At 44.3% G+C, this 72,089-nt stretch overlaps 1 protein-coding gene across 1 annotated transcript; it reads left to right on the forward strand.

Moving 5' to 3' along the window:
- Positions 1-4,684: 4,684 nt before the first annotated feature.
- On the forward strand, positions 4,685-42,957 carry LOC106612985 (secreted frizzled-related protein 5). Its single transcript, XM_014214766.3, has 3 exons — positions 4,685-5,819; positions 23,375-23,452; positions 35,314-42,957. The coding sequence occupies exons 1-3, from the start codon at positions 5,231-5,233 to the stop codon at positions 35,640-35,642; spliced, it is 996 nt and encodes a 331-aa protein (XP_014070241.1). The 5' UTR covers positions 4,685-5,230; the 3' UTR covers positions 35,643-42,957.
- The last annotated feature ends 29,132 nt before the right edge of the window (positions 42,958-72,089 follow it).

Genomic DNA, 72,089 nt, shown 5'->3' on the forward strand with positions numbered 1-72,089 from the left:
TCCACCTGGCCGTGCTGCTGCTCCAGTTTGAACTGTTCTGCCTGCGGCTATGGAACCCTGACCTTTTCACCGGACGTGCTACCTGTCCCAGACCTGCTGTTTTCAACTCTCTAGAGACAGCAGGAGCGCTAGAGATACTCTCAATGATCAGCTATGAAAAGCCAACTGACATTTATTCCTGAAGTGCTGAACTGTTGCACCCTCGACAACTACTGTGATTATTATTATCTGACCATGCTGGTCATTTATGAACATTTGAACATCTTGGCCATGTTCTATTATAATCTCCCCCCAGCACAGCCAGAAGAGGATTGGCCACCCCTCATAGCCTGTTTCCTCTCTAGGTTTCTTCCTAGGTTTTGTCCTTTCTAGGGAGTTTTTCCTAGCCACCGTGCTTCTACACCTGCATTGCTTGCTGTTTGGGGTTTTAGGCTGGGTTTCTGTACAGCACTTTGAGATATCAGCTGATGTAAGAAGGGATATATAAATAAATTTGATTTGATTTGAACGACGACAGGGATAATATATAGTTGGCTGGGTTTTCCGTGCACAATGTAGAAAATAGTAAAAATAAAGATGTGAGTCGGTGTTTACAAACTTTTGACTGGTACTGTATATATTTAAAATAATATATATATTTACAAAACAAATATATGGGGGATTGAAAATGATGCAGACAATTATATCGATAGAAGCCACAATCTATTTGCAGTATTAAAGCCTATCCACCCCTAGAAAATGCATTTTATAAATTAATAAATAAAAGGTCATACCAAGGATTGTTTTACTATTTCATAAAAAAAATTCAGACCCTGTGAAGTATTATTTTTTTAATTCTAAATGATTTAATGAAAATGTGTAATTGTCCTTAGTGCTATTAGTGCTATTAGAACATACAAACACAGTGAATAACAGATTCACTACAAAAAACAAAGGAAGTTTGTTCTGAAGTGTCGGTCCTATATCTGACAAGATATAAGAAAGATCAGGAAACATTTTATTTATTTTTTAAATGTATTTAACCCCTTATTTTTGACACTACACAGTGACTATATATATATATTGTACTTACATTAATGTTTTCAACTGGTACTGGGGGACCTTCAGAAGAGTTCCAAGATGCTTGTGGGAGTTGTAGAACAATACGGAGAACACTATCGTGTTTGTGTAAGTCTCATCTTTCCATAGATGGGTGGTTTGTAATAGTAATAGTTTATAGGCCAAACCATTCGGACGCTACATATGATTTTATGAGAAATGCGGATGCGGAAGTGTGACATAGGCGGATGGCGTATATTGAGATTAATCCAATGCAAAAAATATCTCTAGCTTAAACTGATAGATTTTAATGGGGATTTTTTATTTACGCTAATTAGATTTCCACGGGGCGGAAGGAGAGAGGGTCCCAAAAGAGTAAAAGGGTAGAAAAGCATGATACTAGCTTGAGACTCAGAAACGGAATGCGCTGGGATGGAGTCAGACAGCTCCTTTTCTGTTTTTTTATGAAGCCTAGAGACTGAATATGGTAGCATGGATGTGTGTAACACTGCTTGGCCCCTCGACACAGCCGCCAACAGCCAATAGCTGTAATAGTCAGCGGCTCATGAGTTTGTAGACTCTGAGGTGCTTGGTCTAGAATGGGACATAAAGTCCCTTCCCTTTTCGTAACAAGGAACACCGGCTCTACCAGCAGTCCCGGGTCTTCGACATAGGAACCACTCGGATTGCATGCTTCTGGAAACGAGAGGATATTTCCCCCCTCAAAATGGCCACTGAGGCCACGGGACCAGTCAACGTGATGCCCTGCAGAAGCGTGTGGGACGCACAAAAAATTGTAGCCTGTACCCTGACGTCAATGTTCGCAGGGAGACACTGCGCATGCGCACCATTTGTCGGAGCAGACAGCGAGACTCCCGTGAAGTGCCATCTGAAGGGGCTGGACGCCGCCTTGTGAACTGGGAGAGATTGTTTTTTCTTCTATTTTCACCACTTTTAACAACCGTGTGTCTGAACATGGGGAACACTTTTTATCGAACTCACATACAGGAGACAACACTTTTTTCACCCGTGAACACTGGAACTCAGTTGAAAAAACAGTGTTAATGTGCCAAGGTTTCCCTAAAGCACGGCCCACTCTGGGTACACTGGCTCCAGCGATCAGTGACGTATTCCAATTGGCAGTGCCACTTGGGGGTACTGTTGTCACAACGAGTCTCCCTCGGTTTAGGTTTAGGCAGTAAGATGGGTTCCGGGAACCGGTTGTCACCCAGCGCTGGACCGCACGACTCTGCTACCAACAACTAATCGCCTGTAGAGCCCATAGTCTGTACCTCATATGGACTAGTGAGCTACAGGCAGGAATCACAGTAATGTTTTTGTGGAGAGGCACACTGGTCACTCAGACCCGTGCCAAGGCCCCTTGTTCCGGGAGTTACCCCAGGGACTGAACATAGGCTAAACAAGAGAGCTACCTCAGAAACTCCACCGTGGGGAGGCAGGAATAGCTAGTAATAGCTAGCTTGCCTCAGCGAGTTAGCCAACCTGGTTAAAACACTATGCAGCGCTCATTTAGCTAGCCCGGTCTCAAAACTTCACATTGGACCGGATCACTGAGGTGGGACCAGACCCTTCATCAACAAGTCTGGGAAAAGAGGCAAGCAGTGCTTGACCAAGTCTGACACAGGCGGCGGGGTGTACCCACCAAACCTGGCCACCCTCTCTCTTTGAGTAGCCTCCCGTAACCGGCGACAGAGCACACAGGAGTCGGGGTGGGCGCAGGCAGACAAGGCAGACTAGACATTTTCTCCGACCACCCAATCCATCTCCGCTTCCAGCACCTCGGTCCCAGCCGAGGTACTGGCATCCGGGAAGGGAACGTCGTCATCGGTAATTCCAAGCTTCCTCAGAAATGCTACACGTCTTTCCAGGACGTTTGTACACAGTACATGGCAATGCGCACACGGACTGGTTCGAGCGAGGGCCGCCGAAGCATGCTCCAAGCCAAGACACACTACACATAGCATAGACTGTGAGTATCTTTCAGAGAAATGCTATAACCACATGACTGGCGGCATGATCTCGACCCCGAAAACAGCTCGGCCATCGTCGTCTCGGTCGATTTTTTAGCCATCTTACCTATTGCACCAGCAAATTGAAGAATAACTAATTGTTTGTGATTAGAAAACTTATGAGAACAAGCACAACCTTCAACACACAATGTCGTAGGGGTGAGCACACTCTAGCACTAAGAGACAGTTTAGTTAGCACAACATAATTGTTTGTTTAAGTAGCGTGAATTGTTCCTCTTCACACTGAGGTGAAGAGCAGAATAATTTAATGAATGAATCTGAGTCTCAGGCGTATTACCTGTGGAAGGCGGGGCTTCCAGCGAGCCACGGAATTCATTGGCCTTGTCAGGTGTGATTGTACATCCTTCAACCGAAGTCGCGAGAGTGCAACTCCCCATAGTATATTATACCGAAGTTGACTGACTGAAAGGTAAGCTTCGCTGTGAACCCCTATTTATAAGATTTACACCAGCTTTAGCATGCAAAGAACATGCAAACACAAATCCATTAAAATGTGTCTGATTGAGGCCCCTTCGCTCCACATGAAGCTAAAGGGAATAAGTCAATCAATTGACAAATTCCCAATCTCTAGCCCTGCTTTATTGTGGTATTGATGTGAATGTCTGGACAGTGACATGAGCCCATATGTCCTGGCAGCGGGGAGGTTTCAGCAAAGCTGCATGGTCGCTGGGTTAAATGCTGTGTGTGTGTTTGACCCCCCTAATTAGTGGACATAGCTCTAAAATCCATTGGTACTGTCTTTGTCCTCCCAATATGGTGACACAACAGAATTTGAGGAATGTGTAGAACACTGAGAAATCACCTAATTGAGGGCATCCATATGAATCCAACATACCAGTCCACCCACTAAGTTAGAGTGCTTTGAATGAGAGTTGAATGAGAATTGGATTCATTTTGATGCTATTGCTGGGCCCCTCTGTGTGTTGTGTGTGTCAGTGTTACTGATGGAAAGAGACAGAAAGGCAGCGTGCCTCTATTCAACACCACCATAGACATTAGCATATCTCACAGAGCGTAACCAAATGACCTAGCCACCTGTAGCTGCTGTAGCCTGCCTGACTCTCAATATAGTGCACAAACATTTCACTGCCACCCGACTCTGTGCGTGTGTGTGTGCGTGTGTGTGCATGTGTGTGTGTGTGTGTCTGTGTGTGTGTGTGTGTGTGTGTGTGAGAGAGAGAGAGCAGGGAAAGTAGAAAAGTCTCGACATATTGGGCTTTCCTTCTCTCTCACTTCTTCCTCTCCCTCTCCTATCTCTCCCGCTTTCTCTCGTTCTCCCTCTCACTCCCCACTACCTCTCGAACTCTCCTTCTTTATCTGTCTCTCTCTCTCCACATGTGCACACTCAGCACACAGACACACACACACAGTTGGACATTGGTAGTGCTACTCTCTCTCTCTCTCCTCAGCCTGCCTCTCTCTGCCTCAGGGAGTGTCTACCAGAGAGGGTGATGAGGGGGGAGAATCTCATCCCCCCTCAAGACCTCCCCCTGGTCTCTGATTGGTTGAGGTAGCACTGTGTGAGGCCTGTGATAGGCTGAGCCAGAGCTGTGTGGGGCCAGTGGGAGGGAAAGTGTTCTGGGAGTCTGCTAGGGGACCTGACAGAATACAGGGAGAAACTATCCCACTAGCTGATATACTGTAGTTGCTCCACACACACTGTTAGACACAGACAGAGAGAGAAGGAGAGAGGTGAAGGCAGAGACAGAGGAAGAGACAGCTGTGGAGTGAGATAGAGAGAACTTCAGGAAGAGAGCAAGAGAGAGATAGAGAGATTTAGAATTTGACAGAGAATTAGAGGGAAAGGAGGCACACACAGCACTCACCCTCCACTGACCCCTCGTCTTACCCTTATCTCCTCACTTACAACATCCTGAGGCAGAGACACACAGCTCTACCAGCGCAGAGATGAGATGACTGGACACACACTAACACACACATTTTCTCTCTGTTGAAAGAAGACCAGAATACACACTTTCTTTTTGTTTTCTATCTCAGCTCTTGCTCTCGTTCTTGGACAGGAAAAAAAGGATTACAGTTCATTTCTTCAGCACAGTCTTTATTCACCAAAAGCCCCGAGTCACGTTGGACAATTTGGATACGTTCCTCTTTTCTTTCTCCCTCCCAGAGCTCAGAGCAACATGGCACAGGGACAAAAGAACCACAGCAACAGCAGGCAGCAGCGGGCACAACTACTCACTACCCCCTTCTCCACCATGGCACTGTCCCTCTCCATGTCCTTCTTCCTCCTCCTCCTCTTCCTCACCTCCCCTGTCTCGACCGCCGACGAATACGACTACTACAGCTGGCAATCAGACAACTTCCACAACGGTCGTTTCTACACGAAGCAGCCGCAGTGTGTGGACATCTCTGCCGATTTACGCCTCTGTCACAACGTGGGCTACAAGAAGATGCGCCTCCCCAACCTGCTGGACCACGAGACCATGCCGGAGGTCAAACAGCAGGCGGGTAGCTGGGTGCCGCTCCTCGCCAAGCGGTGCCACGCAGATACACAGGTGTTCCTGTGTTCCCTTTTCGCCCCAGTGTGTCTGGACAGGCCCATCTACCCGTGCCGCTCGCTGTGTGAGGCCGTGAGGGATAGCTGTGCCCCCGTTATGGAAACCTATGGGTTCCCTTGGCCAGAGATGTTGACCTGTGATAAGTTTCCTATTGATAATGATCTGTGTATCCCCATGCAGTTTGCTGGGAACCAGGCCACCCCGGCTCCAGGTAAGATCACACACTTATTCACAACCTTCTTTTTTCTTGCATGTTTAGAGACTGTATACTAACTTGTGTAAAAGATAGCCCCTAAATTACATGGTAATTGTCCCTTCCCTATAGTAATAACTTGTTTAGTTGACTGTTTGTCAGGTTGAATGTTGTTTGTGCCTCCACACATCACACTGGCTCTAGATGGGAGAGAGCACAAGCCCCAATGCAGGTTAACTCTTACTCCTGCTTCAGAGCTTTGAACAGAAGATATTGTAGAACAAGATTTACGTTTCATTTTAAGTAATGGAAGGAATAATCTTTGGATAGGAAAGAACAAAACACTGAAACAATTTTGATAGTTATAGATACAAATATACACCTTTTAAGTTAATGCAACTGCTATAAGATATACTGTAGCTAGGGAAGAAAGTATAGTAATGTTCCAGGTTAGATATTAGAATGTATTATATTCCATTAGGTCAGTTAATATGCAAGTCAGTGTTTATTCTACTGTATGAGAAAGCTGGAAATAATAGATAGACCATAATGAAATGTCCATGTGTTCAATATAACTTCTACTATAAAACAGAGTGACATTAAAGGAAAGACCAAGGGGATGTTTCATGTCAAATATTGCAACGATTTATTGTTATTGCAATGGCAGAGATTAAAATAAAAGTTACTGTAGACAAGGGAAACATTTTCAGTTTATGTATCAGACTACAGTAGAACTGCTAGTGTGCGTAAAAAGAACAAGTTGACAGTTTCAGACTGATCTCAGTGACAGCAGCTTTTCAGATAAACCCTTATACCAGGCACAGTCTAAGGCTATTCCTGAATCTCTGAAAACACTTTCAGAGATTCTGCATTCAGCATGCTTTTAACTCCAGGAGTAGGTTTATTCTGGGTCAGGGAAACCGACCCTAAACTTAAATGTGCTTCCAAACAAATTCTCAGTTAAAACAAAAGAAGAAGAAAATATCAAAATCAGATGCTGATTGAAACCATATTTGACTTTTAATATTTTAACTGATTTTAGCGAGCAACATTTCTTGAACATTATCAGTGACTGGGCTGATCAGGGAGCTATTCTATAAGAAAATCTTCATAAAATCATAATGCAGTAAGTGATGAATAGATTATCATCATTCACAATGTTAATTTCAACATGGTCTCATTAGTATATGTACAAATAGTGATATTTAACGATTTGAGATATATTTTCCTGACAGTGACATATTAGTTATATTTTTGCGAATGTAACACAGAAAATGGCAATAAATCTCATGTGGTAGGAGTGATGTGCTGACAACAGACAGTGAGTCTAGTGAGAAACTAGCCAGGAGTAGTTTAAGTACAGAGAGACAGACAGCGTGGAGGGCTCTCCGGCTATGACTCGAGTGCAGGACAGAGCAATACACACTTTTCCCAAATCAACTACTGTATGACCCCTGATGTGTGTGTTTGTGTGTGTGTGAAACTTAGAGTGAGTGTGTGTGTGTGTGTGCACGGCAACTAGCGAGAGAAAAAGAGAAGGTTAGAGGAGAAAGAAGAGAAAGAGAGAGAGAGAGAGAGAGAGAGAGAGAGAGAGAGGAGAGAGAGAGAGAGAGAGTCAATGTGAGTCTAGAGTCTATAGAATGTGGAGGGGACACTCTCCTCTGTGTCTCTGTTGTCCAAGCCTGCTCTGTCTTTTGTCTGGTCGACCAGTTAGACAGCCAATTAACTAGCCAACTAATTACTGAGGGCGAATTAGTCTACAGAGAGAAAAGGAGAGAGGGAGGGAGGGAGGGGGCAGTTAGAGAGAGGGGGTGAGGGAGAATGGGGTGTAAGAGAGAGAATGAGGGAGAAAGGAGAGAGAAAAAAGGGAGGTGAGCGAGTGATGGAAAGAAGGAGAGAACGAGTGGGCTTTAGAGAGAGAATGAAAAAGCTGGGACAAGAGGGAGGAGAAAGAGGGGAAAGAGAGTTTAGTGAGAGAGGGGAGGTTGTGAGGGAAGTAAAGTGAAAGAACAAAGTAAAGAAAAGAGAGTGGTTCCCTTCCAGTTTCAGTGAGGATGGGAAAGAGAACGTTTCATTCATTCATTCCTTCATTTATGTTTTGTTTTTTACTTTGCTACTCAGGTTGGTCAATTTAGAACCAGGGCCCAGATTCACAAAACACTTGTTCTGCAAAAACTTAAGAAACATCTTAAGAAAAAAAATAAGAAGTTCATAAAATAGTTCTTAAGTGCAATTCCTCAACAATATCTTAAGATTTGATGATTCTCTTACGAACTTCTCAAATATCTTCTTACAAATCTTCTTAAGATGTCCGTTGCTAGGCAACCGTTTTTCCTAGCTATCTAGCTAGCAATGGCAATCATGTTAGCATATTTCTTACTGAGATTACTGTTGTAAAACATGTTATTGGGTTTAAAATAGTCAATACTGAAACTTTCAGCTGAAGTTTGTGAGTGAATTAAACATCTTTGCTTTCATGAGATTTGTTTATCACTGCCCAGAGTTTAAGACAAGGGTTTATCTATCTTGAAATTAAAAACATTTCCAATAACTTTATTTTCAAGAATCACATTTCTTCTTTACTTTTTGCTTAAGGATAAACATAAGAACCTTTTTGAGAAATAGCAACATAGCTTATCTTTCTTCATAAGTCTATAGTTAAGGAGAAAATGGCAGTTAATAAGAAATGTCTTCTTAAGAAGGTTTTGTGAATCTGGGCCCAGGTTTTCATCTACAGTGCACCATCTCAGGCAGTATGAATAGAATCGGTCTATGTAATACTAGAATCCTTCTGGTTCTATGCTTCAGACTGAACATTCTATTTAAAACAGTACAAAGACAAGAAACTGGCTTAATAGAGTCAGACAAACTTGGCCGAGAAGGACAGGAGGACAATGTAAAGTGTGGATAGGAGAAGGATGAAAGAGACATATGGCCGACTTAATCTAGGAAAACATGTGTCAGTTTTAATCAGTCCAGACACTCTGAATGATAACACAAGTCTGCAAACCTTTCATGTTTCATCAGGAAATATGAAGTGTTCAGGGAAAACTCATTCAGCAAGTGTCTACGAACACACACACACACTCTCTCTCTCTCTCTCTCTCTCTCTCTCTCTCTCTCTCTCTCTCTCTCTCTCTCTCTCTCTCACACACACACACTCAACATGTGTGCACATGTCTACGTTGATAGCATTGGAAGACAGAGATTCATAGAAGCTGTTTCATTGAGCTCATGCAGAGGAGAGAAAATGTGTCCCAAATAGCACCCTATTCCATATGTAGTGCACTGCTTTTGAAAAACCGTGCACGATATGGCGAATAGGGTGCCATTTTGGATGCAGATCATATTCCATTATGAAAATATATGTTGTGTTTTTATAGGACTAGAATCAACTATGTGACATATTCACTTCCCTGAGCCATAACTCACTCTTTTACATGGTCCTTGGAAAGTAGACGGCATGAATTGTACCTGAACTTTATCTTTTTATATGGAAAACCACATGTTTATCTATTCAAATGATAATATATAGGTTACTTCAGAGTGTACATTTAATTTCAATGACTGGTTCATGGTCAAATAGTTACAATAAAGTTGCAAAGTCCAAGCACACAATGTGATATTCCAACATATGCTGCTCTTGAAATACCCAAATGTTGGTACAAATAAAATAAATGCTTTATTTAAATATTTTACTCTGTTATGTTCGGATTAATGCATTTTTTAAAACACTGATCACAGGGTCAGTGTCATAAAAAAACAACGATTTCAAGAACAATTTAGACTTTTTTCTGGAAACCTGGTTACAGCTTTTGATTGACTATGGCTTCCGGTGTGTGTCTCCATCCTGTTAGAGTGAAGCATTTGAGATTTACACTTGGCAAACGTACATGTGTCTGTGTCTTTGTGTGTGTGTGTGTGTGTGTGTGTGTGTGTGTGTGTGTGTGTGTGTGTGTGTGTGTGTGTGTGTGTGTGTGTGTGTGTGTGTGTGTGTGTGTGTGTGCGTGTGTGTGTGTGTGTGTGTGTGTGAAACAGATTGAACCCTTATCAGTTCTAGCCTGGCGGGTTAGAGGCTGCTGACATGCTGTTAAGATCCAGAGCTTCTCTGATGTACCGGCTCCATGTCCTGAGAGCCTCCTAGTCTGATACTACACCTAACACTGCAACGTTTCAGACACACCATAATAATCCTTCTAACACACAACTGCTACCAAACTCCTCTAAAGACTCAATCTACACTGAAAAAACATACAGTATAAACGCAACATGTAAAGTGTTGGTCCCATGTTTCATGAGCTGAAAAAAAGTATTCCATAAATGTTCCATAAGCACAAAAAGCTTATTTCTCGCAAATATTGTTCACAAATTTGTTTACATCCCTGTTAGTGAGCATTTCTCCTTTGACAAGTTAGTCCATCCACCAGACAGGTGTGGCATGTCAAGAAGGTGATTAAACAGCATGATCATTACACAAGTGCACCTCGTGCTGGGGGCAATAAAAGGCCACTCTAAAATGTGCAGTTTTGTCAAACAACACAATGCCACATATGTCTCAAGTTTTGAGGGAATGTGTATTTGGCATGCTGACTGCAGGAATGTCCACCAGAGCTGTTGCCAGAGAATTAAATGTTCCTTTCTCTAACATAAGCCACCTCCAACATCGTTTTAGAGAATTTAGCATTACGTCCAGCCGGCCTCACAACTGCAGACCACGTATTTGGCATGTGTGGGCGCGTGGTTTGCCGATGTCCACGTTGTGAACAGAGTGCCCCATTGTGGTCGGTGGGATTATGGTATTGGCAGGAATAAGCTATGGAAAACGGAAATAATTGCATTTTATCGAGGGCCATTTGAATGCACAGAGATACCGTGCCGAGATCCTGAGGCCCAATGTCGTACCATTCATCCGCCTCCATCACCTCATGTTTCTGCATGATAATGCACGGCCCCATGTCTCAAGGATCTGTACACAATTCCTGGAAGCTGAAAATGTCACAGTTCTTTCATGGCCTGCATACTCACCAGACATGTCACCCATTGAGCAAGTTTGGGATGCTCTGGATCGACATATACGACAGTGTGTTCCAGTTCCTGCCAATATCCAGAAACTTCGCACAGCCATTGAAGAGGAGTAGGAAAACATTCCACAGGCCACAATCAACAGCCTGATCAACTCTAGGCGAAGGAGGTGTGTTGTGCTGCATGAGGAAAATGGTGGTCACACCAGATACTAACTGGTTTGCTGATCCACGCCCCTACCTTTTTTTAAGGTATCTGTTACCAACAGCTGCATACAGTATCTGTATTCCCAGTCATGTGAAATTCATAGATTTGGGCCTAATGAATTTATTTCAATTGACTGATTTCTTTATATGAACTGTAAAACTCAGTAAAATCTTTGAAATGTTTTGGCCACTGGTGAAGTCACATTCTTTCCACATGGTAGAGTACCAGCCTAGAGGTATCTCACACATACACTACTTGGTCTGGTCTAGGGATGCCCTTGATTGTAGCTGGAGAACTGAGGGGGAACTTCAGAGTTTTAAAATCTAAGCACATAAACCGGTGGCCTTAATGGAACAAATCAAAGCACATTATTTATATTTTTAGGTAGTGATTATTTGTTAAACTTTTTTTTCATAGCCTCTGTGCCTCTACTCAGAGCTCTAAAATCACTTCAAAGTGTAATGAATGGTTGGTCTTTAGAAACCTCTAGATCATTCTTCCCTGTATAGTCTTTCTGATTTTTTATCACTCAGAGGGATCTCTCCTGTCTGTCTGCAAGAACCAGATACCGGCTATTCTGCAATTACATGATATAGCACAGCTACACACACACACACACACACACACACACACACACACACACACACACACACACACACACACACGTGCACGTTCATTCACAGACACGCACCCACAAACACACACAAGAGAAAAAGGAAGAGTGAGGAAAGACAGAGAGAGAGAGACAAAGAAAGAGAGAGAGAGGAAATATAGATAGATAGAGAGAGGAAAGAGAGAGCGAGAGGGAGCAAGAGAAAGAGGGAAAGAGAGGGAGAAGAGAACACGGTTAGGGAGCTGGTGTAGAAACTAGCACAACAGAGTGAGATTCACTTTCCACCTCTCGCTTCAGAGAGAGAGAGTGCAAGAGAGATAGAGAGAGAGGAGCACTACCAATGTCCAACTGTGTGTCTGTGTGCTTGTGGTGTTTGTGTGCTATGTGTGTGCACATGTACGTGTGTGTGTGTGTGTTTGGGCACTGGGTGTGCGATTACATGAAACTGACACCTAGAGATAGCAAGGCAACACAAACAAGCAGCAGTACCTGGCAGGACCATGGGTTTTGGGGTTGTTATAGGAGAGAGCGGAACAGGGAAGCATAACAAGCAGAAGAGGATTGGACTGACAGTGCAAGTGTGTATTTGTACTGTGTTGTAGGGTGTTACTCAGTGGTGGTGCAGAGCCTCTGCAGGATTTGATAGCCACTTTGTGGGACGTACTCAGCTCACTCGAGAAATGGGATGAGGGGGTCTAGAGGGTGGAGAGAGAGAGAGAGAGATGAGGTGAGGTGAAAAGGAGGTGTAGGAGAGAGAGAGAGAAAGAGAGATAGAGAGAGAAGAGAAAGATATAAGTGAAATCTGGGAAGCCCTGTCATCCTAACCTTAAAAATTCAGGGTGATGTCTAAACTTAACCTTAAACACTTTGAACAACTTTGAAATTTGACGTTTGAGAAACATGGATGAACGTCTAACTCTGACGTGAGTCTGTGAGAACACTTGTTTTTATTATTTTCTGTTTTAACCCAATCCCAAACCTTAACCCTTACCTTAGCCAGTTGGAACTAATGACTAAACATATTATTATATTTTTTTTTTTACCCCTATTTCTCCCCAATTTCGTAATTTCCAATTGTCCCATCACTGAAACTGCTCTATGTACTCTGGAGAGGCGAAGGTCGAGAGCCGTGCGTCCTCCGAAACACGACCCTGCCAAGCCGCACTGCTTCTTGACACAATGTGTCGGAGGAAACACCGTCCAGCTGGCGACCGAAGTCAGCTTCCAGGCGCCTGGACCGCAACAAGTAGTCGCAAGAGTGTGATGGGATAAGGAAATCCCGGTCGGCCAAACCCTCACCTAACCCGGACGACACTGGGCCAATTGTGCGCCGCCATATGGGTCTCCCGATCACGGCTGGCTGTGACACAGCCTGTGATCAAACCAGCTTTTATAGTGACGCCTCAAGCACTGCGATGCAGTGCATTAGACCGCTGTGCCACTCGAGAGGCCCAATGCCTAAACTTAACCGTCAAGTTTTTTCTGTTTTAACTTTAACCCTGTCCCAACCCTTAACCCTTGTCTTAGCCAGTCGGAATTAATGCCTAAACTTAACCGTCAAGTTTTTCCTGTTTTAAACCTATCCCCAACCTTAACCTTTACCTTTACCTTAACCAGTCAAAATGTGATGTTTATCCCCCCCAAACGTTGGATACTGAAGTGAGACAGTGACATCTTGTTGGTCACTGAGTGTGTGATGACTGGCCTGCTGTCTACTGTCAGATTGAATAACACTGATTCTAAACAGAGTGTGCAGTATCACACACACACACACACGAGCCCATGCATACACACACACGCACCCACACAAACACGCACGCACACACACACACACATATAAACACACATGCATACACATGCACACACACACATAGACACACTCATAGACACACTCATATTTGCACACACACTCACATGTATCAGAGGGGCTTTTATGAATAAACTATGCACAGGTCACAATCTCACGGCTCATTTGGGCCCTTTAACTTACGAGCAGAGACACTTCTGACATAAAACGCTGCTGGGGCAGGGATGAAATACACACACACATGAAATACAGCGTGTGATTTATGTCAGTGAGGCTAACATCTGGTTAAATGCACCATGCTAACAGACAGAAAAGAGTTTAAACATCGCCCCGCAGGCCGACCCCTGGGACCAGTAAAATACAGCACGCTTCTCGCATCTGTAGGATTCCTATACCCACAGTGTGTATGTGTGTGTGTGAGTGTGTGTCCTCTACAGAACAGAAATAATATTCTCCAAAGGCATGGCCAGTGTTCCGTGTACAGAGCGTTGGATCTGACGTTCCCTTTTAACATCAGCCCAGCAGTATGACTAGTGGTCATTGTGCTATTGGTGACCTGACAGCGTTAGACTGGTTCCAGATCAGTCCTGCCAACTCCTATGGTCACTGGTCAGACAGCAACCTTAGGACCTATACAACACAAATAGATCTGGGAACTGGCTATGACAGTGCTGACTGTCTGTCGATGTTTAGAACATACATTGACCACTTTAACGAAATGATTAGAGGCTAGTGTATTTACATGACCCCTGTCCAGTTTGTACTGCCATGTAGAGATACTTATGCATGCAAACATGTACTCATAGAACTAAATAAAGAGAGAGAGGGAGGAGAGAGAAAGTAAGAGGGAGTGAGAGAGAGCCCATTCATTATTAGGCCAGCCCGTTCTCCTCCAAAGGTTAAAAGTCAAAGGTTGGAGGTTATCACCTGGTCCTAACTAGCCGTCTGGCCTGATAATGACAGGGGTCAGAGTTCAACATGCCTCACTACCACTGGGTCGCATCGAGGTGAACTCTTTAGTCACACAGAAACCCTCAGTGTGTGTGTGTGTGTGCATGCCCTTGTCTTATTGTCAGCAACACACAATTAAAGCCCTGACCCCCTCTGTATAGCAGGCCTCACTGTGTTAATGTATGGGAACTCTCACGGTGGAAAGACAGTTTCTCTCTCTCTCTCTCCTCCCTCTACTTCTCTTTCTCTATCTTTCTCTCTCTCTCTTTCTCTCTCTCTCTCTCTCTCTCTCTCTCCTCCCTCTACTTCTTTCTCTATCTTTCTCTCTCTCTCTTTCTCTCTCTCTCTCTCTCTCTCTCTCTCTCTCTCACACACACGCACACACACACACACACATACACATACACACACAAACAGCCTCTCTCTCTTCTTCCCCCCTTCTCTCTCTCCCTCTCTGCTCTGCCTGTTTTGAACGATTCACTTGGAGGCTGTTGCATCTTATTCATCCCATAGAGTAATAGATTGTGATTTCTCTGGGGTTGTGGTGTGTTGGCTGGCTGCCCAGTTGTCTCAGTGCCAGGGTTTGTGTCAGGAGAATGCATTCCTTCTATACAGCACAACCAACGCTCTGTCCTGTTTATTCATTAACAGGGGAAATCAATTAGACTGGGCTCGCTGCAGTCAGTGAATAGGTCCCAAATGGCACCCTAATCGCTATATAGTGCGCTACTTTTGACCAGGGCCCATACTATATTGTCTTGTGATGTAAGTGAATTGAAGAATTTACTTTTAATTAGATATTCCCATAGCAATCATGAATTTAAAGACATTTGAGTTGTGATTTTTTGGTCCAAAGATACTCTGTTATTATGCATTTAAATTAACAATCAGGTAATATACAGTGCCTTTGGGAAAGTATTCAGACCCCTTGACTTTTTCCACATTTTGTTAAATTACAGCCTTATTCTAAAATGAATTAAATAAATGTTTTCCCTCCGAAAAGTTTTTTAGACATTTTTGCAATTTTTATGTAAGTATTCAGACCCTTTGCTATGAGATATGAAATTGATCTCAGGTACATCCTGTTTCCATTGATCGTCCTTGAGAGGTTTCTACAACTTGATTGGAGTCCACCTGTGGTACATTAAATTGATTGGACATGATTTGGAAGGGCCATGAGTTGGAAGAAATTGTCTGTAGAGCTCCTAGACAGGATTGTGTCGAGGCACAGATCTGGGGAAGGGTACCAAAAAATGTCTGCAGCATTAAAGGTCCCAAAGAACACAGGGGCCTCTATCATTCTAAAATGGAAGAAGTTTGGAACCACCAATACTCTTCCTAGAGCTGAAACTGAGCAATTTTGGGGAGAAGGGCCTTGGTCAGGGATGTGACCATGAACTCGATGGTCACTCTGACAGAGCTCTAGAGTTCTTCTGTGGAGATGGGAGAACCTTCCAGAAGGACAACTGTCTTTGCAGCATTCCACCAATCAGGCCTTTATGGTAGAGTGGCCAGACGGAAGCCACTCCTCAGTAAAAGGCACATGACAGCCTGCTTGGAGTTTGCCAAAAGGCACCTAAAGACTCTCAGACCATGAGAAACAAGATTCTCTGGTGTGATGAAATCAAGATTGAACTCTTTAGCCTGAATGCCAAGCGTCACATCTAGAGGACACCTGGCACCATCCCCACGGTGGTGGCAGCATCATGCTGTGTGGATGTTTTGCAGCAGCATGTACTGGGAGACTAGTCAGGATCGAGGGAAAGATGAACAGAGCAAAGTACAGAGAGATCCTTGATGAAAACCTGCTCCAGAGCGCTCAGGACCTCAGACTGGGGTGAAGGTTCACCTTCCAACAGGATAACAAACCTAGGCACACAGTCAAGACAAGGCAGGAGTGGCTTTGGGACGAGTCTCTGAATGTCCTTGAGTGGCCCAGCCCCAGATCCCGGACTTGAACCCGATCGAAAATCTCAGAAGAGACCTGAAATTAGCTGCGCAGCAACGCTCCCGAACTAACCTGACAGCACTTGAGAGGATCTGCAGAGAAGAATAGGAGCAACTCCCCAAATACAGGTATGCCAAGCTTGTAGAATCATACGCAAGAATACTCTAGGCTGTAATCACTGCCAAAGGTGCTTCAACAAAGTCCTGCTTTAAGGATCTGAATACTTATGTAAATGTCATATTTCTTAAATTGTTATTTGTATTTATTAGCAAAAATATCTAAAAACCTGCATTTGCTTTTTCATTATGGGGTGTTGTGTGTAGATTAATGAAGAAAAAAAACTATTTAATTAATTTTAGAATAAGACTGTAACATAATAAAATGTGGAAAAACCTTAAAAATTAAGTTACTGTGCGTCAGCATATCTGCTTCTAAAACCCTTGTCTACATTCAACATTTCCAAATGCTTCGATATTATAGTGAGAGAGGCTAGTGGGATGTTTTATGGGGAGAGAATGATGACAAAGAAGTATTTACTGCAACTGAAAGCAAAGACCCAGCTTTGTTTGAAAAGTACAACCCCCAGGGGTGTGTGCAATGCCGTCGGAGGTACCCAAAATAAAAATGTGATTCAAATGTATTTATTCATTTATTTTTATCTTTTGGGGTGGGGGTTTCTTCACATTTTCAAACAGTACATTTATATTTTCCAAAGGGTTATACATTTGGGTGAGGTTTTTTTCTCACCTGAGTAGCCTCGTTTCACTGCCAAAAATAAAATTAAACCATCTTGTGTTCAGCGAAATAACAACACAATGTCAAATACAGGTAGCCTAGACAAATAATTAACATCCAATCACATTAACCGTTACTCTCTCATGGGAATTCCACTAATGGTCCGTATGTTGCCAAACATAGCTGCTGCTCATGTTGGTATCTGTACTGATGGCGCAACAGACATGACAGGGAGACATAGTTGAGTGGTAACGCACATGCAAGCAGTTGCTCCCGACGCCACTTGGGTGCACTGCAGCATACACCGAGAGGCTCTTGCTGCCAAGGGAATGCCTGACAGCTTGAAAGACGATTTGGACACCACAGTGAAAATGGTTAACTTTGTTATAGCAAGGCCCCTGAACTCTCATGTATTTTCTGCACTATGCAATGATATGGGCAGCGACCATGTAACACTTTTACAACATACAGAAGTGCGCTGGTTATCAAGGGGCAAAGTATTGACTCGTTTTTTTTTATTGAGTGAGGAGTGTAAAGTTTTCTTTACTGACCATCATTTTCACTTGTATGACCTCTTGCCTGATGACGAGTTTCTCACACGACTGGCCTAATGGGTGATGTTTTTTCTCGCCTGAATGATCTGAATCTAGGATTACAGCAACTATATTCAATGTGTGGGAAAGAATTGAGGCTATGATTAAGAAGTGGGAGCTCTTCTCTGTCTGCATTAACAAGGACAACACACAGGTCTTTCCATCATTGTATGATTTTTTTGTGTGCAAATGAACTCAAGCTTACAGACAGTGTCAAATGTGATATTGTCGAAGCACCTGAGTGAGTTGGGTGCACAATTACGCAGGTACTTTCCCAAAACGGATGACACAAACAACTGGATTCGTTTTCCCTTTCATGCCCTGCCTCCAGTCCACTTACCGATATCTGAACAAGTGAGCCTCATCAAAATTGCAACAAGCGGTTCTGTGAAAATTGAGTTTAATCAGAAGCCACTGCCACATTTCAAGATTGTGCTGTGCTCAGATTATCCTGCCTTGGCAAATCGCGCTGATAAGACACTGATGCCCTTTGCAAACATGTACCTATGTGAGAGTGGATTCTCGGCCCTCACTAGCATGAAAACTAAATACAGGCACAGACTGCGTGCGGAAAATGATTTAAGACTCTCTCCAATACAATCCAACATTGCAGAGTTATGTGCATCCTTTCAAGCACACCCTTCTCATTAACCTGTGGTGAAATATTCACAATTTTTGATTAACAAATAAGGTTTTATATTTAAGATGGTTAAATAAAGAGCAAAATTATGGATTATTATTGTATTATTATTTGTGCCCTGGTCCAATAAGAACTCTTTGTGACTTCTGACGAGCCGGGTTGTGACAGAAACTCACACTCATTCTTATATTTAATAAATGTATTGTACAGTGTGTGTGGCAGGCTTACAATGATGGCAAAAAACAACATTTGAGAGTGCACTGACCCTGGTGCTAGAGGGGGTACGCAGCTGGAGGTTGAATGTTGAAGGGGTACGGGACTATAAAAAGTTTGGGAACCACTGGTGTAGATGAAGCAGAGAAGACAGGTTAAAGAACGATTTTTAAGCTTTGAGACAATTGAGACATGTATTGTGTGTGCCATGGGCAAGACAAAATATTTAAGTGCCTTTGAACGGGGTATGATAGTAGGTACCGGTTTGAGTGTGTCAAGAACTGCAACGCTGCTGGGTTTTTCATGCTCAACAGTTTCCTGTGTGCATTAAGAATGGTCCAACACCCAAAGGAAATCCAGCCAACTTGACACAACTGTGGGAAGCATTGGAGTCAACTTGGGCCAGCATCCCTGTGGCACACTTTCGACACCTTATAAAGTCTATGTCTGACGAATTGAGGGTGTTCTGAGGGCAAAAGTGGGTGCAACTCAACATTAGGTGTGTGGCTCAGTTGGTAGAGCATGGTGTTTGCAACGCCAGGGTTGTGGGTTTGATTCCCGCTGGGGACCAGTACGGGAAAGAAATGTACAGTGGGGGAAAAAAGTATTTGATCCCCTGCTGATTTTGTATGTTTGCCCACTTACAAAGAAATGATCAGTCTCTAATTTTAATAGTAGGTTTATATGAACAGTGAGAGACAGAATAACAACAAAAAAATCCAGAAAAACGAATGTCAAAAATGTTATAAAATGATTTGCATTTTAATGAGGGAAATAAGTATTTGACCCCTCTGCAAAACATGACTTAGTACTTGGTGGCAAAACCCCTGTTGGCAATCACAGAGGTCAGACGTTTCTTGTAGTTGACCACCAGGTTTGCACACATCTCAGGAGGGATTTTGTCCCACTCCTCTTTGCAGATGTTCTCCAAGTCATTAAGGTTTCGCGGCTGACGTTTGGCAACTCGAACCTTCCGCTCTCTCCACAGATTTTCTATGGGATTAAGGTTTGGAGACTGGCTAGGCCACTCCAGGACCTTAATGTGCTTCTTCTTGAGCCACTCCTTTGTTGCCTTGGCCGGGTGTTTTGGGTCATTGTCATGCTGGAATACCCATCCACGACCGATTTTCAATGCCCTGGCTGAGGGAAGGAGGTTCTCACCCAAGATTTGACGGTACATGGCCATGTCCATCGTCCCTTTGATGCGGTGAAGTTGTCCTGTCCCCTTAGCAGAAAAACACCCCCAAAGCATAATGTTTCCACCTCCATGTTTGACGGTGGAGATGGTGTTCTTGGGGTCATAGGCAGCATTCCTCCTCCTCCAAACACGGCGAGTTGAGTTGATGCCAAAGAGCTCCATTTTGGTCTCATCTGACCACAACACTTTCACCAGTTGTCCTCTGAGTCATTCAGATGTTCATTGGCAAACTTCAGACGGGCATGTATATGTATTCTTGAGCAGGGGGACCTTGCGGGCGCTGCAGGATTTCAGTCCTTCACGGCGTAGTGTGTTACCAATTGTTTTCTTGGTGACTATGGTCCCAGCTGCCTTAGGATCATTGACAAGATCCTCCCGTGTAGTTCTGGGCTGATTCCTCACCGTTCTCATGATCATTGCAACTCCACGAGGTGAGATCTTGCATGGAGCCCCAGGCCGAGGGATATTGACAGTTCTTTTGTGTTTCTTCCATTTGCGAATAATCGCACCAAATGTTGTCACCTTCTCACCAAGCTGCTTGTCGATGGTCTTGTAGCCCATTCCAGCCTTGTGTAGGTCTACAATCTTGTCCCTGACATCCTTGGAGAGCTCTTTGGTCTTGGCCATGGTGGAGAGTTTGGAATCTGATTGATTGATTGCTTCTGTGGACAGGTGTCTTTTTTACAGGTAACAAGCTGAGATTAGGAGCACTCCCTTTAAGAGTGTGCTCCTAATCTCAGCTCTTTACCTGTATAAAAGACACCTGGGAGCCAGAAATCTTTCTGATTGAAAGGGGGTCAAATACTTATTTCCCTCATTAAAATGCAAGTCAATTTATAACATTTCTGACATGCGTTTTTCTGGATATTTTTGTTGTTATTCTGTCTCTCACTGTTCAAATAAACCTACCATTAAAATTATAGACTGATCCTTTCTTTGTCAGTGGGCACACGTACAAAATCAGCAGGGGATCAAATACTTTTTTCCCCCACTGTATGAAATGGAGGCATTCACTACTGTAAGTCGCTCTGGATAAGAGCATCTGTAAAATGTAAATGTTCCTAATGTTTTGTACACTCAGTGTATGTTACAGTGGTAAACATACTATTATCGGCAACCACATCCTTACCCCCGCTGTCTCCCCTCTTGCTCTCTTTCTCTCTTCCCTAAATGTTTGTTTGTGGATCAATTAACTAATTTCGGTCTCTATAGGAAATGGCATAAGACAACTGCAAAGACATTCTTAATAAAACCATGTGATTTAACACACCCACGTGCACACACACCCACGTGCACACACACACACACACACACACACACATCACACACACACACACACACACACACACACACACACACACAGGGGTATCAGAGTTAGTTATTAAACTGAGACGAGAGGCCTAATCTTTGTAATTTGCCTTGCTTTTCCCTTGATTTTCCACTGTAGCCTATCAAACTACACATATGTGTTTCATGTTTGGACATACTGTATGACTGGTTCTCTGCTTCTGCACACAAAATCACTGTTCATTAAACTTAGCTGTTACTGTATCCATTTACTTTTCACACACAGACACACACACGCGCACACAAACACGAACACAGACACAGATGCACGCATGCACACACACAATCTAACCCCCCACCCCCAACACACACACACAGTAATGAGAAAAACACTCACACGAACACACATGCCACGCCTCAACACCAAAATATACAACTTCTCAAATTAAAACATTTTCTCCAGAGTAATTGCAGTGAAAACATCACTCAAGATCCTGCGCTATATATTCCCTCTTCAGCAAATAACTTCTGACAGGCTGCTTCTAAACAAGTGCTTCAGTCTAGACTAGGGCATAAAACAGCACAGGCTGATCTATATATAGTGCATTCAGAAAGTATTCAGAACCCTTGACTTTTTCCACATTTTATTACATTACACCTTATTCTAAAATGTATTAAATTGTTTAATTTTCCTCATCAATCTACACACAATAATACCATATAATGACAAAGCAAAAACAGGTTACATAAGTATTCAGACTCAGAACTTTGTTGAAGCACCTTTGGCAGCGATTACAGCCTTGAGTCTTCTTGGGTATGACTCTACAAGCATGGCACACCTGTATTTGGGGAGTTTCACCCATTCTTCTCTGCAGATTCTCTCAAGCTCTTTCAGGTTAGATGGGGAGCGTCGATGCACACCTATTTTCAGTTCTCTCCAGAGAGGTTCAATCGGGTTCAAGTCCAGGCTCTGGCTGGGCCACTCAAGGACATCTGAAGCCACTCCTGTGTTGTCTTGGCTGTGTGCTTACAGTAGGATCATTGTCCTGTTGGAAGGTGAACCTTCGCCCCAGTCTGAGGTCCTGAGCACCCTGGAGCATGTTTTCATCAACGAGCTCTCTGTACTTTGCTCTGTTCATCTTTCCCTTGATCCTGACTAGTCTCCCAGTCCCTGCCACTGAAAAACATCCCCACAGCATGATGCTGCCACCACCATGCTTCACATGGTGATGGTGATGGTGCCAGGTTTCCTCCAGATGTGACGCTTGGCATTCTGGCCAAAGAGTTCAATCTTGGTTTCATCAGACCTTTAGGTGCCTTTTACCAAACTCCAATCAGGCTGTTATGTACCTTTTACTGAGGAGTAGCTTCCACCTGGCCACTCAACAATAAAGGCCTAATTTGTGGAGTGCTGCAGAGATGGTTGTCCTTCTGGAAGGTTCTCCCATCTTCACAGAGGAACTCTGGAGCTCTGTCAGAGTGACCATCGGGTTCTTGGTCACTTCCATGACCTTCTCTCCCGGTTGCTCAGTTTGGCTGGGCGGCCAGCTCTAGGAAGAGTCTTGGTGTTTCCAAACATCTGTGTTCTTGGAGACCTTCAATGCTGCAGAAATGTTTTTGTACAATTCCCCAGATCTGTGCCTCGACACAATCCTGTCTAGGAGCTCTACAGACAATTCCTTCGACCTCATGGCTTGGTTTTTGCACTGACATATACTGTCAACTGTGGGACCTTATATAGACAGGTGTGTCTTTCCAAATCATGTCCTATTAATTGAATTTACCACAGGTGGACTCCACTCAAGTTGTAGAAACATTTCAAGGATGATCAATGGAAACAAGATGCACCTGAGATCAATTTCATATCTCATAGCAAAGGGTCTGAATACTTATGTAAATAAGGTATTTCAGTTTTTTTGTTTTAATGAATCGTCATTTTGGGGTGTTGTTATTATAATAATCCATTTTAGAATAAGGCTGTAACGTAACAAAGTGTGGAAAAAGTGAAGGGGGAGGAATACTTTCCGAATGCACTGTATGAACAAGCTGATTCTCTGCTCTACTGTAGCCTTCTACTCTACTTTAGTCCACTCTACTCTACTGTATTCTGGCTGTTGTATATAAGCAACTGCCTACACTAGCTGAAATTAATACATTTATTTTCAGTAATAATTCATTATATTGTAGCGACCTTAACCCAACACAGAGCTTTGTCGTGAAGAGGTTTGAATGTCTTGGTGTGAAATCTAAGGTGTTGGGCTGAAAGTCGGAAGGTCCAAGGTTCAAGTTCAGGTTGGGACTGCCCTCTGCCTTTGCCACAATATCAATCATTCTTCTCTCTCTCTCTATTTCTCCCCAGCATCTAAAGCCTGCCCTCCATGTGACAACGAACTGAAAGCTGACACCATTATGGAACATTACTGTGCTAGTGACTTTGGTAAGTACTACACACACGCAGACACACACACGCAGACACACACACACACACACAGACAGATACACACATACACAAACACAAAACTCACTTCAGAGACGATGACAGTAATGAGAAACACATAGTATGAATAGCGAAAAATAAATAAATAAAATCCACTCTTAAAACTGCGTGTTCCTGCTGCGGAGGTAGTTCCTAGCTAAGACCTTGCTGTTCAACTCTTCGTTCCGCAACACAAAATTCTAAAATTCACTCGTCTCTCAGGCTTTTAGATGTAAACCAGATTTACTTTCATTTGCTGCTATTGGGTAAAATTTGTCGACTGGAATATCAAGAAAAAAATGTATTATGATGGTTGTTTTCTTTTCATGACGGTCTTCATCCATAATCGTTGGTTACAGAATTATACAATTACTGTGCCAGCCCTACACACACAAATCTCTCCCTCACTCATCTAACCGCTACATCACCACATGTAAATTGTGAGGAGAACCACACCATAATAATGATTCCATTACAATCAAGGTTGGGTAGGTTACTTCCTAAATGTAATCCGTTACAGTTACATGTCCAAAATTGTAATCGGTAACGTAACTTTTGGCTTACCCAAATTCAGCAACGTAATCTCATTACTTCCTTTTGGATTACTTTCCCCTTAAAAGGCATTAGAAGACAGATATACTCACTCAGGTGGAATAAACTTAAAGGTGCAATGTGCAGAAATCGCTCTGCCATTTCCTGGTTGCTAAAATTCTTATTGTACATCAAAGTTTTGTATATGTGACAATACAAGTGTAGATAACCATTGTAGCATCTAAACCGCTGTAAGATATATATTTTCAATCACCAAAAATATTGTATTTTCAGCTGTTTGAAGCTGGTGTACAAAACCAAAAATGATGAACGGAAAGCTTAGAAATAGCGCACATAGAACATAGCTTCTTAGACTTACTTGAGAATGAGAATGACAGATCTATGACTCACATTCTATGTGAATTTGATCAGGTCGCCCAAAAACGTACATATTGCAGCTTTAAAATTCAATCGAAAATAGAAAGGTGTACATACAGTACCAGTCAAAACTTTGGACACACCTACTCATTCCAGGGTTTTTCTTTATTTTTACTATTTTCTACATTGTAGAATAATAGTGAAACTATCAAAACTATGAAATAACACATATGGAATCATGTAGTAACCAAAAAAGTGTTAAACAAATTAAAATATATTTTAGATTTTAGATTCTTCAAAGTAGAAACCCTTTGCCTTGATGACAGCTTTGCACACTCATGGCATTCTCTCAACCAGCTTCATGAGGTAGTCACCTAGAATGCATTTATATTAACTTCTTAGGGTTAGGGGGCAGTATTTTCACATCCAGATGAAAAGCATGCCCAAAGTAAACTGCCTGTTACTCAGGCCCAGAAGCTAGGCTATGCATATAATCGGTAGATTTGGATAGAAAACACTTTAACTCTAAAACTGCTAAAATAATGTCTGTGAGTATAACAGAACTGATTTGGCAGGCGAAACCCAGAGGACAAACCATCCAGGGATTTTTTGTTGTTGAGGTCATAGTATTTCCCACTGGTTTTCTATGGGAAGCCCTATTTAATAGGAACCTAGTTGCAGTTTCTATGGCTTCCACTAGATGTCAACAGTCTTTAGAAATTGGTTGATGTTTTTCTTTTGAGAAATGAAGAAGTATGGCTGTTCTTTGTAAGTGTCACTCCATGTGGACTCTACTGTTTGGTGTGCGTGAACTGGAACACGATTCACGTTGTTTTTATCTAGTATTGGAAACAGTTTATCCCGTCGTAAATTTTATTGATTATTTACGTTTTAGGATACCTGAGGTTGGATTAGGAACATTGTTTGAAATGTTTGGACCAAGTTTACAGGTAATTAATTAGATATTTTGTAGTCATGTTGGGCGAGTTGGAACCGGTGTATTTCTGAATCAAACGCGCCAAATAAATTGACATTTTGGGGATATAAAGAAGGACATTATCAAACAAAAGGACCATTTGTGATGTTTCTGTAGAAGTCCCTGTAGAATTTAGTACAGCCATGGTGTTATGGAGCTGTCTCAGAATAGCTGTCCATCTATAAAGAGTTTGTCCACAATGATAAAGGCACGCTTACCCTTCTCCCTTTGTTGCCTTTGTACCGGATACAGTCTCTTACGACGTTCGTTTATCTCCCTTGGAAATTGGTCACTGAGACTAAACATTTGGTCCCTTTAAGCTCCCTTCCCCTGCTTTTGATCAGCTCCTTTTGTTGGTAGTGTTCAAATTTTGCGATGATCGATTGGGGATCCTTGGTCTTGTCGCTCTGAGCTCCAAGTCTGTGTACTTGGTGGAAAGCCACCTTGTTTACAGTCTCTAGAGGAAGTTTCAAGATGGATTGCATGAATTCTCTGATCGCGAACTCTGGATTATTGGATGCGTACTCAAAAGTGAGGTTACAAGATTATCAACTTTCAAAGCAGAATTACTTTCCCATTGTTCCTCAAATGTAGTGTATGATATACCATTTTGTAGCTCTGTGTCTCTGCTTTTATACAATGTAAAAAACACAATTTCAAATTTTGCTACATAAGACCGAATCAAGGCGGTCAGTCACATACAGGGAATAGGATGCAATTTGGGACACATCCAATGTCTTCATTCTCTTTCACATTTAGAGTAGCAGCCAACACTGCCGTCCTATCCTTTGTCATCTAGCATGAGGTCACAGACACATACACCACACACACACACACACACACACACACACACACACACACACACACACACACACACACACACACACACACACACACACACACCACACACACACACCACAATCTCTTGTCATCTAACATGAGGTCAGAAACTCATCTAGATATATGTATTTGTCTGTTTAGTTGTGAGATTGAATAATGGTATATTGTGGAGTCCAGTGGGAATGAAAAATAATAATAGGGGAATATAGCTTGAAAAAGCATGACGCAATAACTCTGTTATTAGAATGTAATATGATTGCGTATGATGGCAGATAGCCATTTGAAGACACACAGAAACACACATGCAAATGCACACACACCAGGTGCGGTCGGTGCCGTTTAAGATGAGGGAGGACAATACTTTTTTTTATGAGCATGGCCTTACTTCTATTACAGCATATTGGATGACTGTCATTCATATCCCATTCACCCAGCTCAATGTAATATTGATAGGTTTAGGCTACTACATGATACAAACATTTCCCCTATAAGCATCATGAGGTTTCCCAAATAGAATTACAACCTAACCTGTGAATGAAAGTTTACAACATAGGTGCACAGGTCAAGAGAAATTTGAGTAATCAAGGTGACAGACATTGACACATTCAATACCGCCTTGCACAATCTTGCCTGCATCTAGCTGATCTAGGGTGTAATCATTAGTCCAACATTTGCAAACTAGACAAATTCAGGTATGTTTATCCCAGTTTCGTTCCGTTTGCTTCAGTTTAAGAAATGTTTTTCAACAGAATCGACGGAATGAATACACCCCTGATCACACACAAACACAATTCACTTTCATAGCAGCCAACATACAAACAGCATGATCACATTGATTGTTGTATAATTCTTACTCACATCAACGCGTTTTCCTCCTCTCACCTCTTCCCATTGCTTGTGGACTTCACTGCCACAAATCAAATGTTGTGTGTCACATGCGTCGAATACAACAGGTGTAGACCTTACAGTGCAATGCTTACTTACAAGCCTTTAACCAACAATGCAGTTTTAAGAGAAAGATGTGTTAAGTAAAAAATTGATAAGTAAATAATAAGAAATAAAAGTAGAGCAGCAGTAAAATAACAATAGCGAGGCCAACAATGCAGTTTTAAGAGAAAGATGTGTTAAGTAAAAAATTGATAAGTAAAAAATAAGAAATAAAAGTAGAGCAGCAGTAAAATAACAATAGCGAGGCTATATACAGGGGGCACCAGTACAGAGTCAATGTGCAGGGGCAACGGTTAGTTGAGGTAATTGAGGTAACATGTACATGTAGGTAGAGTTAAAGTGACTATGCATAGTTAATAAACAGAGAATAGCAGCAGCGTAAAAGAGGGGGGGGGGCAATGCAAATAGTCTGGGTAGCCATTTGATTAGCTGTTCAGGAGTCTTATGGCTTGGGGGTAGAAGCTGTTGAGAAGCCTTTTGGACCGAGACTTGGCGCTCCGGTACCGCTTGCCGTGCAGTAGAAGAGAGAACAGTCTATGACTTGGGTGGCTGGAATCTTTGACAATTTTTAGGGCCTGACACCGCCTGGTATAGAGGTCCTGGATGGCAGGATGCTTGGCTCCAGTGATGTACTGGGCCGAAAGCACTACTCTCTTCGGTGGAAATAAATTAATAAAACCAAAAGTTTAACTTGACTTGGAAGAGGTCCAGTGTTGGATAGCTATAGCCAGCTAGCTAACATAGCATCCCTCTCTGTTTGAGCCGGGTGTTTGAGTAGGCTAAATTAGCTAGCTGCATTCGCTACCTAACTAAGTGAAAGTGAAAAAGAAAGAAATTAAATCAATTATAGCTCTCTCTCTCTCTCTCTCTCTCTCTCTCTCTCTCTCTCTCTCTCTCTCTCTCTCTCTCTCTCTCTCTCTCTCTCGCTCTCTCGCTCTCTCTCTCTCGCTCTCTCTCTCTCGCTCTCTCTTCTCCTCAATATTTTAAGAAATTAATTTATTCAAAACTTTTCAACTATTGTCTTTCTCTGTCACGTCTGCTCCCGCTCTTCCCCCCTGGCGCTTGAGGACGCCAGGCTGCCCTGCATCATGCACTCCTGTCATCAATTACGCACACCTGCCTTCCCTAGTCACGCGCATCAGAGATATTGGACTCACCTGGACTCACTCATCATCTGTTTATTACCTCCCCTATATTTGTCAGTTCCCCTGCTCTGTTCCCTGCTGATGCATGTTTTTTGTTTGTGTTACCTGTTTGCTGACGCTGTTACTGTCTCATTCCATGTCCGTTATTTATTAAATGTTTTACTCCCCGTACGTGCTTCATCTCTCCAGCTTCAATTCATGTGACAGAATGCATCAGCCGACATACGAAGCATCGGGGAGTACTGGCGTTCCGGTTGGTTGTGATGTCGTCTCTGGGTCGCCGTCGATGGAATCGGGGGTGCCTAGCCAGCTCGTCGGGCTTCCACGCCCTAGCTGGCTCGAGAGGTTTCCTTGCCCTGGTTGGCTTGGAAGGCAACCATCCCACGTTGGGCCTCAGCCGGATCATCAGGTCTTGTTCGCCCAGCCGGTCCAGGAGTTTTTTTGTTTGTTTTTTGTTTTGTTGGTGACGTCGGGGTGGATTCCGCTGCCGATGGAACCGGGGGTGCCTAAGCCAGCCCATCAGGCTTTCACGCCCTGGCTGGCTGGAGAGGTTTCCTTACCTCTGTTGGCTCGGCGGCTTCCCATCCCGCATCACACTCTACCGGATCTTCAGGCTCCCTCTCTGCAGCGGGATCGACAGGCGTCTTGCCTCAGCCGGATTGTCGGGCTTCCATGCCTCAGCTTGCTCGCCAGGCTCTCATGCTCCTGCCGGTTCGTTGGGCTTCCACGCCCCAACCGGCTTGCCCAGCGCCCATGTCTCGGCCAGTAAGCCCCTGTGGGACGCCGAGTGGCGCCCCAAGGGGGGGAGGTACTGTCACGTCTGCTCCCGCTCTTCGCCCCCATGGCGCTTGAGGGCGCCAGGCTGCCCTGCATCACACACTCCTGTCATCCATTACGCACACCTGCCTTCCCTCGTCACGTGCATCAGTGATATTGGACTCACCTGTTATTACCTCCCCTATATTTGTCAGTTCCCCAGCTCGGTTCACCGCTTCTGCATTCATTGTTTTTTGTCTTTGTTTTCTTGTATGCTGACGCTGTTCCTGTCTCGTTCCATGTCCATTCCTTATTAAATGTTTGACTCCCCGTACCTGCTTCGTCTCTCCAGCATCATTCCATGTGACAGAATGCATCAGCCATCACACGAAGCATCGGGGAGTACTGGCGTTCTGGTTGGTATGGTGGCATCGGCTCTGGGTCGCCACCAATGGAACCTGGGGTGCCTAAGCCAGGCCGTCGGGCTTTCACGCCCTGGATGGCTCAAGAGGTTTCCTTGCCTCGGTTGGCTCGGCGGCTTCCCATCCCATATCACTCTCCACTGGATCTTCGGGCTCCCTCGCTGCAGCAGGATCGACAGGCATCTTGCCTCAGTCAGATTGTCTGGCTTCCATGCCTCAGCCGGCTCGCCAGGCTCTCACACACCAACCGGCTTGCCCAGCACCCATGTCTCGGCCGGTTCACCCAGGTGGGACACCGGGTGGCGCCCCAAGAGTGGGGGGTACTGTCACGTCTGCTCCCGCTCTTCCCCCCCTGGCGCTTGAGGACGCCAGGCTGCCCTGCATCATGCACTCCTGTCATCAATTACGCACACCTGCCTTCCCTCTTCACATGCATCAGCGATATTAGACTCACTGGACTCACTCATCTGTTTATTACCTCCCCTATATTTGTCAGTTCCCTTGCTCTGTTCCCCGCTGATGCATTAATTATTTTTTGTTTGTGTTACCTGTTTGCTGACACTGTTACTCTCTCGTTCCATGTCTGTTATTTCTTAAATGTTTTACTCCCCGTACCTGCTTTCTCTCCAGCGTCATTCCATGTGACATTCTCTCTCTTTGAGTCAACTACTTACCACATTTTATACACTGCAGTGCTAGCTAGCTGTAGCGTATCCTTTCAGTACTAGATTCATTCTCTGATTCTTTGATTGGGTGGACAACATGTTGCAAGAGCTCTGATTGGTTGGAGGACGTCCTTCGGAAGTTGTAATAATTACTGTGTAAGTCTATGGAAGGGCGTGAGAACCGCGAGCCTCCTAGGTTCGGTATTGCATTTAATTTACCCAGAGGAGGATGACAATAACTCAGACATGATTTCAAGTTGAAAGTCAATCAGGCAACCAAAATTGGACGTTGATTTGATGTTGTCAGGTTTTTACCCACTGGGCAGCTGGATATCCAGTCAGTCACTGGCAATAAACTGCTGACCAAGCAAAGCAGTCCCAGAGAGACCTGGCTGTGGACCTGCTAGGTATAACTCATTTACAGGTGTGGTCCTGTAAATACCCAACACCTGCGTGTTAGTGAGGCTGACGTGCTCTCGCCCCAGGAAGTGCTGTTTCTGCTCAAAATGACAGGCCCCTCTCTCACTCTCTCTCCATCACTTTCTCCTCCTCTGCCTCTCTCTTGGTTTCTCTCTGTCTCTCTCGGTCTCTCTCGGTCTCTCTCGGTCTCTATCTGTCTGTCTCCCTTGTTCTCTCTCTCCTTTCATTTTCATTGTATAAAGCAGGTTGAGCTTGTCATCAGGACAAAGGCCAGACTCACTCACACACAGACTCCCAGAACATTACTTATGACATATCTCTAGGTGGGCACACAGGGCATTTTACTTACAGCTGACCCCTTTTGAAGCTTTCATCATTTTGTGTGTGTGTGTGTGTGTGTGTGTGTGTGTGTGTGTGTGTGTGTGTGTGTGTGTGTGTGTGTGTGTGTGTGTGTGTGTGTGTGTGTGTGTGTGTGTGTGTGTGTGTGTGTGTGTGTGTGTGTGTGTGTGTGTGTGTGAACTAGGCTCACCTAGCCATCCAATCTGCAGTTTCCTCACTGAAAACTGTGTGAGACAACTCTTTCCATAGCCATTTTATTGTATGTTACTTGCATTATTTTGTGCAATGTCTCAGGTCAAATCCTAGCCAGTGGGACACACAAACACTAAACAGACACATATCCCCCTGAACATACTAAGACCATGTGTGCATATGTGTGTATGAAACTTATGAAATGTATGTTTATAAAACAGCAGGCGAGAAGTGAAATGGCAATCTTCCAGGCGGTTTGGAAACATAGCAATGTTTCATACCAACGTTGGTCCTTACCCTCAACATGATTCATTTTGCCTGTCAGGGTGTGTTCGCATGGAGAATTCCTCTCTGTTACACACACACACACACACACACACACACACACACACCACACACACACACACACACACACACACAGGGCAGTCCCATTTAACCCGCCTTCACGTGTATACATTAAGCTGTATAAATGAATGTATTGTCGCTAGCTTAATGCTCTGTTTGTCATAGCATATACGGATCTACGCTGTTGCTATCTATTTGTGATTCACCAGAATGTAAACAACCATATAGAGGAATATACAGTGCCACATGTAGGAATATTTACATTATAAATGCTTCATAACTGGGTTTCAGTAAGTAAGAGAATAAAAACGTTTGTCATGGGCTGCGTTTAAAATGGCATCCTTTTCCCTTTATAGTGTGTTATTGTGTATGCCATTTTGGGACACATCCGCCAGTGTAACTTTCCATTGTAGTGTTTAGGTGCTCAGTTGAGGGACAACGATTAGGGCGGACACACACACACACACACACACACACACACACACACACACACACACACACACACACACACACACACACACACACACACACAGAGGATGTAGTCTTGAGGCAGTCCCAAGGTACAGTTTTTTGCAATCACTTTGGCACTAATTTCGGAACCTTGATGTAATTTTTCAAAACTCTAGACACAAAACTCACAACCAATGATCAAAATGCAAATTTTGCAAAACTCTAACACTTTTTCCAATTGCTTGGATACAATACACATAAAGCTAAGATCATTTGTTCATTGAACTAAGATCACCTGTTCAAAATGACACAACTTAACATCAAAGTATTACCATTTCAAAATGCAATTCACACATTACATCTGAGATGACTGTCTATTCATTTCATTACAATGATCTAACTATCAATTGATACAACTGATCAAAATGATAAACAACTGTTGCATTACTCTTAATGATAGTTTTATGGAAACTGACAAACAATATTCCATGTTGAGATCATGAAAGTTTCAGGATAACGAGATCCATTAACACCAATTTCCATGGAATATGAACCAATTGGACTACATTATCTATGGATGTAATATCTCATCATCATTCTTTATCAGACACTGTTTCTATGGTTCCATGTATCACTTTTCCAGACCATGTTTTCAGATTTGACATTACTGTACACACACCGGCCACTTTATTAGGTACACATATCTAGTACTGGGTAGGACCCCCTTTTGCCTCCACAACAACCTGAATTATTCACGGTGTTGTACGCTAAGAGATGCCCTTATGCACACCACTGTTTTAAACAGCTGTTATTTGAGCATTTGTGGCCTTTCTGTTAGCTTGTATGAGTCTGGACATTCTCCTCTAACCTCTCTCATTAACAAGGTGTTTTGCCCACAGAATTGCCGCTCACTGAATGTGTTTTGTTTATCGCACCATTCTCTGTTGTCACGCCCTGACCTGAGAGAGCCTTTTTTATGTCTCTATTTAGGTTTGGTCAGGGTGTGATTTGGGTGGGCATTCTATGTCCTTTTTTCTATGCTTTGCATTTATTTGTTTTGGCCTGGAATGGCTCTCAATCAGGGACAGCTGTACATCGTTGTCACTGATTAGGAGTCATACTTAGGCAGCCTGTTTTCCTTTGGGGTTTGTGGGTAGTTATTTTCTGTTTAGTGTTTAGTTATACCTGACAGAACTGTTTGGCTGTCATTTTCTTATTTTGTTCAAAGTGTCTCGATTACAATGAAATATGAGCACACAACACGCTGCGCCTTGGTCTACTCCTTCAGACAGCCGTTACATCTGTAAACTCTAGAGACTGTAGTGTGTAAAAATCCCAAGGCAGCAGCTGTTTCTGAGATGCTGGAATCAACATGTGTGGCATCAACAATCATACCACGGTCAAAGTTGCTTAGATTACTTATCTTGCCCGTTCTAATGTTTGGACGAACAACATCTAAAGCTCTCTACTCTATATACTCTATATATTGAGTTGCAGGCAGCCACCTGATTCGCTGTTCGAATGTAACCTTCCATGATGAGCTAAATCAGGTCTGTAGATCTGATGGCATGACCTATGTCATTGTGTGGGATAATGTCAGGTTCCACCATGCTCAAACAGTCCAAGCATGGTTTCAGGCCCATCCACAATTTACCCCCCTGTACTTAGCCCCATATTCTCCTTTCCTTAACCCGATTGAGGAATTTTTTTCCACATGGAGGCGGAAGGTATATGATAGGCGCCCTCACGAACAAGCCACCCTTCTCCAGGCCATAGATGACGCATGCAATGACATCACGGCAGACCAGTGTCAGGCCTGGATTCACCATGCCCGAAGATTCTTCCCAAGATGTTTGGCTATGTCACACCCTGACCATAGAGAGCCATTGTTTCTCTATGGTGAAGTAGGTCAGGGCGGGACTGGGGGGTATTCTAGTTTATTATTTCTATGTGGGGTTCTAGGTTATTATTTCTATGTTGGTGATTTGTATGATTCCCAATTAGAGGCAGTTGGTAATCGTTGTCTCTAATTAGGGATCATATTTAAGTAGTTATTTTTCCCACCTGTGTTTGTGGGATCTTGTTTTTGTGTAGGTGCCTATTTGCACTTCACTGTCTTCACGTTTCGTTTGTTCATTTATTGCTTTTCTATTTTGCTAAGTTTCACATTTTAATAAAGATGTGGAACGCTACTCACGCTGCGCCTTGGTCCAATTATTACGACGAACGTGACAGGCTAATGAAAACATCCATTGTGATGTGGATGAAAACCTGTGGCCAAATCCACAAGACAGGGTTGATGGAAGTACAGTAGAAGTACAGTAATCAATCTTTTGTTTTGCTTTTTACAGTAAGCCAGGTGAGGAACACTGCGTTGACCTTTAACTCTTTTTTCTTTTTTTGTAGCTCATTTTAGCTTTGATTCAAAGAAACCTATATTGTGATTTTATTGTATTTCATCAATAAATTTCATATTTTGGATTTCATGGTATTTCATGATAAATAAGTTATTTGAACCAATGGTTCTGCAAGTGCAAGGTTTCTTTAAAGATATGAATGCACAATGCAATGTTTTGAACATTGGACAGCCTGTGTTACAAGTGATGACCGTTTTGTGTTTTATGTCTAGAGTTTTGAAAAATGACCACAAGGTTCTGAAATTAGTGCCAAAGTGATTGTTAAAAACTGTAATAGCGATTAGTTGTGTCAGGGGTAAATGATGACCCTATAGAGCAGGGTTTCCCAAACTCGGTCCTGGGTGCACCTTTTGGTTTTTGCCCTAGCACTACACAGCTAATTCAGACAATAACCAACTCATCAAGCTTTGATTATTTGAATCAGCTGTGTACTGCAAGGGTAAAAACCAAAGGCACCCATGGGAGGGGCCCCAGGACCGGGAAACCCTGATCTAGAGAGGTGTAGAGTACCCCTGTACCTGTGGCGGGATCTAACCGCGTGTGTGTGCATCTGTGTGTGTGTGTGTGTCTGTGCGTGCATGCGTTTGTGTGCTGTCAAAGCAATGGCCAAGTCACAACATAAAACACATGATTAGCTTTCATATACTGTAGTCTTTGAATGATCAAGTCCAATGTTAGGCTGATTTGATTTGCTAAAGAATGGATTATATGTTTTTTTGTTTAGATCATGGATTTAAGCTGTCTCTGTTTACCCTACCATAGATTCAAATAAGTTAAATATGTTGTTTAAAGGCAACACAATCATTAGGATGTTCATCTGAAATAAAATTGAAGTCATTGATCCAATTTTGTATATCTCTTCATATTTCTTCCCTCTCCATCTTTGTCTCTCTGTCACTTTCCCCTCTCTCTCTCCTTTCTCTCTCCCTCCTCCCTCCCTCTCCTCTTCTCTCCTCACTCCCTCTCTACGTCCTCTCTCTCTCTCCCTTCTCCCATAGCTATCAAGATGAAGATCAAAGAAGTGAAGAAAGAGAAGGGTGACCGTAAACTCATCGCTGCCCAGAAGAAGAAGAAAGTGCTCAAGATGGGTGTCCTGCGTAAGAAGGACTTGAAGAAGCTGACACTGTACATAAAAAACGGAGCCAACTGCCCCTGTGCTCAGCTCGACAGTCTTGGCAGTAACTTCCTGATCATGGGACGTAAGGTGGACCAGCAGCTGCTGCTCATGTCCATCCACAAATGGGAGAAGAAGAGCAAGGAGTTGAAGTTCGCCATCAAGTACATGAAGAGTCATCAGTGTCCCACCTATCATACTGTCTTCCAGTGACCTTAGTGATACAACAATCCCATCCCTACTCCCAGTCTTCCCCAGTTGTCCCCCCCTCTCCCGTCTATCCTTCCATTGTCCTACCTATCATACTGTTTTGCTGTGACACCGTGGAGATGTATCCTTCATATCCAGTGGTGTTGTCATGCCTGTAGAAGTGGGTATACTCTAATTCTGCCAAAAATAATCCCAAATGGCCCGTCAAAGGAAAGGCAAAAAATATATTTTCCTATCGTTTCTATGTATTTTTCTAAAGATTTTTCAGGTTTTCACTCTCAGAATCACACTTTTTTATATATTGAAAAACGATAACAAATGTATGTTCTAAGTCCGCAATAATAATGCTTAAACCACATCAGGGGACCATTTTTGAGGCCTGGGAAAAATCGTAATAAAATATTTTTGGCAGGTAGTAGTTGCCCATTAATTCAATTGTGCACCTAGCAAGATACCATTTATGCACTACAAATGCAAAATACAGTAACTACATATTTTTTGACTGCATGATCTGTCTTCAAAGTATTTTTCTGTCTAGACAGACAGCATTCTCTGATACTCAATGATATCTTCTGATCATCTGGTTTGTTCTTGTGTCAGGAAACTTAATTCCACATTAATCAGATAATATACTTAGTCATTAGAATTGATCCAAGACTTTTGACCAAATTCGTAGTTACTGCATTTTGCCTTTGTAGGGCGGATTTGGCTAGTGGTGTTTCTGTACTGTACAATGTCCTACATGTGATGGCAGAGTTTGTAAATCAAATGCCCTCCCAATTGATACAAATCATCATGATATCATTCTACCAGGTAGGCCTACTTTGTAGTCAACATTTAATTGGAAAGGTTTTTTGCCAGACATTTTCATTCAAACAGCGCATGATGACTGAATTGCACACTGATTTTGGACCACACTTTTTCTATACCTGGTTTGTATACCCATTGTTGCCTTAGTTAGCATTTACTGATAGATATCAAAAGTTGAAACATCTTTCCTACGTACCCTACTAACCGATGTCGTTCTTCTGTGAGCTGCTCCATGAAACAACCAGTTGAGAGCTGCGCACTCTTGCTGTCTGTTCTGAAACTAGGCTGTGTGTGCAGCTCGCATGTGAATATACACCATATTTACAAAAGTATTTGGACACCCCTTCAAATGAGTGGATTTGGGTATTTCAGCCACACCCATTGCTGACAGGTGTATAAAATCGAGCACACAGCCACGCAATCTCCATAGACAAACATTGGCAGTAGAAGGGCCTTACTGAAGAGCTCAGTGACTTTCAACGTGGCACGGTCATAGGATGCTACCTTTCCAACAAGTCAGTTTGTTAAATTTCTGCCCTGCTCGAGCTAACCTGGTCAACTGTAAGTGCTGTAATTGTGAAGTGGAAACATCTAGGAGCAACAATGGCTTAGCCGCGAAGTGGTCGGCCACACAAGCTCACATAATGGGACTGCTGAGTGCTGAAGCACGTAGCACGTAACAAAAAAAATGTCTTTCCTCGGTTGTAACACTCACTACCGAGTTCCAAACTGCCTCTGGAAGCAACATCAGCACAAGAATTGTTCTTCGGGAGCTTCATGAAATGGGTTTCCATGGCCGAGCAGCCACACACAAGCCTAAGATCCAAGCGTCGGCGGGAGTGGTATAAAGCTTGCAGCCATTGGGCTCTGGAGCAGTGGAAATGCGTTCTCTGGAGTGATGAATCACGCTTCAACAACTGGCAGTCCGACGGACTAATCTTGGTTTGGTGGATGCCAGGAGAACGCTACTTGCCCCCATGCATAGTGCCAACTGTAAAGTTTGGTGGAGGAGGAATAAAGGTCTGAGGATGTTTTTCATGGTTTGGTCTAGGCCCCTTAGTAAGGGAAATCTTAACACTACAACATACAATGACATTCTAGATGTCTCTGTGCTTCCAACTTTGTGGCAACAGTTTGGGGAAGGCCCTTTTCTGTTTCAACATGACTATGCCCCCCTGCACAAAGCGAGGTCCATACGCAAATGGTTTGTCGAGATCGGTGTGGAAGAACTTGACTGGCCTGCACAAAGCCCTGACCTCAACCCCATCAAACACCTTTGGGATGAATTGGAATGGCTGTGAGCCAGGCCTAGTCATCCAACATCAGTGCCCAACCTCATTAATACTCTTGTGACTTAATGGAAGGAAGTCCCAGCAGCAATGTTCCAACATCTAGTGGAAAGCCTTCCCAGAAGAGTGGAGGCTGTTATAGCAGCAAAGGGGGGACCAACTCCATATTAATGCACATGATTTTGGAATGAGATGTTTGACGAGCAGGTGTCCACATACTTTTGGTCATGTAATGTATTTCATGTGCTTTGCGTTTGTGAAGGATACTTTGTGCATGATTTCTTTATTGTACTACATAATTGATCCGATGTATACCACCATTACACTAGAAGTACACTCGTTAAGAAGTGAGTTTACGCAGTGCCCGCGGGGGATTAAGAAGTGAGTATACTTCCATTGACATTTTTGGGGGTTTACGGTGTATACCTGGGTATACCCTCCACTACGCCACTGTTCATATCTCACAAATACCTCTCATATCCTATTAGTATCGGATTAGTATTCCCATCTAGTCTGGTCCCAGATCTCTTGGTGCTCTTGCGAACTCCATTTCTGTCCTTGTCAAGCCAAAATGACAATGAGTGACAGGGAGTTGGGCATGATAGCAGAAACAGACTGGCACTCAGGCTACTTCTCACCTGGCTATCTATCCCTCAGTCTCACCCAAGTCTCCCCAGTCTTTCTCCCAAGTCTCGCCCAGTCTCACCTCAGTCTCCCACATATCCTACCATGCTCTAGAAAACACCCTCCATGCCCCTCGGCTCCAGACCCCTCCAGACCCTCCGGACCCCTCTAGACCCCTCCAGACCCTCTAGACCCCTCCAGACCCTCCATAACCCTCCAGACCCCTCCAGACCCCTCCAGACCCTCTAGACCCCTCCAGACCCCTCCAGACCCCTCTAGACCCCTCCAGACCCTCCAGACCCCTCCAGACCCTCTAGACCCCTCCAGACCCCTCCAGACCCTCTAGACCCCTCCAGACCCTCCAGACCCCTCCAGACCCTCTAGACCCCTCCAGACCCCTCCAGACCCTCTAGACCCCTCCAGACCCTCTAGACCCCTCCAGACCCCTCCAGACCCTCTAGACCCCTCCAGACCCTCTAGACCCCTCCAGACCCCTCCAGACCCTCTAGACCCCTCCAGACCCCTCCAGACCATCTAGACCCCTCCAGACCCTCTAGAACCTCTGGATCCCTCCAGACCCCTCCAGACCCTCCAGACCCCTCCAGACCCTCTAGACCCCTCCAGACCCTCTAGACCCCTCCAGACCCTCTAGACCCTCCAGTCCCTCCAGACCCTCCAGACCCTCTAGACCCCTCCAGACCCTCCAGACCCTCTAGACCCCTCCAGACCCCTCCAGAACCTCCAGGCCCCTCCAGACCCTCTAGACCCCTCCAGACCCTCCAGACCCCTCCAGACCCCTCTAGACCCCTCCAGACCCCTCCAGACCCTCCAGACCCTCTAGACCCCTCCAGACCCCTCCAGACTCCTCCAGACCCTCTAGACCCCTCCAGACCCCTCCAGACCCTGCAGACCCTCTAGACCCCTCCAGACCCTCTAGACCCCTCCAGACCCCTCCAGACCCCTCCAGACCCTCTAGACCCCTCCAGACCCCTCCAGACCCTCTAGACCCCTCCAGACCCTCTAGACCCTCCAGACCCCTCCAGACCCCTCCAGACCCTCTAGACCCCTCCAGACCCCCCCAGACCCCTCCAGACCCTCTACACCCCTCCAGACCCTATAGACCCCTCCAGACCCCCCCAGAACCCTCCAGACCCTCTACACCCCTCCAGACCCCTCCAGACCCTCTAGACTCCTCCAGACCCTCCAGACCCCTCCAGACCCTCTAGACCCCTCTAGACCCCTCCAGACCCTTCCAGACCCTCTAGACCCCTCCAGACCCTCTAGACCCCTCCAGACCCCTCCAGACCCTCTAGACCCCTCCAGACCCCTCTAGACCCCTCCAGACTCCTCCAGACCCTCTAGACCCCTCCAGACCCTCTAGACCCCTCCAGACCCCTCCAGACCCTCCAGACCCCTCCAGACCCTCTAGACCCCTCCAGACCCCTCCAGACCCTCCAGACCCCTCTAGACCCCTCTAGATCCCTCCAGACCCCTCCAGACCCTCTAGACCCCTCCAGACCCTCTAGACCCGCCAAACCCTCCAGACCCCTCCAGACCCTCCAGACCCTCTAGACCCCTCCAGACCCTCTAGACCCCTCCAGACCCTCCAGACCCTCCAGACCCCTCCAGACCCTCTAGACCCCTCCAGACCCTCTAGACCCCTCCAGACCCCTCCAGATCCTCCAGACCCCTCCAGACCCCCCCAGACCCCTCCAGACCCTCTACACCCCTCCAGACCCCTCCAGACCCTCTAGACTCCTCCAGACCCTCCAGACCCCTCCAGACCCTCCAGACCCCTCCAGACCCTCTAGACCCCTCCAGACCCTCCAGACCCCTCCAGACCCTCCAGACCCCTCCAGGCCACTAGTTGAAACATTGAACCTTTTTGTGGCCCAAACTCCTTTGTGCTATCCACCCACCCTCTGTAGACTATTGTGATAACTCACTCACTCCCTAGCCCCTACCCTTTCTCTAACCCCTACACCCTACCCTACCCTACAGTTGCACTTTCTCTCCCCCCTACCCTTTCTCTGTCCCTACCCTAACCCTACCCTACAGTAGTACTTTCTCTATCCCCTACCCTTTCTCTCATCCCTATCCTACAGTAGCACTTTCACTATTCCCTACCCTAACCCCTACCCTACAGTAGCACTTTCTCCACACCCTACCCTTTCTCTAGCCCCTACCCTAGGCCCTACCCTACATTAGCGCTTTCTCAGTCCCCTACTTTTTCTCTACCTCCTACCCTTTCTCTTCCCCCTACCCTTTCTCTATCCCCTACCTCAGGCCCTACCCTACAGTAGCACTTTCTCTATCCCCTACTCTTTCTCTTCCCCCTACCCTTTCTCTATCCCCTACCTCAGGCCCTACCCTACAGTAGCACTTTCTCTATCCCCTACTCTTTCTCTATCCCCTACTCTTTCTCTATCCCCTACCTCAGGCCCTACCCTACAGTAGCACTTTCTCTATCCCCTACTCTTTCTCTATCCCCTACCTCAGGCCCTACCCTACAGTAGCACTTTCTCTATCCCCTACTCTTTCTCTATCCCCTACCTCAGGCCCTACCCTACAGTAGCACTTTCTCTATCCCCTACTCTTTCTCTTCCCCCTACCCTTTCTCTATCCCCTACCTCAGGCCCTACCCTACAGTAGCACTTTCTCTATCCCCTACTCTTTCTCTTCCCCCTACCCTTTCTCTATCCCCTACCTCAGGCCCTACCCTACAGTAGCACTTTCTCTATCCCCTACTCTTTCTCTATCCCCTACTCTTTCTCTTCCCCTACCCTAGGCCCTACCCTACAGTAGCACTTGCTCTATCCCCTACTCTTTCTCTACCCCCTACCCTTTCTCTATCCTCTACCCTTTCTCTAGCCCCTACTGTTTCTCTAGCCCCTACCCTAGTCACTACCCTACAGTAGCACTTTCTCTACCCCCTACCCTTTCTCTAGCCCCTACCCTAGTCACTACCCTACAGTAGCACTATTTTATACCTGACCTGAGAGCCCCAAAGAAACCCAGACTTTCCTGTTTTTGAGATGGTTACTACAGATTTTTGATACAGAGGTGGTGGTGTTACTAACCCGCCATATTGGAGTCAGCTTTTATCACAGACACAAGGTGACGGGATCCTCCAAGACACTATTAGATTGTTAGATCCTATAAATAAAACAATCACATGTATATTTTACAGATGTCCCCTTATCATTATGACGTTAGCAGAGGGGGTTAGTAAAAAGTATGGTAAGACTTGCACAGATTGCAGTAAGGACAATGCTTTTGGTGCTTTGAATGATTTTGAAATTCTTCGAAAGAATGCAGACATTCGAGTAAAGCAAGCTTCAAGATGTATTAATAGACGAAAGGGAGAGTTTATGCTTTTGAGAAAAAGAGGTAAGAGAAAATGCATGTGTAAAGTTTGAGTTAAAGGTTGTGCCCTTAGCAAGCCGTTTGTGTCTTCAGTAGACACTGAAATAGACAAGCTACCTGTCTGTCCAGAGTGGATATAGAAAGTTAGTTAGCTACTGATGACACCTTATTTGAATGTTCTGTCATACGCTCAAATCATGACTGAGCTGGATCAGGTTTTTCCTGAAAACACAGACGTTGCAAAATTCCAAGGTTTTTCCTAAAACCTGATTGGAGGATATCCACATGTCCTTTCTATTCCCTCCTGATTCCAGGAATTTTTCAACCAGGATTTCTAGAAAAACAAGGAATTTTGGGAAAGTTATCGGAATTTTGCAGGCCTACACAGAAATATTATGGAATATTCAAGTAATGTGTTCCCATTCCTTGTTTTGTTTCTCATTTTGTGTAGATAAGAATGAAAAAGTTAATTCAATGAAAAAAATATAATAATAGGTTGTTGATATGAAAAAAATCCAAAAGAAGATGGATGTATGAATTCCTAGAAAGAAGAAGAAGATATGGATGGATGGATTGATGGATTGATGCTGCCACTGACTATCGTACAGAGCAGCCTGCATTGGGACCATAGGCCTACTCCTCAGAAAGAGATAGAGAGAGAAGGATACTAAATCTGAGAACAGAAAGAAAAAGAAGAGAGGCCAGAGAGAGAGAGACTCATATTAAGGAATACAACTACCCATTGGGTGGTGAACTCTCTGGTTCTCACTATGTTTCACTATCACTATTGAAATATGTCACTTTTTAGTAACGCTTGATTTTACGGCTCTCTAGTTAACAGGTATTTACCTATGTATTAAAATATATTGTGAGAACATATCGGTTCATTTGGGAATTGAGTGTAATATAGACCAGAGAGTACTTTTTGTTAGAAGAAATGTCACATTACATACCATATGACAATTCCAGTCGTAAAAGGGCTGTAAAGTGACAGCGTTCAACTTTAAAACGATGAATTTGTTATAATTTGCTTGAATTATATTTTATGGTACGGTACACCAGGAATCATAAATACAGACATAGCACCTGAATTCATGAAAAGATTAATTTAACTTAGGCTGTTATGTTTTTAACCCTTTAAAACTGTAAGTAGTTCTGTTACTGAACCACTTTTTATTGTTTTGCAAAAGTAAATAAATAAAATATAGTTGACATTTTTATAAAGATAACTATCTTAATGGTGGCATTTATTTTCAAACCAAAAGATATTTGTGATTTTGGCATTCACTATCTAACATTGTTTACTCTATGGAACTTTTAGGCATTTTTGTTTGCTTCTCTTTCTAATACTAACTCAAGTCTAAGAAGGGATAAGATAGTAAAACAAGGGACCACACACACGCGCACACACAACAGCCTCTGTCTCAGAGGGCTAAGTCACCTTTTCTAAGTGCCCTTTCTCCAGGCAGCGCTAGCGATCGCGTGGGTGTCCTCCTTCTCCGGTCCTTGTGTGTGTGTGTGTGTGTGTGTGTGTGTGTGTGTGTGTGTGTGTGTGTGTGTGTGTGTGTGTGTGTGTGTGTGTGTGTGTGTGTGTGTGTGTGTGTGTGTGTGTGTGTGTGTGTGTGTGTGTGTGTGTGTGTGTGTGTGTGTGTGTGTGTGTGTGCGTTTCCTCCCACGTTCCAGCCTGTCTCCTCAGTAGCAGGTCTGAATATGTCTGGAGGAGCTCCAGACAGCCCAGCACACCGCCCAGCTCTCCCCAGCCCACACTGCCTCTAATCAGGCTACACACAGAGACTAGTCCCCCCGGGCTGGAGCTGCTACCCGGGTCAAGGGGAGGGAGGGAGAGAGAGAGAGAGAGAGAGAGAGAGAGAGAGATACAGAGTGCGAGATAGAGAGAGAAATAAATAAATAAAGAGAGAGAGAGGGAAAGCGAGAGAAGGAAAAAGGGAGAGAGAGATATGATTCCAACAGACAGAGGCTGCATTTCTGACACACTAAAGCGAACACACAAATACACATCCAATAACAAACACTCTATTCTGAGTATAGTGAAATATCTTTCAGATCTTTATAATAGGGTTGATGTCAAAACGGTATAAAAGGATGTCAAATTAGTTCATAGTTCACACTTTCTCCAAATGCATTCTTAGACAATGCTGTACTGTATTTGTATGAGATATAAAAACCTTCCTCTGTTGAACCGTCTCTGGAACCACTGAACCACCCAGGAGGGGAGGAAGAGACAGAGAGTGACGGAGGAGAGAGCGATAAAGAGAGGGAGAAAGAGAGAGAAGGGAGGGAGAGGGGGGAGAGAAAGAGTGAGAGTGAGAGAGACAGACAGACAGGATAGAGAAAAGAGAGAGAGAAGGGATTGAGAGAGAGGGACAGACAGACAGAGACAGACAGACAGACAGACAGACAGACAGACAGACAGACAGACAGACAGACAGACAGACAGACAGACAGACAGACAGACAGACAGACAGACAGACAGACAGACAGACAGACAGACAGACAGACAGACAGACAGACAGACAGACAGACAGACAGAGAGCTAGCAAGGGAGAGGGACAAGAGAGAGCGGGAGAAGGAGAGGGAGATAGACTTTCTGGCTGTGTCCCATCTCCTGTCTATCTTCACCTCCTTAAAGGTCACTTAGCGTGACTAATGAGGGCCTGATGAGGGACCCAGGACACAGACAGGAGCCAGCTTTGTCCCCTGGTCCCCTTGACACACACATGCACACAAGCACATGTGCACGTGCATACACACAAAGACACACACTCACAAGGATGCATATCCACACGCACGTAGCACACACACACACACACACACACACACACACACACACACACACACACACACACACACACACACACACACACACACACACACACACACACACACACACACACACACACACACACACACACACACACACACACACACACACACAAACACACAGAGAGACATGGCCAATATCAAACTAATTCAGATCCTCCATCAGCTTCTGTCAGACTGTCAAGCCTGGCTGTTGTCCTCCACCCTGCTTTCCCAACAAGATCTCACACTGAAATGGTTTGACTTCAGTATTCAAAGTTTGTTCAGACGGGGGATAATCATTCAATTTTGACAGTTAAGTTTAGGCATTAATTCTGAATGGTTACGATAAGGGTTGAGGATTTGGATAGGGTTAAAACAAACAAAACAAAAGACTCAGGATCTGCATGTTGCAGATATAATGAAGAAACCAAACACAATCTCCTGTACTATTCCAATCTATCTAACAGGAGATCAAATTTGATCGACACAATACATTTCTATCTGAATATTATGTATATTTCCTTTCTCCTGAACAGCGATCGCGTGGGTGTCGATAATCAAGTCAAACCAATCAACCAATGATATTTTTACAGATAAGTATAAATACGTTTTGACACTAAACTACTGTATGCCTCTTTCAACATGCCACTGTAATACATTTTATGATACCTGAAAATACTGCAGAGAAATTCAAAGAAATTTACAAACATTGCAGACAGGGAGTTGGATGCTCGACAAAAACAATTTAGAACTTCTTTGTCTATCTGAGTGTTCTTATTTCAAACACACAATAAACCATATTTAAAGGGATGGTTTAATAAGACAAATGAACATGATTTTCGACCCACCTTGGCTGTCAAGAAGGAAGTTTTATATTTAGTTCCCTTAAACACTTAATAGCTATATTTTAACGGTTACTGTTAGTGTTCTCAGTAACAGTTATTGTGCCTAATTACTTTTAGAGCAGAATTGTATTAGTATGCATAATACATAATACTTGGGTAATTAAATTGCATAGCAATGAGCCGAGAGATTTTGAAACTACTGTGCACAAGATTAGTGATTGTACCTTATTCCACTTGTGTAATAACTCCCTTATTTTACAATTATAAACCAATATCTAAAGTCTTATTTAATAACCATGTTGCTATTGTAGTAATCACAAGGTTACTACATATATGGTATATTGTATATGTACATTATATGAACTTGATGTCAAGTGTTACTGTACCTTATGTTTCACTCCTTAACAAAATGTATTTTAGACAAGTGTTCCAACTCCAATGTTGAGATGAGTCCATGTCCCTCACGAACAATTGCCTAGATGTACCTACATGCCTGATTGATTTACATTTGTATCCCTTTCCATTATTTCGATTGATAAATGTGAATGTTTGCCATGTTTTATTTTCTTCAATCATGAACTATTTAATTATAGGCTATATATTAAGATTCCTACCTGAAAGCCATATAAACCATGTGATAATGATCATGTATCTAGAATACCTAAACTAATTGTTGTAGTTTTTGGGTTCTTCATCAAATATTTCGCAGTCATCAAATAAATATATAATGTTTTTCTGAGAGGTATTCAAAATACGTTAAAATATTTTAAAGAAAGAGGACCAATTCATTAAAATGCCATTATTTCTGCTTTCAAATATTATTTGTTTTTCAGAGACGTGTATATGAATATCAAAGGAAATACTTGCTTTCAGTGGATTCTCTACACGTTCCACTACCTTTTGACTACCTTGAGTATTTGAAAATGTGATGTTTTCAAATAAACTAAAAAATACAAATACACTGCTCAAAAAAATTAAGGAAACACTAAAACAACACATCCTAGGTCTGAATGAATGAAATAATCTTATTAAATACTTTTTTCTTTACATAGTTGAATGTGCTGACAACAAAATCACACAAAAATAATCAATGGAAATCCAATTTATCAACCCATGGAGGTCTGGATTTGGAGTCACACTCAAAATTAAAGTGGAAAACCACACTACAGGCTGATCCAACTTTGATGTAATGTCCTTAAAACAAGTTAAAATGAGGCTCAGTAGTGTGTGTGGCCTCTACGTGCCTATATGACCTCCCTACAACACCTGGGCATGCTCCTGATGAGGTGGCGGATGGTCTCCTGAGGGATCTCCTCCCAGACCTGGACTAAAGCATCCGCCAACTCCTGGACAGTCTGTGGTGTAACGTGGCGTTGGTGGATGGAGCGAGACATGATGTCCCAGATGTGCTCAATTTGATTCAGGTCTGGGGAACGGGCGGGCCAGTCCATAGCATCAATGCCTTCCTCTTGCAGGAACTGCTGATACACTCCAGCCACATGAGGTCTAGCATTGTCTTGCATTAGGAGGAACCCAGGGCCAACCGCACCAGCATATGGTCTCACAAGGGGTCTGGGGATCTCATCTCGGTACCTAATGGCAGTCAGGCTACCTCTGGCGAGCACATGGAGGGCTGTGCGGCCCCCCAAAGAAATGCCACCCCACACCATGACTGACCCACCGCCAAACCGGTCATGCTGGAAGATGTTGCAGGCAGCAGAACGTTCTCCACGGCGTCTCCAGACTCTGTCACGTCTGTCACATGTGCTCAGTGTGAACCTGCTTTCATCTGTGAAGAGCACAGGGCGCCCGTGGCGAATTTGCCAATCTTGGTGTTCTCTGGCAAATGCCAAACATCCTGCACGGTGTTGGGCTGTAAGCACAACCCCCACCTCATACCCGCCCTCATACCACCCTCATGGAGTCTGTTTCTGACCGTTTGAGCAGACACATGCACATTTGTGGCCTGCTGGAGGTCATTTTGCAGGGCTCCGGCAGTGCTCCTCCTGCTCCTCCTTGCACAAAGGCTGAGGTAGCGGTCCTGCTGCTGGGTTGTTGCCCTCCTACGGCCTCCTCCATGTTTCCTGATGTACTGGCCTGTCTCCTGGTAGCACCTCCATGCTCTGGACACTACACTGACAGACACAGCAAACCTTCTTGCCACAGCTCACATTGATGTGCCATCCTGGATGAGCTGCACTACCTGAGCCACTTGTGTGGGTTGTAGACTCCGTCTCATGCTACCACTAGAGTGAAAGCACCGCCAGCATTCAAAAGTGACCAAAACATCAGCCAGGAAGCATAGGAACTGAGAAGTGGTCTGTGGTCACCACCTGCAGAACCACTCCTTTATTGGGGGTGTCTTGCTAATTGCCTGTAATTTCCACCTGCTGTCTATTCCATTTGCACAACAGCATGTGAAATTTATTGTCAATCAGTGTTGCTTCCTAAGTGGACAGTTTGATTTCACAGAAGTGTGATTGACTTGGAGTTACATTGTGTTGTTTAAGTGTTCCCTTTATTTTTTTGAGCAGTGTATTTTCTACCCAGGTCTGAAGCACACGCAAACTCACACGCACACACACATGTGCACGCACACACCTACCCACACAAACACACACATACACACAGCATGAGAATAGGTCCGTTATGCCTTTATTGATGTGCAGTGATAAGGGGAACATTTTTCACAGTTGATTAGAGCCTTTCTTTCTGCTTGTGTCTGTCTACAAACACACACACACACACACACACACACACACACACACACACACACACACACACACACACACACACACACACACACACACACACACACACACACACACACACAGCAAACTTGTATTACAACTTGATCTAGAGAGAGATGACTGTGTTTGCATTGAGTCCTGGATGTATAACAAAGCCAATTTGAAAGGCCCAGGGAAAGGATAGTAAATGTATTCCAATCCAGACACAAGAGTCAGAAAACAAGCACACGCATGTATACACACACACACACAAGTATGTTCCAGCTTGGTTGCTGGCCGCAGACAAAGTCATATTCCATGTCAAGGTGGATAGGAAGAGAAGGGAGATTGAAAGGTCCAATCTAGAGAGAGAAATACGCACAAATAAACACACACACACACACACATACACACACACAAATAAACACACACACACACACAAACAAACACATACACACAAATAAACACGCACAAACACACACACACATACACACACACACACACAAACAAATAAACACACACAGAAACAAATGCACACACACACACAAATAAACACATGCACACACACACACACACACAAAGACACACAGTGGGAGGTCATTAGGAGTGACCTCTATGATTGTCGTCAACTTTGACCCGTGAGGCCATGACAGCGAAGGGGGTGTTGTGTCACTGTGAGAACACTAATTGATATAATGCCTGTACTCTTTCCTGTCAGGCCCCTTTCAGTCCCTAATCAGTGGAGATGGGGAGAGAAAGAGAGAGAAAGTGTCTGTGTGTGTGTGTGTGTGTGTGTGTGTGTGTGTGTGTGTGTGTGTGTGTGTGTGTGTGTGTGTGTGTGTGTGTGTGTGTGTGTGTGTGTGTGTGTGTGTGTGTGTGTGTGTGTGTGTGTGTGTGTGTCTACATGTTAGTGTGTGGATATGTCATTTTCCGTGTGTGTACATGTGAGTGCTTGTGCGTCCGTCTGTCCGTCTGTGTATGTGTCCGTCTATGTGTGTGTATGTGCGTGTGTCATCTATATTTTTCGTAGCTGTTTATTCACCATCAGAAACCGATGCTGACACTAAGACCACACTCATCGAGCTGTATAGCGCCATAAGCAAACATGCTCAATCAGCGGCGGAACTAATAGGGTGGTCGGCAATTTTAATGCAAGGAAACTGAAATCAGTCTTACCTCATTTCTACCAGCATGTGACCTGTGCAACTAGAGGCGACCATACTCTAAATCACCTTTACTCCACACACATAAACACATATAAAGATCTCCCTCGTCCTCCATTTGGCAAATCTGTCCATAGCTCTATACTCCTGATTCCTACTTACAAGCAAAAACTGAAACTGGAAGTACCAGTGACGTGCTCAATACAGAAGTGGCCCGATGAAGCGCATGCTAAGCTACTGTTTTGCTAGCACAGACTGTATTATGTTCCAGGATTTATCCAATGGCGTTGAGGAGTTCATCATATCAGTCACCGGCTTCATAGACATCAATACAGGACTAAAATCAAATGCTACTACCCCAGCTCTGACGCTAGTCCAATGAGGCAGTGCTTGCAATCTATCATGGATTACAAAGGGAAACCCAGCAGCAGGCTGCCCAGTGACTCTGACCAACCAAGCAGCTTAAATTCCTTCTATGCTTCGAGGCAAGCAACACTGAACCATACATGAGAGCACCAGCTGTTCCGTACGACTGTGTGATCACGCCCTCCAAAGCCAATGTGAGTAAGACCTTTAAACAGGTAAACATTCACAAGGCCAGACGGATTAACAGAATGTGTCATTTTCACTCCTTTCCCTGACCGTGGTTGTAATACCTACATGTTTCAAGCAGACCACCATAGTCCCTGTGCCCAAGAATGTCAAGGTAACCTGTCTAAATGACTATTGCCCCGTAACACTCACATCTGTAGCCATGAAATGCTTTGAAATGTTGGTAATTTCTCACATCAACACCATCATCCCAGACACCCTGGACCCACTTCAATTCACATGCTTAATCTTGGCCAGGTTGCAGTTGAAAATGAAAACTTGAGAACTTGTTCTCAACTGGCCTACCTAGTTAAATAAAGGTGAAATAAAAAATGTTTCAAAAAAATGAACATACCTCCCCAACAAATCCACAGATGATGCAATCTCTACTACACTCCACACTGTCCTCTCCCACCTGGACATGAGGAGCACATATGTGAGAATGCTGTTCACAGACTACAGCTCAGTGTTCAACACCATAGTGCCCTCCAAGCTAATCACTAAGCTAAGGACCCTGGGACTGAACACTTCCCTCTGTAAACTGGATCCTGGACTTCTTGACAAACCACACTCAGGTGGTGATGGTAGGTAACAACACATCTGCCATGTTGACCCTCAGCACAGGGGCCCCTCAGGGGTGCGTGCTTAGCTCCCAGGTGTTTTTTATACAGGTAACGAGCTGAGATTAGGAGCACACTCTTAAAGGGAGTGCTCCTAACCGCAGCTTGTTACCTGTAAAAAAGACACCTGTCCACAGAAGCAATCAATCAATCAGATTCCAAACTCTCCACCATGGCTAAGACCAAAGAGCTCTCCAAGGATGTCAGGGACAAGATTGTAGACCTACACAAGGCTGGAATGGGCTACAAGACCATCGCCAAGCAGCTTGGTGAGAAAGTGACAACATTTGGTGTGATTATTCGCAAATGGAAGAGACACAAAAGAACTGTCACTATCCCTCGGACTGGGGCTCCTTGCAAGATCTCACCTTGTGGAGTTGCAATGATCATGAGAATGGTGAGGAATCAGCCCAGAACTACATGGGAGGATCTTGTCAATGATCTCAAGGCAGCTGGGACCATAGTCACCAAGAAAACAATTGGTAACACACTACGCCGTGAAGGACTGAAATCCTGCAGCGCCCGCAAGGTCCCCCTGCTCAAGAATACATATACTTGCCCGTCTGAAGTTTGTCAATGAACATCTGAATGACTCAGAGGACATCTGGTGAACGTGTTGTGGTCAGATGAGACCAAAATGGAGCTCTTTGACATTAACTCAACTCGCCGTGTTTGGAGGAGGTGGAGCGCTGCCTATGACCCCAAGAACACCATCTCCACCGTCAAACATGGAGGTGGAAACATTATGCTTTGGGGTTGTTTTTCTGCTAAGGGGACAGGACAACTTCACCGCATCAAAGGGACGATGGACGGGGCCATGTACCGTCAAATCTTGGGTGAGAACCTCCTTCCCTCAGCCAGGGCATTGAAAATGGGTATTCCAGCATGACAATGACCCAAAACACACGGCCAAGGCAACAAAGGAGTGGCTCAAGAAGAAGCACATTAAGGTCCTGGAGTGGCCTAGCCAGTCTCCAGACCTTAATCCCATAGAAAATCTGTGGAGGGAGCTGAAGGTCGAGTTGCCAAACGTCAGCCTCAAAACCTTAATGACTTGGAGAAGATCTGCAAAGAGGAGTGGGACAAAATCCCTCCTGAGATGTGTGCAAACCTGGTGGCCAACTACAAGAAATGTCTGACCTCTGTGATTGCCAACAAGGGTTTTGCCACCAAGTACTAAGTCATGTTTTGCAGAGGGGTCAAATACTTATTTCCCTCATTAAAATGCAAATCATTTTATAACATTTTTGACATGCGTTTTTCTGGATTTTTTGTTGTTGTTATTCTGTCTCTCACTGTTCAAATAAACCTACCATTAAAATTATAGACTGATCATTTCTTTGTAAGTGGGCAAACGTACAAAATCAGCAGGGGATCAAATACTTTTCCCTCCCACTGTATAGGGAGGGGGTCAGGGGGTCAGACACCTGGCAGTGTGGTGCCAGGACAACAACCTCTCCCTCAAAGTCAGCAAGACAAAGGAGCTGATTGTGGACTACAGGAAAGGGAAGGCCAAGCACGCCCTCATTCAAATCAAATCAAATTCAAATCAAATCAAATGTTATTGGTCACATACACATGGTTAGCAGATGTTAATGCGAGTGTAGCGAAATACTTGGTGCTTCTAGTTCCGACAGTGCAGTAATATCTAACAAGTAATCGAACAATTTCCCAACAACTACCTACTACACACAAATCTTAAGGGAGGAATAAGAATATGTATGTCACGGTTGTCGTCGGTGAAGGACCAAAACGCAGCAGGTATGTGTATGCTCATCTTGCTTTTTTAATAAATACAAAATGAACACCAAAATAACAAAGAACGAACGATCAACAAAAACAGTCTGGTAAGGCACAAGACTAAACACAGAATAATCACCCACAAATAACAAACACAAACACACCCTCATATATGGGACTCTCAATCAAAGGCAGATAGACAACACCTGTCTTCAACTGAGAGTCCCAACCCCAATTAACCAAACATAGAAACAGACATACTAGACAAAATCATAGAATACCTGAAAACCAAACAGTGCCCAAAAACCCCGGAATACTTAAACCAAATGCCCCTTCAACAAAACACACCACCCCGAACCACATAAAACGAATACCCTCTGCCACGTCCTGACCAAACTACAATACCAATTAACCTTATACTGGTCAGGACGTGACAATGTACATATACATATATGGATGAGTGGCATAGGCATGGTGCAATAGATGGTATAAGGTACAGTATATACATATGAGATGAGTAATGTAAGATATGTAAACATTATTAAAGTGGCATTGTTTAAAGTGAAGAGTGATCCATTTATTAAAGTGGCCAGTGATATGAGTGATATGTAGGCAGCAGCCTCTCTGAGTTAGTGATTGCTATTTAGCAGTTTGATGGCCTTGAGATAGAAGCTGTTTTTCAGTCTCTTGGTCCCAGCTTTGATGCACCTGTACTGACCTCACCTTCTGGATGGTAACGTGGTGAACAGGCAGTGGCTCAGGTGGCTGTTGTCGTTGCTGATCTTTTTGGCCTTCCTGTGACATTGGGTGCTGTAGGTGTCTTGGACGGCAGGTAGTTTGCATCCCGTGTAATGCGTTGTGCAGCCCGCACCATCCTCTGGAGAGCCTTGCGGTTGAGGGTGGTGCAGTTGCAGTACCAGGCGGTGATACAGCCCGACAGGATGCTCTCGATTGTGCATCTGTAAAAGTTTGTCAGGGTTTTAGGTGACAAGCCAAATTTCTTCAGCCTCCTGAGGTTGAAGGGGAGCTGTTGTGCCTTCTTCACCACACTGTCTGTGTGGGTGGATGATTTCAGTTTGTCTGTGATGTGTACCAAGAGGAAATTAAAATGTTCCACCTTCTCCACTACTGTCCCATTGATGTGGATAGGGTGGTGCTCCCTCTGCTGTTTCCTGAAGTCCACGATCATCTCCTTTGTTTTGTTAACGTTGAGTGAGAGGTTGTTTCCTGACACCACACTCTGAGTGCCCTCACCTCCTCCCTGTAGACTGTCTCGTCGTTGTTGGTAATCAAGCCCTATACTGTTGTGTCGTCTGCAAACTTGATGATTGAGTTGGAGGCGTGCGTGGCCACGCAGTCATGGGTGAACAGGGAGTACAGGAGGGGGCTGAGCACGCACCCTTGTGGGGCCCCAGTGTTGAGGGTGAGCGAAGTGGAGATGTTGTTTCCCACCTTAACCACCTGGGGGTGGCTCGTCAGAAAGTTCAGGACCCAATTGCACAGGGCAGGGTTGAGACCCAGGGCCTCCAGCTTAATGATGAGCTTGGAGGGTACTATGGTGTTGAATGCTAAGCTGTAGTCAATGAACAGCATTCTTACATAGGTATTCCTCTTGTCCAGATGGGATAGGGCAGTGTGCAGTGTGATGGTGATTGCATCGTCTGTGGACCTGTTGGGGCGGTATGCAAACTGAAGTGGGTCTAGGGTGGCAGGTAAGGTGGAAGTAATATGATCCTTGACTAGTCTCTCAAAGCACTTTATGATGACAGAAGTGAGTGCTACGGGGCGGTAGTCATTTAGTTCAGTTTGCCTTCTTGGGTACAGGAACAATGGTGGCCATTTTGAAGCATGTGGGGACAGCAGACTGGGAGAGGGAGTGAATGAATATGTCTGTAAACACACCAGGCAGCTGGTCTGCGCATGCTCTGTGGACGCGACTAGGGATGCCGTCTTGGGCAGCAGCCTTGCAAGGGTTAACCTGTTGGGTCTAGGGGGCAGCATTTGCACGTCTGGATAAAAAAAATGTACCCGATTTAATCTGGTTACTAATCCTACCCAGTAACTAGAATATGCATATACTTATTATATATGGATAGAAAACACTCTAAAGTTTCCAAAACTGTTTGAATGGTGTCTGTGAGTATAACAGAACTCATTTGGCAGGCAAAACCCTGAGACATTTTCTGACAGGAAGTGGATACCTGATGTGTTGTATTGACTTTAAACCTATCCCATTGAAAAACACAGGGGTTTAGGAATATTTTGGCACTTCCTATTGCTTCCACTAGATGTCACCAGCCTTTACAAAGTGTTTTGAGTCTTCTGGAGGGAGATCTGACCGAACAAGAGCCATGGAACGTTGATGTCCCATTAGACACCTGGCGCGCTAGTTCATGTTGGGTACCCTCGTTCCAATACGTTATAAAAGAGTATGCATTCGTCCACCTTGAATATTATTCATGTTCTGGTTAAAAAAGGCCCTAATGATTTATGCTATACAACGTTTGACATGTTTGAACGAACGGAAATATATTTTTTCCCCTCGTTCATGACGAGAAGTCCGGCTGGCTTACATCATGTGCTAACGAGACGGAGATTTTTGGACATAAATGATGAGCTTTTTTGAACAAAACTACATTCGTTATGGACCTGTGATACCTGGAAGTGACATCTGATGAAGAGAATCAAAGGTAATGGATTATTTACATAGTATTTTCGATTTTAGATCTCCCCAACATGACGTCTAGTCTGTATCGCAACGCGTATTTTTCTGGGCGCAGTGCTCAGATTATTGCAAAGTGTGATTTCCCAGTAAGGTTATTTTTAAATCTGGCAAGTTGATTGCGTTCAAGAGATGTAAATCTATAATTCTTTAAATGACAATATAATATTTTACCAATGTTTTCTAATTTTAATTATTTAATTTGTTACGCTGACTTGACTGCCGGTTATTGGAGGGAAACGATTTCCTCAACATCAATGCCATAGTAAAACGCTGTTTTTGGATATAAATATGAACTTGATAGAACTAAAAATGCATGCATTGTCTAACATAATGTCCTAGGAGTGTCATCTGATGGAGATTGTAAAAGGTTAGTGCATCATTTTAGCTGGTTTTATGGTTTTGGTGACCCTGTCTTTGACTTGACAAAACATTACACACAACTCTTGTAAATGTACTGTCCTAACATACTCTAAATTTATGCTTTCGCCGTAAAACCTTTTTGAAATCGTAAAACGTGGTTAGATTAAGGAGATGTTTATCTTTCAAATGGTGTAAAATAGTTGTATATTTGAAAAATTTGAATTTTGACATTTATTTAGATTCAAATTTGCCGCTCTTGAAATGCACCTGCTGTTGATGGAGTGCACCACGGGTGGCACGCTAGCGTCCCACCTAGCCCCAAGAGGTTAACACATTTAAATGTCTTACTCACGGCGGCCACGGAGAAGGTGAGGTACGCAGTCCTTGTCAGCGGGCCACACGGTGGCACTGTATTATCGTCAAAGCGGGCCAAGAAAGTGTTTAGTTTATCTGGAAGTGAGACGTCGGTGTCCGTAACATGGCTGGTTTTCTTTTTGTAGTCCATGATTTCCTGTAGACCCTGCCACGTACGTCTCGTGTCTGAGCCATTGAATTGCGACTCCACTGTCCCTATACCGACATTTTGCTTGTTTGATTGCCTTGCGGAGGGAATAACTATATTGTTTATATTCGGCCATATTCCCAGTCCTCTTTCCATGGGTGAATGTGGTAGTTTGCGCTTTCAGATTTGCGTAAATGTCGCCATCCATCCACGGTTTCTGGTTAGGGTAGGTTTTAATAGTCACAGTGGGTACAACATCTCAAATGCACTTCCATATAAACTCACTCATCAAGTCACCGTCTAGATCGATGTTATTCTCTGGGGCTACCCAGAACATTTCCCAGTCCCTGTGATCAAAACAATCTCGAAGAGTGGATTTCGATTGGTCAGACCAGCGTTGAATAGTTCTAGTCAGCCCATCTGTAAATAGCCCATCCAACCAACTACCTACCTCATCCCCATATCTTTTTTTACTGCTCTTTTGCACACCAGTATTTCTACTTGCACATCCTCATCTGCACATATATCACTCCAGTGTAAATTGCTAAATTGTAATTTATTGCCTTACCTCCTTACTTCATTTGCACACACTGTATATAGAATTTTCTATTGTGTTATTGACTGTACGTTTGTTTATCCCATGTGTAACTCTGTGTTGTTGTTTTTGTCGCATTGCTTTGCTTTATCTTGGCCAGGTCACAGTTGTAAATGAGAACTTGTTCTCAACTGGCCTACCAGTTTAAATAAAGGTGAAATATATATATTTTTTTAAATAGTCACGGGTACATTCTTCTTGAGTTTCTGCCTATAAGACGTCAGGAGTGAGAAGGAGTTGTGGTCTGATTTGCTGAAGGGAGGGCGAGAGATGCATCACGGAAGTTAGAGTAGCAGTGATCGAGTGTATTGCCCTCGTGAGTGCTGCAATCAATATGCCGATAGAATTTAGGTAGCCTTATTCTCAAATTTGCTTTGTTAAAATCCTCAGCTACAATAAATGCAGCCTTAGGATATATGGTTTCGAGTTTACATAGAGTCCTTTAAAGTTCCTTGAGGGCCGTTGTGGTGTCTGCTTGAGGGGGTATGTACACAGCTGTGACGATACCTGACGAGAATTCTCTTAGGAGACAATATGGCCGTCATTTGATTGTAAGGAATTCTAGGTCGGGTGATTAGAAGGACTTGAGTTCCTGTATGCTGTTATGATTACACCATGAGTCGTTAATCATGAAGCATTCACATTGACAGGGCTGTAGTGGAGTGGGTCGAGAGCTTCAACTTACTCAGTGTCCACATCACTAAGGATCTATCATGGTCCACACACACTAACACAGTTGTGAAGAGGGCATGACAATGCCTCTTCCCCATCAGGAGACTGAAAAGTTTTGGAATGGGCCCTTAGATACTCAAAAAGTTCTACAGACTGCACCATTGATAACATGTTGACAGGCTGCATCACTGGTCGATATGGCAACTGCATGGCATCAGACTGCAAGGCGCTACAGAGGGTAATGCCTACGGCCCAGTGCATCACTGGGGCCGAGCTCCCTGCCATCCAGGACTTCTATACCAGGCTATAAAAAAACTCCAGTCACCCAATTCATAGACTGTTCTCTCTACTACCGCACGACAAGTGGAACCGATGCAGCAAGTCTGGAACCAACAGGACTCTGAACAGCTTCTAGCCCCAGGCCATGACTGCTAAATAGTTAGTAATAAAGTTAACCAAATATCTAATGGGACTATCTGGATTGACCTTTGTTGCACAAACGTTTTTGATTAATCACATACACTGCTGCTACTGTTTATCTTTTTTTTTCCAAGATGGCGTAGCAGTTCAGACGTCCTCTACCCTCCTCTTGTCGTGTCCCGTGTATATATATATTTACTTTTTTTTTTTCTTCACTTATCTTTATATATATATATTTTTTTTTTTAATTCTAAATACTCAACCTCAAAGCACTCTCCTGCAACCCGCCTCACCAATTTAAAAAAGAAAGTATTATTTACCTCATCTGAATTCCACAACAGAAGCTAGCAAGTGTTTAGCCATTTTCACTGGCTAACGTTGAAGTTCAGCTAGCCACGGTTAGCTGTCCTCAGCTATCCATTAGCTCGAAAAGCTATCGCCAGTTTTTGTACAGCGCGACTCAGACCAGAGCATACCGGACCTATTCTCTCTCCTTTCCCCGATTTCTACCGCAGGCTCTGGACATTTACACCTGGATCTTGCAGCTAACTAGCTGCTACCTGAGTGACTATTGGCAACGTCGGTCACGGAATTAACACACATTATTACGGAGCTAGCCAGCTAGCCAGCTGAAGAGTTCCGTCAGCCACTCCTGGGCTATTCCTGAGCTAGCCAGCTGAAGTGTCTCCTGGGCTACAACTCACCTATCCTGACCCGTTTTACTGCCGATGCGGAGCCCCATCGGGTCTTCACGACTGGACCACCGACGTTATCTGTCCGAGGGAGTTATCCAACTGGCCCCTCCGTCGCGACGTAACCTGATCGCCCATCTGCGGCCCGCTAATCGTTAGCTGTCTTTTCGGCTGCGATCTGAATAGGTCTATCGGACACTTTTCTTGGGCCACTATAACTAACTATTTTGCCAACTTGGACTGGTCCCCCCTTCCACACGGAACCCCACTAACCCACAGACGGAAACGCACGAGGTGGCTAAAAACAGACCTCCCTCCCATCTTCCACCAGCTTGCTACCTATGGCCCGGCTAGCTGTCTGAATCTCACTGGACCCTTTGATCACTCGGCTAAGCATGCCTCTCCTTAATGTCAATATGCCTTCTCCATTGCTGTTCTGGTTAGTGTTTATTGGCTTATTTCACTGTAGAGCCTCTAGCCCTGCTCATTATACCTTATCCAACCTCTCAGTTCCTCCACCCACACATGCTATGACATCTTCTGGTTTCAATGATGTTTCTAGAGACAATATCTCTCTCATAATCACTAAATGCCTAGGTTTACCTCCTCTGTACTCACATCCCACCATACCTTTGTCTGTACATTATACCTTGAAGCTATTTTATCGCCCCCAGAAACCTGCTCCTTTTTCTCTCTATTCTGGACGTCACAGACGACCAATTCTTATAGCTTTTAGCCGTACCCTCATACTTATTCTTCTCTGCTCCTCTGGGGATGTAGAGGTGAATCCAGGCCCTGCAGTGCCTGGCTCCACTCCTACTCCCCAGGCGCTCTCTTTTGATGACTTCTGTAACCGTAATAACCTTGGTTTCATGCATGTTAACATTAGAAGCCTCCTCCCTAAGTTTGTTTTATTTACTGCTTTAGCACACTCTGCCAACCCGGATGTCCTAGCTGTGTCTGAATCTTGGCTTAAGAAGTCCACCAAAAATTCTGAAATATTCATCCCTAACTACAACGTTTTCAGACAAGATAGAACGACCAAAGGGGGCGGTGTTGCAATCTACTGCAGAGATAGCCTGCAGAGTTCTGTCCTGCTATCCAGGTCTGTACCCAAACAATTTCAACTTCTACTTTTAAAAATCCACCTCTCCAAAAACAAGTCTCTCACCGTTGCCGCCTGCTATAGACCCCCCTCGGCCCCTAGTTGTGCTCTGGACACCATATCCTGTTAGGGCTAGGGGGCAGCATTGACACGGCTGGATAAAAAACATACCCGATTTAATCTGGTTACCACTCCTACTCAGTAACTAGAATATGCATATACTTATTACATATGGATAGAAAACACCCTAAATTTTCTAAAACTGTTTGAATGGTGTCTGTGAGTATAACAGAACTCAAATGGCAGGTCAAAACCTGAGAGATTCCTTTACAGGAAGTGGCCTGTCTGACCATTTGTTGAACTTCTTTTCCATCTCTATCATTTACTAAGGATCTCTGCTCTAACGTGACACTTCCCACGTCGTCCATAGGCGCTCAGAGCCCGGGAAAAAACAGAATGTCGTCATTCCAGCCCCAGGCTGAAACACATTATCGCCTTTCTCAAGTGGCCCATCAAGAGACACTAGCTTATGCGCGTGACCCCGACCGCCCCCGCCTTTGGGATTTTTTCCTCTGTTTGCCGAAAAGGAGATTCCCTGTCGGAATATTATCGCTTTTCTACGAGAAAAATGTCGTAAAAATTGATTTTAAACAGCGGTTGACATGCATCGATGTACGGTAATGGAATACTTAGAATTTTATTGTCACGAATTGCGCCAAGCGCGTGACACTTCTTTACTATTTCGGATAGTGTCTGGAACGCACGAACAAAACGCCGCTATTCGGATATAACGATGGATTATTTTGGACCAAACCAACATTTGTTATTGAAGTAGCTGTCCTGGGTGTGTATTCTGATGAAGACAACAAAAGGTAATGAAATGTTTATAATAGTAAATATGATTATGGTGAGTGCTAAACTTGCCGGGTGTCTAAATAGCGAGCCCGTGATGCCTGGGCTATGTACTTAGAATATTGCTAAATGTGCTTTCACCAAAAAGCTATTTTAAAATCGGACATATCGAGTGCATAGAGGAGGTCTGTATCTATAATTCTTAAAATAATTGTTATGCTTTTTGTGAACGTTTATCGTGAGTAATTTAGTAAAATGTTAGCGAATTCCCCGGAAGTTTGCGGGGGGTATGCTAGTTCTGAACGTCACATGCTAATGTAAAAAGCTGGTTTTTGATATAAATATGAACTTGATTGAACAAAACATGCATGTATTGTATAACATAATGTCCTAGGGTTGTCATCTGATGAAGATCATCAAAGGTGAGTGCTGCATTTAGCTGTCTTCTGGGTTTTGGTGACATTATATGCTGGCTTGAAAAATGGGTGTCTGATTATTTCTGGCTTGGTACTCTGCTGACATAATCTAATGTTTTGCTTTCGTTGTAAAGCCTTTTTGAAATCGGACAGTGTGGTTAGATTAACGAGAGTCTTATCTTTAAATGGCTGTAAAATAGTCATATGTTTGAGAAATTGAAGTAATAGGATTTTTAAGGTTTTGAAAATCGCGCCACAGGATAGCCGTGGCTGTTACGTAGGTGGGACGAATTCGTCCCGCCTAGCCTAGAGAGGTTAAGTGAACTGATTGCCCCCCATCTATCTTCAGAGCTCGTGCTACTAGGTGACCTAAACTGGGACATGCTTAACACCCCAGCCATCCTACAATCCAAGCTTGATGCCCTCAATCTCACACAAATTATTAATGAACCCACCAGGTACAACCCCAAAGCCGCAAACACTGGCACCCTCATAGATATCATCCTAACCAACGTGCCCTCTAAATACACCTCTGCTGTTTTCAACCAAGATCTCAGCGATCACTGCCTCATTGCCTGCACCCGTAATGGGTCAGCGGTCAAACGACCTCCACTCATCACTGTCAAACGCTCCCTGAAACATTTCAACGAGCAAGCCTTTCTATTCGACCTGGCCCTGGTATCCTGGAAGGATATTGACCTCATCCCGTCAGTAGAGGATGCCTGGTTATTTTTTTAAAAATGCCTTCCTCTCCATCTTAAATAAGCATGCCCCTTTCAAGAAATTTAGAACCAGGAACAGATATAGCCCTTGGTTCTCCCCAGACCTGACTGCCCTTAACCAACACAAAAATATCCTGTGGCGTTCTGCATTAGCATCGAACTGCCCCCGCGATATGCAACTTTTTAGGGAAGTTAGAAACCAATACACACAGGCAGTTAGAAACGCCAAGGCTAGCTTTTTCAAACAGAAATTCGCTTCGTGCAACTCCAACTCTAAAAAGTTCTGGGACATTGTAAAGTCCATGGAGAATAAGAACACCTCCTCCCAACTGACAACTGCACTGAGGATAGGAAACTCTGTCACCACCGATAAGCCCACTATAATTGAGAATTTCAATAAGCATTTTTCTACGGCTGGCCATGCTTTCCACCTAACTACCCCTACTGCATTCAACAGCACTGCACCCCCCACAGCTACTCGCCCAAGCCTCCCCCATTTCTCCTTCTCCCAAATCCATTCAGCTGATGTTCTGAAAGAGCTGCAAAATCTAGACCCCTACAAATCAGCTGGGCTTGACAATCTGGACCCTTTCTTTCTAAAATTATCTGCCGAAATTATTGCAACCCCTATTACTAGCCTGTTCAACCTCTCTTTCGTGTTGTCTGAGATTCCCATAGATTGGAAAGCAGCTGCTGTCATCCCCCTCTTCAAAGGAGGTGACACTCTTGACCCAAATTGCTACAGACCTATATCCATCCTACCCTGCCTTTCTAAGGTCTTCGAAAGCCAAGTCAACAAACAGATTACCGACCATTTCGAATCCCACCGCACCCTCTCCGCTATGCAATCTGGTTTCAGAGCTGGTCATGGGTGCACCTCAGCCACGCTCAAGGTCCTAAACGACATCGTAACCGCCATCGATAAGAAACAATACTGTGCTGCCGTATTCATTGACCTGGCCAAAGCTTTTGACTCTGTTAATCACCACATCCTCATCGGCAGACTCAGTAGCCTTGGTTTCTCAAACGATTGCGTCGCCTGGTTCACCAACTACTTCTCTGACAGAGTTCAGTGTGTCAAATCGGAGGGCCTACTGTCTGGACCTCTGGCAGTCTCTATGGGGGTACCACAGGGTTCAATTCTTGGGCCAACTCTTTTCTCTGTATACATAAATGATGTCGCTCTTGCTGCTGGTGAATCTCTGATCCCCCTCTACGCAGACGACACCATTCTGTACACTTCTGGCCCTTCTTTGGACACTGTGTTAACAACCCTCCAGACGAGCTTCAATGCCATTCAACTCTCCTTCCGTGGTCTCCAACTGCTCCTAAACACAAGTAAAACTAAATGCATGCTCTTCAACCGATCGCTGCCTGCACCTGCCCGCCTGTCCAGCATCACTTCTCTGGACGGTTCTAACTTAGAATTTGTGGACAACTACAAATACCTAGGTGTCTGGTTAGACTGTAAACTCTCCTTCCAGACTCACATCAATCATCTCCAATCCAAAGTGAAATCTCGAATTGGCTTCCTATTTCGCAACAAAGCATCCTTCACTCATGCTTCCAAACATACCCTCGTAAAACTGACCATCCTACCAATCCTCGACTTCGGCGATGTCATTTACAAAATAGCTTCCAATACCCTACTCAACAAGCTGGATGCAGTCTATCACAGTGCCATCCGTTTTGTCACCAAAGCCCCATATACTACCCACCACTGCGACCTGTACGCTCTCGTTGGCTGGCCTTCGCTTCATAATCGTCGCCAAACACATTGGCTCCAGGTCATCTACAAGACCCTGCTAGGTAAAGTCCCCCCTTATCTCCGCTCACTGGTCACCATAGCAGCACCCACCTGTAGCACGCGCTCCAGCAGGTATATCTCTCTGGTCACCCCTAAAGCCAACTCCTCCTTTGGTCGTCTCTCCTTCCAGTTCTCTGCTGCCAATGACTGGAACGAACTACAAAAATCTCTGAAACTGGAAACACTTATCTCCCTCACTAGCTTTAAGCACCAGCTGTCAGAGCAGCTCACAGATCACTGCACCTGTACATAGCCCATCTATAATTTAGCCCAAACTACTACCTCTTCCCCTACTGTATTTATTTATTTTATTTATTTTGCTCCTTTGCACTTTCTTCAAACTACAAATCTACCATTCCAGTGTTTTTCTTGCTATACTTTATTTACTTTGCCACCATGGCATTTTTTTGCCTTTACCTCCCTTATCTCACATCATTTGTTCACATTGTATATAGTCTTATTTTTTTTTATTTTTTTTCTATTTTTTTTTCTACTGCATCATTGATTGTATGTTGTTTTACTCCATGTGTAACTCTGTGTTTTTGTATGTTGTCGAACTGCTTTGCTTTATCTTGGCCAGGTCGCAATTGTAAATGAGAACTTGTTCTCAACTTGCCTACCTGGTTAAATAAAGGTGAAATAAATAAATAAAAAATAAAATTATCTATTCTGTTGCCTAGTCACTTTGTTTCTGGTGATATGTACAGTTGAAGTCGGACGTTTACATACACTTAGGTTGGAGTGTTTTTAGACCACTCCCCAAATTCCTTGTTAACAAACTATAGTTTTGTTAAGTCGGTTAGCACATCTACTTTGTGCATGACACAAGTCATTTTTCCAACAATTGTTTACAGACAGATTATATCACTTATAATTGTCACGTCCTGGCCAGTATAAGGTTAATTGTTTTTGTAGTTTGGTCTGGACGTGGCAGAGGGTATTTGTTTTATGTGGTTCGGGGTGGTGTGTTTGTGTAAAGGGTGTTTGATTTAGTATTTCCGGGTTTTGGTTTATGTTTAGTTAATTCTATGGTTAGTCTAGTGTGTGTGTTTCTATGTTTGGTTGATTGGGGTTGGGACTCTCAGTTGAAGGCAGGTGTTGTCTATCTGCCTTTGATTGAGAGTCCCATATATTAGGGTGTGTTTGTATGTGTTATTTGTGGGTGATTGTTCTGTGTGTAAGCCGTATGCTTTACCAGACTGTTTGTAGTTGTTCGTTCGTTCGGTTTTGTTATTTTGTATGTTCATTTTTGTAGTTAATAAAAATCAAGATGAGCATACACGTACCTGCTGCGTATTGGTCCTCCTTCACCGACAACAACCGTGACAGAATCACCCACCACCAAAGGACCAAGCAGCAGAAGAAGGAGCAGAGGGACGTCGAGTTGGACTGGCGGGAGAAATGGACCTGGGAGGAAGTTCTGGACGGGGCCGGACCTTGGCACCAGGCTGGGGATTATCGACGCCCGCAGTGGGAAATTGAGGCAGCCAAGGCAGAGAGGCGGTGGTACGAGGCCAAGTACGCGCTGAGGGTGAAGCACGAGAGGCACCCCCAAGATTTTTTTTTGGGGGGGCACACGGGTAGTTTGGCTAGGCGTAAGAAGAGCCGGAAGCCAGCTACCCGTGGTTATATGGAGGAGCGTATGGGGTGGAGAGCGCTATGTTTCGCTGAGGAGCGCACTATCTCACCCATACGCACGCACAGTCCGGTGCGCGTTATTCCAGCCCCTCGCAGGTGCCGTGCTAGAGCGGGCATCCAGCCTGGTAGGAGGATGCCTGCGCAGCGCATCTGGTCGCCGGTACGCCTCCGAGGACCAGGCTACCCAACTCCCGCTCTACGCACGGCTACCATCAGGCCCCTGCACAGCCCAGTCTGCCCTGTACGAGCACCCCGCTCGTACAGGGCTACTAGTTCCATCCAGCCAAGACGGGTTGTGCAGGAGGTAAGATCGAGACCGACTGTGCGCCTCCATAGCCCTGGGTTTCCAGCTCCTGTCTCTCGTGCGGACCCGGAAGTGCGTCAACCCAGTCCGACTCGTCCTGTTCCCGCTCCCCGCACTAGCCTGGAGGTGCGTGTACATAATCTGGTAAGCCCAGTACCAGCACCACGCACCAGGCTACAAGTGCGTCAACCCAGCCACACCAGTCAACAGTCACCAGAGCTGCCCGCCAGTCAACAGTAGTCACCAGAGCTGCCCGCCAGTCAACAGTCGTCACCAGAGCTGCCCGCCAGTCAAGAGTCGTCACCAGAGCTGCCCGCCAGTCAAGAGTCGTCACCAGAGCTGCCCGCCAGTCAAGAGTCGTCACCAGAGCTGCCCGCCAGTCAAGAGTCGTCACCAGAGCTGCCCGCCAGTCAAGAGTCGTCACCAGAGCTGCCCGCCAGTCAACAGTCGTCACCAGAGCTGCCCGCCAGTCAACAGTCGTCACCAGAGCTGCCCGCCAGTCAACAGTCGTCACCAGAGCGCCCGCCGCCGCGCCGGCTGCCCGCCAGTCAACAGTCGTCATCAGAGCTGCCCGCCAGTCAACAGTCGTCATCAGAGCTGCCCGCCAGTCAACAGTCGTCATCAGAGCGCCCGCCGTCCGCGCGGCGCCCCCAGTCAACAGTCGTCAGAGCTGCCCGCCAGTCAACAGTCGCCAGAGAGGTCAGACTGCCCTGAACTGCCGGAGTGGCCAGACTGCCCTGAACTGCCGGAGTGGCCAGACTGCCCTGAACTGCCGGAGTGGCCAGACTGCCCTGAACTGCCGGAGTGGCCAGACTGCCCTGAACTGCCGGAGTGGCCAGACTGCCCTGAACTGCCGGAGTGGCCAGACTGCCCTGAACTGCCGGAGTGGCCAGACTGCCCAGACTGTCCCGAGTTGCCAGACTGCCCAGACTGTCCCGAGTTGCCAGACTGCCCAGACTGTCCCGAGTTGCCAGACTGCCCAGACTGTCCCGAGTTGCCAGACTGCCCAGACTGTCCCGAGTTGCCAGACTGCCCAGACTGTCCCGAGTTGCCAGACTGCCCAGACTGCCCCGAGCTGCCAGACTGCCCAGACTGTCCCGAGCTGCCAGACTGCCCCGACAGCCTGGAACGGCCTGAGCCGGAGCCACCTCCAGAAATAGGTGGGTTGGGGAGGGGGGGTGTAGCACAGTGCCGTCGTTGACGGCAGCCACCCTCCCTTCCCTCCCTTTAGAAAAGGGGCATTTTTTTTGGTGTTGCTTGGGGTTATTTTTTGTTAAGGTGCTTCTGGGGTAGCACCTTTAAGGGGGGGGTACTGTCACGTCCTGGCCAGTATAAGGTTAATTGTTTTTGTAGTTTGGTCAGGACGTGGCAGAGGGTATTTGTTTTATGTGGTTCGGGGTGGTGTGTTTGTGTAAAGGGTGTTTGATTTAGTATTTCCGGGTTTTGGTTTATGTTTAGTTAATTCTATGGTTAGTCTAGTGTGTGTGTTTCTATGTTTGGTTGATTGGGGTTGGGACTCTCAGTTGAAGGCAGGTGTTGTCTATCTGCCTTTGATTGAGAGTCCCATATATTAGGGTGTGTTTGTATGTGTTATTTGTGGGTGATTGTTCTGTGTGTAAGCCGTATGCTTTACCAGACTGTTTGTAGTTGTTCGTTCGTTTCGTTTTGTTATTTTGTATGTTCATTTTTGTAGTTAATAAAAATCAAGATGAGCATACACGTACCTGCTGCGTATTGGTCCTCCTTCACCGACAACAACCGTGACAATAATTCACTGTATCACAATTCCAATGGGTCAGAAGTTTACATACACTAAGTTGATTGTGCCTTTAAACAGCTTGGAAAATTCCAGAAAATGATGTCATGGCTTTAGAAGCATCTGATAGGCTAATTGACATCATTTGAGTCAATTGGAGGTGTACCTGTGGATGTATTTCAAGGCCTATCTTCAAACTCAGTGCCTCTTTGCTTGACATCATGGGAAAATCAAAAGAAATCAGCCAAGATCTCAGAAAGAACATTGTAGACCTCCACAAGTTCACCCTTGAGAGCAATTTCCAAATGCCTGAAGGTACCACGTTCATCTGTACAAACAATAGTATGCAAGTATAAACACCATGGGACCACGCAACCATCATACCACTCAGGAAGAAGGTGCGTTCTGTCTCCTAGAGATGAACGCACTTTGGTGCGAAAAGTGCAAATCAATCCTAGAACAACAGCAAAGGATCTTGTGAAGATGCTGGAGGAAACAGGTACAAAAATATCTATATCGACAGTAAAACGAGTCCTATATCGACATAACCTGAAAGGCCGCTCAGCAAGGAAGAAGCCACTGCTCCAAAACCGCCATAAAAAGCCAGACTACGGTTTGCAACTGCACATGGGGACAAAGATCGTACTTTTTGGAGAAATGTCCTCTGGTCTGATGAAACTAAAATAGAAATGTCTGGTCATATTGATCATCGTTATGTTTGGACAAAAAAGGGGGAGGCTTGCAAGCCGAAGAACACCGTCCCAACCATGAAGCACGGGGGTGGCAGCATCATGTTGTGGGGGTGCTTTGCTGCAGGAGGGACTGGTGGACTTCACAAAATAGATGACATCATGAGACAGGAAAATTATGTGGATGTATTGAAGCAACATCTCAAGACATCAGTCAGGAAGTTAAAGCTTGGTCGCAAATGGGTCTTCCAAATGGACAATGACCCCAAGCATACTTCCAAAGTTGTGGAAAAATGGCTTAAGGACAACAAAGTCAAGGTATTGGAGTGGCCATCACAAAGCCCTGACCTCAATCCTGTAGAAAATTTGTGGGCAGAGCTGAAAAAGTGTGTGCGAGCAAGGAGGCGTACAAACCTGACTCAGTTACACCAGCTCTGTCAGGAGGAATGGGCCAAAATTCACCCAACATATTGTGGGAAGCTTGTGGAAAGCTACCCGAAACGTTTGACCCAAGTTAAACAATTTAAAGGCAATGCTACCAAATGTGTATGTATGTAAACTGTATGTAAACTTCTGACCCACTGGAATGTGATGAAATAAATAAAAGCTGAAATAAATCATTCTCTCTACTATTATTCTGACATTTCACATTCTTAAAATAAAGTGGTGATCCTAACTGACCAAAGACATGGAATTTTTACTAGGATTAAATGTCAGGAATTGTGAAGAACTGAGTTTAAATGTATTTGGCTAAGGTGTATGTAAACTTCCGACTTCAACTGTACATGTCTACCCTAACTACCTTGTACCCATGCACATCGACTCGGCACTGGTACCCCAACAAGTTACTGTTACTCGTTGTGTATAAATTGATACATGTTATTACTTTTCTATTATTTTCTTTCTTTCTGCATTGTTGGGGAAGACCCGTAAGTAAGCATTTCACTGTTAACCTACACCTGTTGTTAACTATGCATGTGATGAATACTATTTGATTTGATGTTCAGGTCTCACTGCGAAATCAAACGTCCAAACCCTATCAATAAACATCACATTTCTAAGGTTAAATTGAGGTATTAATTGCGAAAGCTTAAGTTAAGAGTTAAGGTTTGGGATAGGGTAAACAAATAAATTATAATTGGGATTGAACATGGAACCCTTGGAGTCAGAGCTCGCAGGTTTCACCCATCCTCCATCCCCATCTACAATGCCCTAGCAAAACCCAAGCCTACTTAATGGTGATAGCACGCAACTTTGCCCCTAGTGGCCGGTTTTGACGTTATCTCCTGACGTCCTTCTTACTTGGACGGATGTCTAATTTCACAACGGATCTTGAGCTACCTAGCTGGTATGTCTGTGTGTTTTCCATGCCAGTGTAAATCTCCTGTCTGACATGTTTGTTCTGAAGAGGAACAGCAGGACTGGGAATTTACTGATAGACTCAACAGATGCTCCCTGGCCTCTGTATACTTCAGATTTTCCACTGGTGATGACTCTGTGGCTACTGTGTTTATTTTAATCTTATTATTATTTATCTTGATGCCTAGTCACTTTACCATGCCTTCATGTAATATTTACCTCAAATACCTCATACCTCTGGTACTGGTACTTCCTGTATACAGCTCCACTCTTGTATATTTTATTTTATTCCACTTGTGTTACTATTTTATTTCTATTCTTCTTCTTATTATTATTAAACCTGCATCGTTGGGAACGTAAGGAACCATTTCATGGTAAAGTCTATACCAGTTGTATTCGACGCATGTGACAAATAACATGATATTTTATTTGATTGTTTCCGAGACCCAACGTCCCTGGGGTTTGGTGCGTTTGGTGGTGTTGTGTGGGTGGGGAGGGGAGGATTTGTGTGTGTGTGTGGGGTGGGGGGGGGGGGGTTGTTTGTGAGTTATCAGAGGACATGACAGTAGACTAAGGATTCCTTTCAGACAGATTTTGACCGACGACTCTTGTCAGTTTTCCACTGTTACGAATCAAATATTTAAAATCCCCTAAAACTGAAGCTCTTGCAATACATCTTTAAACTAAAGAATACAATCTTTCACATTTTTCAAGTGTTTATGAGTCCTAATGATCCAACAATATAAAACAGCAACACGTTTGGCATAGGAAAAGGACTTGAGTAAAGGAGAGTTTGAAAATAAATTGTTCAGCAGAAACTGTGTTTTTTTTATGACGTGACGACTGTGTGGTCAGGGGACGTATGCACTGGCGTACCACTCCCACCCAGACATCATATGATCATATAAACCATGGCAAATATTTGAGAATTACAGTAAATTAGCTTTAAGTCTGCACAATTTTCTCTCTGCCTTGTGGCAAAATGTGTAGAATAACATGAGATTAGGTATGAAACGCTATTTTTTTTCCATGCCCCATGGCAAAATGTATATAATTGCAGGAAATTAACATTTTTCTCTTAGCCTCTTGGCAAAACGTGTAGGATAGCATAAGATTAGCTATGAAACTGAAAATGTTTCTCCATGTCCCATGGCAAAATGTGTAGAACTGCAGGAAATTAGTTTTAAAATAGCAACATTTTCTCTCAACCTCATGGTAAAATGTGGAGAATTGCAGGAAGTTAGATGTCCTTATTCTAAAGTGATTTAGAGTAGGAGTGCTGAGAGTCGATATCCACTCCCGGTCGGCCTAATGAGTACAAACTTTTCACAGAAGCTGTATGGACAAAAATAATGTCCAATATAAATAACAAAGGGAATATCTGTTGACTGTTTTGCTGCTCATGATATTTTAATAAAACATTGGTTATAGGCGACTGATTAGGCTACTGTGCGCCTCTGCTGGCAAAATGTATGCCAAAACCAATTGCGTTACTGCTAAGACCAGCTTTTGGTGAGTCTTAAATATCACCAGTAACGCTGCCTGAAATTGGCACATTGCCACACGTTTTTAAAGACACACCTAAAATATTTCCACCCCTCCCACCTCAGTGCAAGAGAGCTGATATAAGACAGGTCAATTACCAACACTGGCATGAGGGTTGGAAAATAGCAGAGTGCTGGCTTTTACAAGTCGAAATTGCCAAAGAGCGTGCGTTTGACACTGGCACTGCCTTAACGCCGGCCAAAAATAGAGCCCTTAGACTTTTAGGGGTTAAGGATCAGTTTTGCCTTTTAGATCACATTGAATAAGATTACATCGACAGGATGGACCTGATCCTATATCAGCACTCCTACTCTGAGGAGCTAGTTACATACAGCCCCAGGGCTGTAGGACCTGTAGTTTGTGCTGGTCAGATAGCAGCACAATTAACACACTCATATGCACACACACACATATACACACACACACACACACACACACTCACACACACACACACACACACACACACACACACACACTGTGATCAGACATTTTTCATTAAACCCTCTGTCACATCACGGTATCTCCTTTCACACTTTTTCATCTACTATACACACAGGGACTCATCCTCTCTCTCTCTCTCTTACACACACACACACGCACGCACGCACGCACACACCCTCTCAAGGTTACTGCCTCACAAAGTCACACCAAGGAATCAAATCAAATCATATTTTCTTTGTCACATGCGCCGAATACAACAGGTATTACCTTACAGTGAAATGTTTACTTACAAGCCCTTAACCAAAAATGTAGTCAAGAAAAATAAGTGTTTTGAAAGTATTTAGTAAAATAAACTGAAGTAAAAACTAACAAAAATAAAAAATAACAAAAATAACAAATAATTAAGGAGCAACAATAAAATAACAGTAGCGAGGCTATATACAGGGGGCACATTGACAGAGTCAAAGTGTGGGGGCACAGGTTAGTCAAGGTAATTGGGGTAATATGTACATGTAGGTAGAGGTAAAGTGACTATGCATGGGGGGGCAACAAAGGAAATAGTCTGGGTAGTCATTTGATTAGCTGTTCAGGACTCTTACGGCTTGGGGGTAGAAGCTGTTAAGAAGCCTTTTGGACCTAGACTTGGCACTTCGGAGCAGAGAGAACAGACTAGGGTGGCTGGAGTCTTTGGCAATTTTTAGGGCCTTCCTCTGACACCGCCCGTTATAGAGCTCTTGGATGGCAGGAAGCTTGGGCCAAGTGATGTACTGCGCCATACGAACTACCCTCTGTAGTGCCTTGCGGTCGGAGGCCAAGTAGTTGCCATACCAGGCGGTGATGCAACCAGTGAGGATGCTCTCGATGGTGCCGCTGTAGAACTTTTTGAGGATCAGTCTCCTGAGGGGAATATGCATTGTCGTGCCCTCTTCACGACTGTCTTGGTATGTTTGGACAATGATAGTTTGTTGGGGATGTGGACACCAAGGAACTTGAAGCTCTCAACCTGCTCCACTACAGTCCCGTCGATGAGAATGAGGGCGTGCTTTGGAATGACCAAGTTTATCCGAAATCACTCCTGACAAGTGAGAGTTAGAACTTTTGAGGAGGGAGGAACGGATGGAGAGAATGAGAGAGGGTAAGAGAGAACTAGAAAAAGGTAATTGGGGATAGAGAGTGAGAGAGAGAAGAAGGAGAGAGCTAGAGAGAGGTAGTTGGGGATAGAGAGTGAGAGAGTGAGGAAGGAGAGAGCT

Source organism: Salmo salar, chromosome 01 (genome assembly GCF_965601325.2).
Source record: "Salmo salar chromosome 01, fSalSal1, whole genome shotgun sequence".
Lineage (NCBI taxonomy): Eukaryota > Metazoa > Chordata > Actinopteri > Salmoniformes > Salmonidae > Salmo > Salmo salar.

What these genes read in the sequence shown, in the direction of transcription:
- LOC106612985 (XM_014214766.3), top strand. Translation starts at nt 5,231, where the DNA reads ATGGCACAGGGACAAAAGAACCACAGCAACAGCAGGCAGCAGCGGGCA. An exon ending in CCAGGCCACCCCGGCTCCAG is followed by an intron (nt 5,820 to 23,374) that starts GTAAGATCACAC and finishes ATTTCTCCCCAG; the next exon opens with CATCTAAAGCCTGCCCTCCA. An exon ending in TTACTGTGCTAGTGACTTTG is followed by an intron (nt 23,453 to 35,313) that starts GTAAGTACTACA and finishes CTTCTCCCATAG; the next exon opens with CTATCAAGATGAAGATCAAA.